Below are 72,089 nucleotides of genomic sequence, written 5' to 3' on the forward strand. Positions count from 1 at the left end.
GCAACGAAATCTGAAAATGACAGTTCGGGTAAATCGAGGTGACGAGACAAACTTTCCCAGAGACATCCTACTTCATCGTCACTTGTTTCTTCTTCGATTTCTATCGTGTTGTTTTCGGCTTCGGATGACGTGTGAACAAACTCTGCTTTCCGGAAACAATTTGCGATCGTTGTATCTTTGACCTTCAACCAAGCAGAGTGTATCATATCAATAGCGTCTTTGACTGTGATGACAGGTAAACCTTCCCCTGAATCAAGAGACATTAGCATTTTCTGGACCACTCGTTTACGATAATAAGTCTTCAAACTTCTAATCACACCTTGGTCCATCGGTTGTAGCTTTGACGTGGTATTGGGCTGCAGGAACACGAGCTTCGTTGACTTGAGATTTTTAACGGCTGGGTGGGCGGGACAGTTGTCAACGAACATGAGAATTTTCTTTCTTTGGCGGGTGAATTTCTGATCTACCTGATGAATCCACTGTGAGAATAAGTTACGTTAGAACGTTAGAATACTTGGGACGTCTGATCTAATTATCAGATAGTTGATGAAGTTTAGAACATTATTTAGATACGCCTAAGGGAGCATTCGTTTTTTACGGGGGGGGGGGGGGTCGGTCGGTGGAATTTGAGGTATGAATTAAATGTAAAAAGCACCCCCCCCCCCTAAAAATTACTTTTCTAAAATTTGACCCCACCCCCTAAATCCATCAATTGTAAAATGTGACCCCCCCTATAAAATTTTTTCACTTGATCTGTAGATACAGTTGACTACAGTGAACTGAAGAGTCAAAGTGACTCGTCAGACTAACTTAGTAACTATCTCTTTTGTGTTCTTATCTATGTTTGTTAGTCCCCGCCGGCCGGGGCCACGTGGCGGCCATTTTACGATTTTTATGGTGGAATTCACTCAGGTCAATTGTTTCTTTGATATGTTTGGTAAGTGGTCAAAAATTAATTTGAATGAGTTCTGTTGTTTTTAAAGAGTTTTAAAAGTGAGGTATGTCATTATATTGCCACAGTCTGAAAGTTTTATTTTTGTGATTCTGTTTTCTTTTTTTTTACTTGTTATCACCTGATCAGACAGAATAAAGACATGTTTGTATTCTGTTTTGTACATTTTTTTGTCAATTCTGTTGTTTTTAGCTATGATTCCATACAAATCAGTTGTAAAATTTGACCCCCCCCCCCCAAACCCATTGGATATAAAATTTGACCCCCCCCTAAAAACTGCTTTGTAAAAGTCAACCCCCCCCCCCCTCCCCGTAAAAAACGAATGCTCCCTAAGTCATGCAGTTCAGCTTCGGCATTCATGAGCATTTGCACCCGAGTGAACATGGTGAGGAAGTAGTTGAAATCGTAGATGTAATCTGTGAGAAAGGGAAACCAGACGCAGCAGTTCTGGCACTACCTAGCATGGATACCCTGGCTCGTCAAGCTAACAACGAATGCGGCCAGCAGAACCGACCGATCTGATGGATTTTGAAGTATATTGTCAAGTTCAAGTATGTAACAGTGTGGACTGTAATATTTTTGCATTCATCATATTCCTAATAGGACAAGGAAGAAACTAAGTGCTAATCACCTTTAGGCAAAGAAAGGTGGATATACAAGAAAGAACTAGTAATAGAAGTAAATAATCACACATTTTGAAGTAAAATGTTTAGGGTTTGTGGTTTAAAATTACTAGGGTCGGTCGGGTTATCGGAAATACTTGGTTTTTTTTTGTTAGGCCATACATCATCTTCATAGCGACATGCTCTTATGATTTCACCCAGGATAAAAAAAAAATTTTAAACTAGAACAAAGACAAATGGTTATTTTAGTACATAGTTATAATAAGTTCCGGTCCTATACTTAAATAAAATAATGTTGACCATTCTCGCAAACCAGAGCTGTTACTTAGGGACCGGCTCGTTAAGAACGGTAGCGTAAACGGTCGTGGTTTGCGACGATGAATGTTGACAGAAAACTGTACGCTTATTCGTCTTCAGCTATGTATGCAAACACAAATTTAAAATTCTAATTGAATGCCTCCTTTCAAAGTCGGCTTTACACTTTATCACTGTTTCTTCCTTTTGCTTAGATTTTATGTGTAAAGATGTGATACGTCGCCGTGCAGGAAAACGTCACACAGTTCTTGCAACACAAGACCAGCTGCAGTACGTGGCACAGGGACGACGTTGGTATGCAGATGATACCTTCAAATTTGTAAAGAAACCCATCACCCAGTTTTACACTGTTACCTCAAAAGGAAGGGTAAAAGAAAGCAGGTAAGAGACTGGTTTACGTTATTTTTATGTATGTTATTCACAAAAGTACGTGTTCTGCCTATACGTACGAGAACATTGTAACTTACTAGCATATAGCTAAAGGTAGTTGATATAAACAACGTGCACGTAAATATGAAGTTATGAAATGATATATAAAAATAGTATACTAACAAGGTATAAAAAGCCACAATCACTTCTAGCAGTCCTAAACGTATAAAAAATTTAGAGTTTACCTGAAAATGAGCAAAAAATATTTGCTGTCGTTGAAACAGACCGGTACGCATTTTGTGTAAATGTGTCTGTAGATGTATATAATAAATACATGAGGAAAATGCAACAAGTTTCATAATTAAATTATAATGAGTTTTGATTTTTGTATCTTTTATAGTTTCCCTTGTGCTTCGTGCTCATTTCTGGCAAAAGTAGAGCTGACTATAGGGCAGTGCTAAATGCAGTGAAGTCCTTACTACCAGAAACGCCCCAGGTGAAGGAATTTATGGTGGACTTCGCGGTTGCTATCTGGCATGCCATTAGATATGTCTACTGTAGTGTTAACATTAAGTCAATAAGTGAAAGAAGATGAGATAGAATTTGGAAAGCGAAAGGTAGACACCAAGTCTACGAAGATTCTGTAAATCATCAGATCTATAGTAGTAGATAAATAATATACTGTCACTTTTATAGTAAATCATCAGATCTATAGTAGTAGATAAATAATGTACGATATACTGTCACATTTATAGAGTAAATCATCAGATGTATAGTAGTAGATAAAAGTGTACAATATACTGTCACTTTTATAGAGTAAATCATCAGATCTATAGTAGTAGATAAATAATTAAGCAATAAACCAACCCCTGGGGATGGTATACCAAGAGGTTTTGACCAGTGAACGAAATATATGCACGAGCGATAGCGAGTGCATATATTGAGTTCACTGGTCAAAACCGAGTGGTATACCATTCTCAGGGGTGGTTTATCGCTATTATATTATACCAGTATATTGAAAATATCAGAAACAAGATAAGACACAACATTTTCTGGTTTCATTTGCGCCCCATCCCTGCACGGACTACAACGTTTGTAGACGAACAGTGAACATCAAAATTTGGACGCGTGCCAACTGTGCATTATCGCTCATTTTAGACGCGCTAGTTCGATGTCTAGACCAATCAGATCTCTCAATTTGCGCCATCAATATACCGGTATAATATAATGTACAAAATACTGTCACTTTTTTTAGAGTAAATCATCAGATCTATAGTAGTAGATAAATAATGTACAACATACTATCACTTTTATAGTCAGTCATCAGATCTATAGTAGTAGATAACTAATGTACAATACACTGTCACTTTTTTAGAGTAAATCATCAGATCTATAGTAGTAGATAAAAATGTAGAATATACTGTCACTTTTATAGAGTAAATTATCAGATGTATAGTAGTAGATAAATAATGTTATATATAATATCGCTTTTTAGACTAAATCAAACTTATACAAAAGTTGCTTTTATTATTCCTTGTTTTTGCTATTCATAATTGTTTACATTTCTTTTCATTATATATTTGCAGGTGGTGTACCAGGAAGAATGCCGACTTAAGTGTGTGCAGATGAAAATTGTTTGTTTAATGCAGCCTCTATGGCCGTGACTGGAAATGAGTCCATGACAGCTGAGATAAGAGTCCGTACATGCATTGATATGATTTTGCACAGAAGTATCAGACAGGCATTCCACTTGTATCACCGAACTACAGTGATGCCGTGCATGATTGTGCAGGAGACGAATGCTACTCTTTAGCCAGGACATCATCAGTGCTGAAAACTAAAATTGTTTACACACCACAGCTAAACATACAACATACAACCACATCATGCCTATATATGATAACACAAGATTGTTGGTGTTTTGCAGTTCGGGACTCGCTTGCTTGTGATATACCAAGACACGATCCTACTTGGTGTCATTTTAAATGTATGGGAATATGCTGTTCATAGTTTAGAGGCAAAGAGAATAAGAGTTAGCATATACCGGGCATGGTTATATTAAGTATATCCAGTCTTTACGTACAAAGGGTCTTTCAAAAACAGTGCACAAGAAAGGTTTTACCCACATATTGTTTGGTAATGCTATCTGAATTCCAGAAGGCACCGTTGCATCAACATAGTTAAATAGTTGATATAAATTAATAGGGAGCAAGGAGAACCTCAGTTCAGTTGTGCTATAAAAAAAAGAAGAAAACAATTATTCCCCTCTAAGATTAATGAACAGCAGGCTAACAGAAGATCTGCAAGAAGAGTTATGGGGTTGTTGGTGACCAAGTGGTTATTGATATTGGGGTTCGAACCCCATTAAGGGTTCGATTAAATTTACCACGCTGTAAGTAAGAAGAGCGTCATTCAGTTTGACTCTACCGAACAATGCAGGTTTTCTCCAGGTACTCCGGTTTCCTCCTGCATTAACACTGAACCCATGAGGGATGGCCCTCACTGGACTTCTTGGGCGACAAGTATTTACATACTTAAAGAACTAGCCAGTATAAATTTAAAAAAAATAAAAAATAAAGATTATCATTAGTTGCATATGTTTGACTCTGTATGATGCTATATATACAGATAGTGCCAATGTACACCATGTGAGTGGCAAACATATTGCACAGTAGTGAAGGACTGGCTGCAAGGGCTGTTGACTCTTTGAAAGTAAGGATTTGTCAACATTTATAGGAACCTGGCCCCAACATTGCAGGTTATGTCAAACACTGTACTTAGTAATGATGACATAAATAAGTCAATCCATGTGCTTTGGGATTCAACAAAAATAAGAAGACACAAATACAGGTAACCATGCAACATACAACCACATTATGCCTACACATATAACACCAGATTGATGGCGTTTGCAGTTTGCTCATGATATACCTAGACAAGATACTAGGTGGTTCATAGAGGCAAAGAGAATAAGAATTACCATATATAGTTATATTAAGTATATCCACAGTCTTTACTTACAAATGGTCTTTCAAAAAACAGTGCACTAGAAAGGTTTTACCTACAATTGGTTGGGCCTAATGCCCTGTGAATTCCAAAAGGCGCAATAACATCAACATAGTTAATTAGTTGCAGATATAAGTTAATAGGGGGGCAAGGAGAACCGGTGATACGAAAGAAGAAAAGAATGATTCCCTCAAAAATTAATCAACAAAAAGATAACAGAAAAAGATCTGTAAGAGCGAGCTGCATTTTTTCTGACACCGTATACAGAAAATGTGTATGAAAATATGAAAATGTGTATATGTACAGAAAATGTCAATGTATTAAGGTCTGCGTGCGTGGCAAAACATACTGCAAACATCAGGAAGGGCGCTTTGTGCCAGGTTTGGCTGACAACAGTCGATTCATGCCAGAGACGAGAATACACAATGCACACGGACAGAACCCAACATAATAGCCCCCTCCGGGCAATGCCCATTGCAGGTTTAAAAAAAAGAGGTACAATTTCTTCAAGACATACATGTACTCATTTCACTCAATACATTATGCAAACAACATATTGTTGTGTTGGTGTGGATAAACACACCCAGTAACTTTATTGTATGGCCCAACAAGATGGTGGGGAAGGTCAATAAAATACATTTGGTCTTCTTGTCCATGATGGGCACCCTCACACATCGTTCAGCCTCTTCCATAGATAAAGCAGTTTTATTAGTGTCATAGGCTTCAATGACTTTAATGAGCATACTTATATATTATTTGAGTTCCAGCGTCATTCAGTATGTTGCCATCACAACAAGCACCATGGCCAGATTTTGAATCAATTTTGCAAATAAATACTGGTGTTCTTCCTTTACTTCTTGTTACTATGGCAACAGCTGTTTTAAGTTTGAAGGCAATGCCTCCTGTGACGTCATGCTGTGAAAATGATGTTGCTATGGGAACAGTTATCTGTCCATCTTGATTGACATATATCTGGTGTAATAACTTGGCATCAACTTCACTTGGTGGTCTGTCATGAATTCCATCCACATCAGTCAAGAAAACCACTCTCTTGGGGTTTAGTTTGTCACAGAGTTTCTGTGTGATAAATCAAACAACAAAAACACCATTCACATCTAAACTCTCAAACATACATGTTCTAATAATATTCTGTAAAATTTGCATTTTTTTAAAGACTTACTTTCTCTCTTATTTTGCTGGAAAACAAAAACATGAAAATACCAAAGATTTATCAACTTTGAAGTTGCATCAGATTCTAAATAGGTATTTAAGTGAAATTTGAAAATGTTTGCCATATCCCATTAGCATTATAGAAAGACAAATTGTCTGTTTCAAACCTGATGAAAATCCGTCTACCACTTCCAGAGATATGGGACCAAAACTAAGCATAATTGGCAGCCATTTTGTTTTGAAATGTGCCTTAATTTTATAAGAATTGTTGAGGAAAGGTAAAATGGAAACAGATTTTCTACAAATTTAAGATCTTGAAAATATAGTTGCCAAACCTTTTTATCCGTAACATGATGAGAGACACTCAATATACTACATTGTTTTTGCCATTGAGAAAGTAGTAGTCTTGTAAATCTCTCTGGTAAGTTATCAATATCAGACACACATGCTGGGTGACAAAATAAAACTTAACCATGCAATGTTAAATCATAATAAAGTTGATTTACGGCTGCTGGTTAAATGTGCTTTCCTTTATCATGATTGGTGAAACTAACAGAACATTATTCATGGAAAGATGGGACAGACAACCTCTTCAATGCGAGGAGGAAAATTTGCAATATTATGTAAACCATACTGGCAGTATTGTATGTTGTGACACATTCCATATTCTCTGTCTCTGTCTTTCTGTTGTACAATCATAAACCATAAGGATTTGATTGGATAATTCTTTTCTTCAAGACTAACTTTTTCAAAAGTTCCACCACAAAAAGTTTTGTCATCTAAGTGCCAATCCAAATCATCACTTCACCTTTCAGACAACTAACCTCAATTATAGTATCTCCACTCAAAATAGTACTTCCCAAACTTTTATCAATCACACAGTCACCGTGCATTATGGGTATAAATCCATGTTCAAGAAGACTCTTCACTTCCTCAATACCACTGTCTATCACATGTCTGTTATCAGTTTTCCATCTTCCACATGGCTATGGCAATTACAGAAAGGAAAACAAGGTGAAATTCCCATAGAAATGTACACTATCATATCAGATGCTCTGAAAGAAGTCATGAAAATTATTCTATCTGTGCAGAGCATGTTTTTGCTCTGTTATCTCCTTTGACAAGTTGATAAGACCATCAGCCACAGACCCAATATCAAAATAATAATTTCATCCACCAGTAACTGTATAGAGTAATTTTCTTCCCATTTATTTTTGCACTTCGAACTCTGCTTGCAGAGATTAGGTGCGCTCTAAGTCTCTTTTATTATTATACATCTTGCATGACCCAAACCTTATTAATATACATCACTATATTGGAGACATTTTCCTTATCTCTGTATTTACAGCTCCACTACAAGTTCCTACTTTTGTTACTATTGTACAGTAGTATGGTTGTGTAGTTTCAATATTAAAATACGCTTCATGAAATAGGGTACAAACTTAGTCGTTGTGGGGTGGTAAGGAAATGTTTGCCCTCTAGAGTGAAACACTCTGGTAGTTGAACACAAGAACTTGTCCTGAAAACCATATATTGCAGTATTGCTCACTACCAACCCACATTGAATGGTGTGAGATTTGCAGCTATTGGCAACTCTTCCAAAAGAAAATTCTTGGATCAAGTGGTTTTGTCCTTTGGTGAAGTAAACTTTACGACACTTGCCAAAAGGTAAGTGGTGAACAAAGTTAAAACCCTTAACACTATCTCTTTAATATGGGTAGGTATATTGGAAAAATTACAACAGTTGAAATTCTAGCATTAAAAAAATACACAAAAAGCACTCACTGATAATGAAACTGCCAATATTCCTTGATTTACGAACTCTGAGGTGACAATATGGTTGAGCTGTAAAAAAACAATGTAAGACGAAGAAATAAAATAAAACGTTGTGGAGAAATAGCAACAACATAATTAACAATAACGTACATCTACAATACTTTTTTCACAGCCTATACCATACATTGTTCCTACAGCATTTTCATTAATCAAGAGATAGAACGGTACATCATATTCCAGTTTTTTTTTTTTTGGAAAGACAAAAGATTTTATAGGTTGGCCACTAGGAGTGCTATTTCAAATATAGAAACTCTATAAACAGAGAGGAAATCAATGCCTGCAGACTTTATGTACGCATGTACACAACATGGAAGTGGTATCTGTCATATCAGCTTCGTCAGTAAATAGTCTGTAGCTTGAGGCAGAGGTGATTGAGGAAGGGTGTAGCTTGAGGCAGAGGTGATTGAGGAAGGGTGTAGCTTGAGGCAGAGGTGATTGAGGAAGGGTGTAGCTTGAGGCAGAGGTGATTGAGGAAGGGTGTAGCTTGAGGCAGAGGTGATTGAGGAAGGGTGTAGCTTGAGGCAGAGTTGAGTGAGGAAGGGTGTAGCTTGAGGCAGAGGTGATTGAGGAAGGGTGTAGCTTGAGGCTGAGTTGAGTGAGGAAGGGTGTAGCTTGAGGCAGAGGCGATTGAGGAAGGGTGTAGCTTGAGGCAGAGGTGAGTGAGGAAGGGTGTAGCTTGAGGCAGAGGTGAGTGAGGAAGGGTGTAGCTTGAGGCAGAGTTGATTGAGGAAGGGTGTAGCTTGAGGCAGTGGGGAGTGAGGAAGGGTGTCGCTTGAGGCAGAGGGGAATGAGGCACAGTGGTGCTACATGTACATATTAAGGAGAGTGCATTTAGCATTCTCAATGAGTCCAAACAATTCTGCTAATTTTATTTTGAGACACAAAATACTTAGGAACTCTTTTTTTAGTAACTTATTGTTACACTTCATTAGTGTGACATGATATTTCAGCCAAAGGTTTTCCTCATCTGGAGTGCCGCGACCTTGTGGCAATTCTTTCAAAAGCTACAAAGTGGGCTACTTCAACATTGCATATTGCATTTTGTGTGGGGTCAATATATATAATATATGTATTACATGTACGTCAGAATTTGGCTTCAGGCTATCAACAGGGTTCGTACACTTAAAGCAAAACAAAATTCCAGGACTTTCCAGGGGGTTTTCGTCAGTTTTCCAGGGGTATTCATATTGATTTTGGCCATTTTCCAGGGGTGTTGACACTAAAGTATATTTTTTGAATGACATCTAATTGTCTGATGTGGACGAGAAAAATCAACAACAGTTCCCATAATATGTCACAAAACATTTTAAAGACAATTGACACTATGCAAGATATTGGTTTCGAAACCACATTTACACGCTAAGATTAACGGAGAAACCTCTGTCCTACCCCCTAAGTAGCCGTTTCGTCAAGCTGGTGCATTGATCGTGTAAGATTGAGTCGCAGCATTCGTCAGTCTAATTCAGACATATCCAGAAAAATAAATCAAAAACTAAAGTTTGTCCTCGTTATTGTATGGTTTGATGTTACATGTACTAGTTTTATAAAGCCACCTAAAATAATTTTTTTCTTCAAAATTTTGAATAAAAACGTCATTTACGTAACGAAATTTCGAGCTATGAATAACTGAATACATTCATCGTTTGCGTCTCGATGTTTATGTACAGATGCCATGAGTTGCGGAACATCGCGATTTCAACTCAACTTGACCATTGACGAATGTTACTGTACCGACAACATAAAACAGTAGTTTATTCTTTTAGAACATGTAACACAAATACCCATTTACCGACGAAATAAAAGTCACAACCGTACTTCCACAACCCGGAAATTCAACTGCACTTTCCTAGGCCCTAGCCCTAGCTTGTAGTATCAGTCGACTCGTGCGCCGAACTTGTAACAATTTCTAATCGAGGTTGATGATGCTTTGATACTCCGACGGCGCTACAGTGTTACGATAATCTTGTTAACAGACCTACTGTACATGTTACCCCGGCCGGGACTGTTACAATATCATGTCCCTGAAATGACGACTGGGAGATGTATGGAGTAGCAATATATGCAAGATCGAAAGAAACACGACGGCGCCCATTCAAGCACAGTCTAGTCTGTGGGGCAAAGTGTCTCGTGGAACGATCGCTTGATTGTCTGGGTTCAATCGGCGTGAATTTTGATTCATCACCCAGCATGGTGAAAGACTGAAAATATTTTCGTGATTTCATATTTACGAGATTCAGAATGATATGAATGGGTGGCTCGAGCACAGACATGACGATCGTCAATATTAATCGATCGATTGAACATGATCATTTTCCAGGGTTTTCCAGGGGTAGGGCACATTTTTCCAGGGTTTTCCAGGGTTTTCCAGGACCGTACGAACCCTGATCAAAAAAAAGCATACCAGAGTATAATGATATACTCTCCAGAAACAAATACTAATAATCATAACAGATTTCAATAAAGACAATAACTTTCAAATATTACATCACAATTAAGATACATGTTAAAAAGTAAACTTACTTTGGTGACAGAAATTCTTGTCTTCAAGAAGCCAGTCTTCACATGTTGTACTGTTTCTGCATCCTTGTTGCCACAGAAACCATGAGATACACCATATTCTTTGGCTTGGAAGTGACCAAATGATCTAGCCATAAAATAAACAAACACAATAGCAGTCCTAAAGTGAGTTAGAACATGCAATATGGCCATTGGGTAAGACTTGTGAACTAGCCAGAGTAAGGCTTGTGAACTGGCCCGAGTAAGACTTGTGAACTAGCCCGAGTAAGACTTGTGAACTAACCAGAGTAAGACTTGTGAACTAGCCAGGGTAAGACTTGTGAACTAACCAGAGTAAGGCTTGTGAACTAGCCAGACTAAGATTTGTGAACTAACCAGGGTAAGATTTGTGAACTAGCCAGAGTAAGACTTGTGAACTAGCCAGAGTAAGACTTGTGAACTAGCCAGAGTAAGATTTGTGAACTTGCCAGAGTAAGACTTGTCAACTAGCCAGAGTAAGGCTTGTGAACTAACCAGAGTAAGACTTGTGAACTAGCCAGAGTAAGATTTGTGAACTAACCAGAGTAAAACTTGTGAACTAACCAGAGTAAGACTTGTGAACTAGCCAGAGTAAGGCTTGTGAACTAACCAGAGTAAGATTTGTGAACTAACCAGAGTAAAACTTGTGAACTAACCAGAGAAAGACTTGTGAACTAGCCAGAGTAAAACTTGTATACTGGCCAGAGTAAGATTTGTGAACTGGCCAGATCCAGAGTAAAACTTGTGAACTAGCCAGAGTAAGACTTGTGAACTGGCCAGAGTAAGATTTGTGAACTATCCAGAGTAAGTTTTGTGAACTAGCCAAAGTAAGACTTGTGAACTAACCAGAGTAAGTTTTGTGAACTAGCCAGAGTAAGTTTTGTGAACTAACCAGAGTAAGATTTGTGAACTGGCCAGAGTAAGGCTTGTGAACTGGCCAGAGTAAGTGAATTGGTATTAGTGTTAAACTGTTGGGAATGGATGGTTCCAAAGTCAGTGAAGTATCCATAAATGATGTTAATACCAACAATAATCAATAAACTACAAGTATTAAAAATGGATTGAGCTGTAAAGTATTCTTATAAGATTCCTAAATTGGAATTGTAAAGTATTCTTATAAGATTCCTATTGGAATTGTAAAGTATTCTTATAAGATTCCTATTGGAATTGTGAAGTATTCCTACAAGATTCCTATTGGAATTGTAAAGTATTTCTTTAAGAAAGGGGCCAAAATACTATAAGATCTTATAGGAATAATTTTTATTAGGAATGCTTTAGGATTCCTAGAAGACTAGTTCTTATAGGAATCCTATAGGAACTTTCCGTAAGGGTCCCAATTGTGTCAAATCACAAGTCCATCACTTTGCCAACGAGTGTATACTGTATAGAACAATAAAAACGCAGAATGACCATCACATCATGCAGAAGGACCCACTATGAGAAAATGCCTATATCTACTGTAGAATCGTAAAAATCCAAGATGGCCGCTCGACACATTCGCAGAGTGTTATCTTGTACAGGCCATGTGATGTCCAGCAATAATTTGATGTCACTAATGTTTACATTTTTAAAGGTCACGGTGTTTCTTTTTGCATGTAAATGATCATACATGACTCTTGACAATCGACCTAACTACTTCTTGATTCATTCTGCTCATAGCGAAATCAAGTGATCGAAAGAAAATAACCAGAAAACATTTCTTTGAATCAGGCCAGCATTATCCAGCTGAATGACATATGGAAACAAGGAGTTGCAATGGTGAGTATTTTACTAAGCAATCGAGCATGTGCGCAGTGCAGTGCAAGCAAACTAACGTTGAAACAGTAATAATCCATATATCCACATTGTTGGCAAGCTTACCAATACTATAAATCTCGGGTTTGTGTTTCAGGCACTACAGATTGGCTTAGAGCATAGTTTTCTAAATTTGTGAGTGTTAAAAATCAGTGTTTTTCTTCTTTTTTCAAATGGGGTTTTCAGCTTTTTTGTTTAAAATAAAAAAGTGCTGTACATTTGGTCCAGTCTACTTGGCAGAAAATTATATGCAAAGCTTCTTAATTTCTTAACACCTTTCTTCATCCCCATAGGATTGTTTGTATAGTAATTTCCAGGTCAAACAATTTTTTGTTTTTCTGAAACATTATGTTTTTTATTTATTTATTTATTTATTTAATTATTTATTATTTACGTTTTATTCAGACGATGGTTCAACATCAGTGTACACCTTAGGAGGTGGAAGATGGTCAGAGGAAACAGGCACTTCACCATACTGATAGTACAACTTAACCTTAGAGTAGACAGACAGACATTTTACTATGCCTGTAGCATGATACTAAAGTATGAGGCAAACGCACATGCACAGAGCACAGACGCACAGACTCTTCACCTGATAGTACAACTGAACCTTAACCAGTACAAAAAGACATGTTTTACCATGCCTGTACATGTAGCACTACATACACTGGTACAGTATTACATGTACTGAACTGTGAAGCAAGCAAACACAGTGGATGGAATAGGCACATTACCATACCCAAATATAATGTGCTACAAGTGAAGTTTAAGAGTATACAGACAGACAGAGACTAGAATCAGAAGGTGGGTGGTGATGGGGATTCACTTGGTATGTTCAAAAAAAGAATCAAATTTTGACCCTTGTGTCTTCACAACATGTTTTATGCAAAGAATCTTTCCAGACAGAGTAACTGAAAGGTTTCAACTGTGATATCAAATTAATGCATGTCTTCTATCATTTTCAGCCCGACATATACACATTGATTACAACATGTATATTGACAGCTGTACCACTCTACCTAAACAAATTTGAAATTCATGTTCCAACACTAACAAATAGAAGACAGATTTTTATGATCAACAACCAAGACATAGTCCAACAAATTTAACCAATTTTCTATTTTTGATAACAATCCAATTTATATATTTCAAATTTTGATGACGTTACTCAATTTAAAACCAACGAATTAAATTGGCTGTCACCTGACTCCGTCATTGCACACAGGAATTACAAAATGCAAACTATGTGCTCAGGAGCCCTGTAAGGAGTACAGTGCCCAGAGGTTAAACAGCCAATAGCTACCTAACACTAGTAACAGAATCTTAAAATATATACATACATGTAATCCCTTTACTCTGAAGTTGAGCAACAACATTAAAATTTGAACATGCAAACTTGTTTTAGCTAAGGTGTGGGAACCCTGGTGACAGACATGGGTAAATTTGGTAAAACTAGCAATAATAATTCTCGTAACTTGTAATATAATTTTGGTGGGATATCCCCATATAAAACGACTGGGGAACTCAGGTAAGTTTACCTACTTACCACCCTTAAAAAACACTTGCATGGATAGGATTTTCTAATGCCCATGGCTTACAGACTTGTGGTACTACATGTGTATTGGCCTGGAATCCATGTGGATGAGGATTTTGAATTTTCAGTTGTTCCTTAGTTTCCTTAATGACAGTTTTTCCAATAATGAGGGGGGAAACTAAAATGTAAAATCCCCATCCACATGATTCAAGGTTAGTACTATACAGCTCACAGACCTTGGAGCTTCGCATAAATGAATAAAACTTGGGCTGTTTTGTATGTAACGATATCTACTGCATGATTGTACTCACATGTCCTTGTACTGTGCATCCTCATCGATCACACAGGGCTAACCTTTCGTTCACGGGCTTCGCCTAAAACGTCAACAAAAAGTTAGCCCTATGTGATCGATGAGGGTGCACAGTACAGGGATACTAGTATATGAGTATAATTATGCAGTAGATATCGGTACATACAAAACAACCTAAGTTTTCACTATTTATGTGAAGCTCCAAGGACTGTGAAAGAGTCTAGCTACTAGTCATGAGTCAAATCATAGTAGTTATGAGGTTGTGTGCCACGCCCAACAGCCAGCAACCACTAAGTACAGAGAATGACTTGGAATAGCATAGTCAAGATGGTGAGACTGTCAAGTTAAATCTCTCAACTTGAGTTATTTCAAACACTGTCTTCATATCGTATCCACTCATGAACATCAGAATGAGATAGTAAGACCATGACATGTGTCACTGCTCAACTACATTGTATCACAGTCAACTGTGGGGTCCATGGCATACACACAGGGGTACTACATGCATTAGATTCCAGTCCAAATTTATACAACTTTTTCCAGCAAAGTTTCCTCACATTTCCAGGCAGCAGCAGTGCAGAAATACTACATCACAATATGGCGGACACCATGGACAGATGAACACCAGTAAATATTCAGCTGTAATAGCTATCAGAAATCTGAAATAAGGTCACTAAAAGACAGACACTGAGAGAGCTGCAGTCTCTGGTCACATCACACATGGCATGGCCTGCCTCTCCCAGCTAATTTAGTAATTACCATAATTTATGCATGACTAAGTGAGCATGCATTTAGAGTCTCAGGTTAAAGGTCAGGTGCATCACTAATACAAAAGAGAAGTGTGTTTGTCTTGAACTTAGTTTATAACATTTATATAATGATAAGTTGTTTGGTGGTCTGAAGTTTCAGCTTGCTTGGATTTCATTTCAAATTTGAGGTATAAAAACAGGAAATTTCTTCCAATTTTTACCGCATGTAGCTGTTGGAAACTTAAGTTTGAAATTTTGCAAAAATGTATAACACGCGTACAATATATGAAATAAGGCTTGAGAATCTCCATTTAATAAATCAGACTTAAAGAGGTCTAAGCAGTGTTATATTTTGAAGATTTGCTCATTACATTGTGGTTTTTAGGTGATCGATTCTGAACTTTTGAATCATGGCGGGTCATCCATATTCTGCCATGGGTCAACTCAAACTTTATCACTCAGAAACAATGCCGGAAGAAGAATTTTCATACGATTCACGTCATGTATCCTTTTTACACTAGTACTAGAGTAGTTTTGTGTGAGTATTTATTGTGCATCGAAATAATGTAAAAGCATTTAGTTGCAGACCAAGTAACTTTAAACTAATACATTGTTTTCTAAGTATAATGTGTAATTATCACAGCAATAATTACTGGAATTTGAAATCATGGTGTTCAAAACAGAATGTCCTCCATGCATGGGACAATTATAAAAGTCTAACCACTTCTGGGTCTTGTTGCTAGGCATATTTGCATACATTTTTTGAATCTGTATTCACTTGAACCTACCCATCCCTGTTGTTATCTTTGAATATGCATCTTCATTTCAATGTTGCTAATGGCATGGTCATGGTTGCTTGGGCCACTTGTGTCAAACAAATTCAACAATAACTGCAGAATAACACATCCAGAAACATCCTCACCAAGTTTCAACCCCATTCACCATGTAGTTTCAAGATGCAACTTTATGACCAAAATTGACATTTTTACACCGAATTTGTATATCGCTAATGGGATTATCAAGTTGTGAATACATCTCCTTCTACATATGCCCAGATGCATCCCCACCAAAATTCATTGCACAAATACTACAAGAAGATGTGAACAAGTCGGTATGAGATAGTAAAATATACTGAAGCTTTGAATAATTCGTCAACTGATTGCCCTGTTTAAGAAGAAATTGTGTATGGTCGCATCTTGGAAGACTGTCGACCAAGAACCTGCTTCCTCAGTCTTCAGGTGATGCCACGTGGAATGGCATCTGTAAGCAATAATTAGTGCCATAGATAGGCCCATAGGGCTATTCAAATGGAGCTGGAAATGGTAGAAGGAGAATGGAAAAGAATTCTTGTTGGTATGGCAACTTACTACAGTGCCGTCATGGTTGGGAAGTGGTCTGCTCAATTGCTTTGCTCAATTGCCAGACTGTAATAGATATGTGGAAAGCACTATAAAGAAATTGTGTGATTGCTTCATGTACATTTTGTATACTCAACATAAAAAAGGCAGCAGGGATGACAATGTAAGGTGGACATTAATTTGTAGGCCTTAATTATAGGAACATCACAGAGACAGAGTACTGGATAATGCAACTGTCATGAGGGAGACAGCAGTGGGTTGGAATAAACCAGTCTATTCTTGCATAGTAGCTAAAGAGTCTTCCTGTCATATACTTACAAACAGTTGATTTTCTTTTAATCGGTTTTGATAAACTTCTTGACTCAATTGACAAGTTGAAGTTTCTATTAATCAAATACCATCAGTTTTAGCTAAAAGGTGACATTTCTCCCACTCAGAAACATTGATCTGTCTTATCAACATGTACAAATGTAAGCACATCATACATGTACATGTAAGGTATGCTACTGTATTTTTAACTAACATGCGTACAACATCCCATGTACAATGTAGGTAAAGGAGATTTGTGAAACTGAATGATTTTTATTTACTTGTCTTTCATACATGTACTCCAGGTACAACCAGAAAGAATAAATCAAAGAGCATCAGTTAATTGAACAGGGGATGAGTGCACAATGTACACCATCATCATGTGCCACAGACCCTTTACCAACTCTAAGGGAAATTCAGATCACAGCTCCTGCCATTCCAATCAGTCCAGCAAATTAATGTCTACTTCCTACCATACAATACTGTTGTCAAGGCAAATATGAGAAAGGTGCCACTTCTCCTTCAGCAACAAGGTTATCTATTTTTCCCACTTCCACTTGCTCAAAAACAAGCAGCCCTGGGTAGAAGTACTAGCATACAGTTATCATTTTTGGAGTCAAAAGTGCTACAGAAAAAGAAAACAGGAGGAGGCCACAACATATCAGCACAACAGATTATTGTTATTAAATGAACACTTGTGTGGTAGTGATGTATCCACTATTTTGAAATATATATTTCCATTTTAGATATCATTCTACCCGATGGTTGGAAACAAACTAAACCAAGAGCTGATCATCTGTGGGTATCTAAGGCCCTATTTAGAACATCAAAGAGGGGGAAAGCTGGACAGGACAGCTGTCGACAAGCTCTGGTGGGATCCTCTGCAACCGTCACTGGTTTGCAGTCAACCACCAAGATGCGACCGATACTATGCACAATGCCTTCTGTTGTGGATGCCAAGAAAGTTGTGGCAGGTACATCTTGTCTGCCCTCAACCAACTTGTCATAATATTAAGCTAACATCTGCTGGTATCTACCCTTGCGTTCGCCTGGTTCTTGACATTGATGGACATTACAGCCTGGCTGCTTAATATCTAGAGTGTCCATCCTGCAACTTGCAAGAAAAAGCTGATCAGCTGGAGTGGTGCTATCATGAAACAACTTGACCTGGGTCATCGATTACAGTTTCCTGTGCTGTTATCATATAGATATGCCTGTGACATTAGAGTCGGAAGGTTGTTGCATCAGCAAGGTTTTGGCAATAGTGCTACCCAACTCCAAAAGAAGATCTCTGAACAGCATAGCGAGGCCTGACTGAAGAAGACTGCACTACTACATAGACTGCTAAGCCTTCATCAAATCCATGTTACAAGACCTACATTTCAGGATCCACCAATTTTGGAACCCACACCCGGATTCAGGTGGTTTCAGAGCATTTACTGCAATGAGGTCTTGCAACGACTCAATGAGGTGAAGGCAGCAATAACATCAGTGTTTGGCAATGTGCTGAAGATAGTTCCAACTAAAAAGGTATACAATTTTCAACATAATCCCACTGAATTTTTTGTTATACTTGCATTACAACAGTATAGGCTCATTGCCTGCTTCAATGATGGGGTATTTACATAGTTTAAATGATAGTAAAGCATGAAGTTGTTAATTTTCATGTCATACATGTATTAAACATATTCTTGTTTAATGTATATAGTGTAATTTTTTTTATTGCTCAACACTGTGTGAGAAGATCCATTTGGCTCAACAGTCTATCGAGTTGAAATAAAGGCTAATAATAATAATAATAATTCTTCTTATGTTAAGGTTAAAAAGAAACTTAATGGAAAAGTGCTGGAACAGCTGCATGGTCAACTCATGTTGGAAACAAACATGGGCAGGTACTGATGAGTGTACTCACAGCAACTAAAGGAAGTAAGCTTGCTCCAATGGTAGATGGCATTGTACAGCTACAAATATGAACCACCTGCAGAGCTACTTTACGTTGATCTTGAGTATTGTGGCGTTATGTCGCAACTGAAAACAATGTTCTCAGAATACCTTCAGTGGAGATCAAGGTTTGGATACCTTAGGTGTTCCACTACTTGACAAACAAAGGATCTAGAAGATTTGGGCGTCATAAAAGAAACATATCGAATGTATCCAGGATCTGGAACAGTACCGGCTGTATATCAAGACAGGAGAAACCAGAAAAGGTGGAATGCTCCTACCACTATATAGGTGTGCCAAGGGATCAACATCACTAAAGTCATTCCACAATCAAAATCAGAGAAATAATCAAAATCAAGAAGAAAGGAAAAATAGAAACCAAGGAGATTGTATCATCCCATAGAATTCAGAGCTTTGGTTAGGCAATTGATAAGGTCTTAACTTTCGTATTAACAGGAATGTGTTCATATACGACTTAAAATAAGTTTTCAGTACAAATCATAATTTTGTGGTGGTGTTGGTTTTTTTGCAGTGTCTTCACCTGATGCACCCTTGACAAGTCAACTACATTGTATCAGTGCCTGTTACCACCTCTACATTTACTTCAACATCTACCAAGACCGACACTGACCTCTTCTAGTGGAACAAGCCCAACATCAGTCTCTGGTAAGTATAATTTCACTTCATAATGACAATCTTTTCAATGAATTATGTAATTTTACATGGACACTTGCAGATCAATTATACATGTATGTTCAGTTTCAAATGTACAAGTATTTCAGCTTGTTTAATGGCCCCCAGTTATCAGTATGGATTTGGAATTTCTCATAACCACAATTTATTTTCACAACAAATCCTACCAGATGGATGGAAGCAGACACTGCCAAAGGCTGACTACATGTACTTGTGGGTTTCTGAGGCCCTCCCCAAAACATCACAGAAAGGGAAGGCAGAACTCGATTGGGGAAGAGTGAACAAAATATGGTGGAACCCCAACAACCATTTTTTGTATCTAGACAACCACCAAGATCTGATCACTATTTCGCATGGTGACCGCTACTCTGGATACCAAGAAAGTTGTGGCAAGTTCATCTTACGTGTCCTCAGCCTACATGTATGTATACGTCAGAGCGAGCTAACATCTGCATGCATATATATCCCCATGAATGACAGGTGCTAGATATTGATGGTTACTAATACTAGTCTTACAGCTGAGTACTTGGAGTGTTGATCATGTATGAAGAAAGTCGTCTCCGAGAGTAGTCATCATCAAGCAGCTTGACACAGGACATCAACTTCGATTTCCAGCAATCCTGTCATACAAGAATGCCAATGGCATTCACGTCATGAGGCTGTTGCGACAATGCAGACTTGGCAATATCAGAAATCTTTCTGTCTAAATTCCAAACTATCATCATGAGTATTGATAAAGCACTGTCTTAAATTGTGATACAGTGATTACACTAGTTCTATTGTGTTAATGTTTTGCTCTAATCCAGTTTCTATTTATATGTATTCATATGTTTCAGATCATGTTGAGGATAAATTTGGAGTGACAAAGAAGGCAGTAAGAAGTATTGTTGTATGAAAGGTTTCCAGTGCCCCTCTGGAAACCGTACTATAGCAATAATGGAACAACCCATTAGGACGCCATCAGCGACGGAGGACTCTGACTGGTATATAAACGTATCACCCTGGAAAATCCCGTAGGACGATTTATAGACAGCGTTGATGTATGCAAGATGAATTAACCTATTCAAGACTACATCGACGCAGCCACACAAAGAGGAAGTTGTTTCGCCTGACATTAGTCAGTTCAGGTAAGACAACGTCACCTCGGCTTTGATTACAACAGTATCATACAAGGAAAATTAAACAATGAAGAGAAGCTATACAAATTAAAGTCTTCAAGAGAACTTAAATAAATGATTTTTAATTTTTAGCTCCACTGTGTAGGATTTTTTGTTAAAATGCTTTAAGAAAAAAAAAATTTTATCATTTGGTTTTCAATGTGGATCTGACGTATCCACATTCAGTCGTCAATTAACTGGGGATTATCCCACGGGTTCTCACTGGTTTTCTCTAAAACTCAATGGGAACGGAACAGTTGGTGTAGCATATGACAACAAATCGTTATCATTACAACAAAATGGTTTTCCTGACCATCTACATGTAACATCAGGAAATCTAGAAATCATAAATCGATTCCTTCTTAAAGTCCAAGTGTGCTGTGGTATTCCTAAGCGCCATGAAGTCATCAAAGTCACCAAAAACATCAATATCGAAACCAGCATTGAAGCGAATGGAAAACGACAACAGTATATCAGGGATGTTCACTGTCGCATACTATTACCACTGTCAAGTTATGGTGATAGCTGCACACAATGTCAAATTACGTATAGTTATGTGAGTTTTTACTCCAAGCGAATGGTTGAACAGGACAGTAATGGGCAATACCAATAGAGGCCTCACTAAATTACCCCTATGCCCAAGTAAGATGAGGGCTGCTAGAGAGACCGTGTTTGCATACTATCCACTAGTATGTACACCTCAGGATAAGAGAGAAGGGGAATGGAAGTTGTATAGTCAAGATCAACAAAGCTTTGAGAAAGTACTAGTGTTAAGTTTTGTTTGATTAATTTGGTCAAATTATATAGTGTATATAAATTTGCTGGATCGGAGGACTTTTTTTTATTTCTTATATATTTTTAGGTGACTTTTTCCTTGTTCGTTTTTAAAGTTTGATATTTTCTTTTGGAATTCTAATAAATATTTCTTGTTATTGTAAACAATACAGTGGTGTGAATGATTGTTTGTTGATGGTACACAAAATTCCCACAATTTTACCTCCTAGACAGCATTACAAGGTGGAATGCCTCACATGCCACTGCTGCTGCCATTGATTTTCCTGCCAATCCCCATTGCAATGTCGCAACTAAAAAACAATGTATATCAAGACAGGAGAAACCAGAAAAGGTGGAATGCTCCTACCAGTATATAGGTGTGCCAAGGGATCAACATCACTAAAGTCACTCCACAATCACTTAAACAGATTGCTGAATCTTTTGAGAGAAATAATCACAATCAAGAAGAAATCTTTCTGTCTAAATTCCAAACTATCATGAGTATTGATAAAGCACTGTCTTAAATTGTGATACAGTTATTACACTAGTTTGTGTTTTATGTTTTGCTCTACTCCAGTTTCTATTTATATGTATTCATATGTTTCAGATCATGTGGAGGATAAATTTGGAGTGACAAAGAAGGCAGTAAGAAGTATCATACAAGGAAAATTAAACAATGAAGAGAAGCTATACAACTGTACAAATTAAAGTCTTCAAGAGAACTTCAGTAAATGATTTGTAATTTTTAGCTCCACTGTGTAGGATTTTTTGTTAAAATGCTTTAAAAAACTTCTTTTCCGAAATATTTATATTATATTTCAGATAATTTAATACCTGAATTATTTTCATTTTGTATCAGCCATCTTCCAATTATGTTACAATTTTTTTTTATTTTTACAAAATTAAAGAGTGATTCTTAAAGACAATTTCGTGTGTGCTGCAGTGTTTTGGAGTATGTGTGCCTTGGTACATGGTGTATGCCGCCCCCCCCCCCCCCCCTAAAGTATTCTTATAAGATTCCTATAGGAATAGTAAAAAGCATTCTTATAAGATTCCTATCGGAAATGTAAAGTGTTCCTTTAACCCTTTGCGGCCGGCAGGTGCCTGAGGGCGTACTTCGTCCTAGACTCTGTTGCAGCCGAGAGGCGCCTAAAGGCATATATGTATGCATGCAACCTTTGACTCGAATGTATGATGTCAATGTTCGTTATAGGGGGTATTAGTAATTCAATTGCCATAACACGACAAACAAGTCAGCGGTCAGAATTCGAAGTTCACAGAAAATTTATGAATAAAAATTCAAATATGGTGACCGGAGAAAACAACGATTGTGCGATCGAGAACTATTGGTGGGCGACATAATAGCTGATATTTTTTATTCTTCGTCGTATTGCAAGAGGCGGGGGTGGGGGTGGGGGGTTGTCATGCAAATGTCCAACACATGCAGTAAAAGTGGAAGACTATTTACCATGTGAATTTTGCTTGGAATATTTTATCAGAGGTGATCTGTGGAAACACCAAAAGTCTTGTGATTTAAAACCTACAATATATGGATCATCAAAAAGCAGAGCACAGGCAAGGTCAGTACATTTGTTACCAATTTGTCAAGCAGCAAATCAAGGTTTGATAGACAATGTGCTATCAAAGATGATACAGGATGAAATTGCCAGAGTTGTACGAAGTGATCAACTGATATTGCAGCAAGGCGCAAGCTTATACAAGAAACAAGGAGCGGAATGTTACTACTATATCATATTATCAGTCAAAAGCTACGAGAATTGGGTAGATTTGTCATCTCAATGAGAAAGATCAGTAAAGGAGAAGTGACATCTTTGACTGATTGTATTGATCCACACAAGTTTGATTTGCTTGTTGCGTCCAATGGATTCCTCTTTTACGATTCCTACTCTGGCCACAAAACTAGGAAACAGTCTTCAAAAATGTGCAGCAATTTTACAAGGCAATGTCATTAAAACAGGAGATGATGGTCTTTTAACCAGAGCCAGACAGTTTCTGCAACTTTGCACCTTGAAGTGGTCAGAAGACATAAGTTGCAATGCACAGAAAACAATCTATGAACAGAAAAGGAATAAGCCAATGTTGTTACCACTTGTAGATGATGTCAAAGCACTCCACAGCCATATGGAGATAGTTGCTAAAAATACTACAGAGGAATTAAAGTTAAATCCAAATAACAAGAGTTGGTTGCAACTTTGCAGAGTTACCCAATCACAGCTAATAATGTTTAAGTGGGAAAATGGAGAGAATGACCAAACGTGACTATGACAACGTACATGGAGGGAATCCAAGTGGTGTTGTTGATTCATGCGTGTCAGAATTTGAGAAAGACTGAAGGCTTGTTACAGTTTACTGTGAATATATTGTGGTTGTCTGACTGCAAAATGATAATCCAGTTACAACTAGTAGAATGCACATGATGACAGACAAAACCCAGTTTTCTCTCAAGATTTAAACTGAACACTACACTACCTACAGATATTATTGACCACTGATTACCAAACACAATATCTTTTTCATGACATAATTAACTGACATATTTTTAGTGCATATATCTCTGGTTATTTGAAGAAAAAGAAAATCCTAGATGTAGCTGGTACAGGCTTATGTTATATATCAAATTGACTCAGATTATGTACAATAGGTTATTTTTACCACGCCCTTAGTTTCAAATATAGGAAAAATATCATTGGTATGGGGTTTTTCACTTCTCTGATCAGCAGATGTGTTACCCCTTCTCAGTTTGCAAGTCATGTGAGTAACAACGGACTCTTGACAATGCTATAAATTTAGGAGCTACAATCACACTTCATGAAATGTTTCTGGAACCTAAATTATATTTTCAACACGTATTTAGAAAGATTTGGCTGTAAAACATCAACAAGAACTTTTTGTTGTTATTTAATTTCAGGCAGACAAAAAAAGAAAGAAGTGGCCAGATAATGAGAAGGCTGCTGCTTTACAACATTTCGCAGTCAACATCAGGCTCCAAAGAGTTCCAGGAAAACGAGAATGTCAAGAATGTAAACAAAAGTACCCTTTTCAAGTCATAGGAAATGGACAGATATCAAGTGTTTTTTGTTTATAACAAAATACAGAAGTAGAAAAATGATGATAAGAAGATTTGAAAAACTCATGGGGTAGTGTTTAGTTAGGGATCATTGTGACAGGTTCATAGTATTTTTTCTCGTTCTACAAGATGGGTTGTGTTTTAGTCACCGTAGTGTCACTAGTATTTTAAAAAATACCGCCAATGGCATTGTAGCACAACTGTTAATGGTGTGTGTGGTGTGAATCGATACGTGAATGACCTGTTATGCTGACCGTGCCCATGGTTATTGTATTGTTTACATATACAATAGCGCCAAGTTTAAGCCGTATACATAAGTTGTCGTCTGCCGGTATAGCTAAGCTACTCATACCAAAATGTCCGAGGACAAATCTCTGGAGTTCCACAAGAATATTTTGAAGACAAGATGTCGCATGTGTAGTTCGAAATTTAGCGAGAAACCATTTTCCTGTAATGATTTTAGCGAATTGTTACGAGAATGTTTTGAAGTAGATGTTTCAAGGGACAAGTCAGATGTCCATCCTACTCATTTCTGCCATGTGTGTAAACGGGTGACAATATCATTCGCAAGGGCCAAAAAAAATAGGTAAACCGTACAATCATGGAACTCAGTTGGCTGTGAGGAGCAAGCATGCGAGAGTTGGCAAGTGTAACGTGTGTGAGACCCGGTGTAAAAGTGGTCGAAAAAGGAAAGGAGGAAAAAACAGGGGACGACCACCACTGACACCAACCAAAGTAGTAGAGGACTAGCAGCTTCCTCAGTCAATTGCAGAAGCCCTTATCCTTGCTGTACAGCAGAATGCTGGCAAGAAGTTAAGGTCAACGTTAAACTTGTCCAGGTCACGTTTCTCCTCTGCAAGTCAAGAAATGGAATGCCCTATTTGTAGAGATATTGTTGATGAACCAGTTCAACTGGTATGCAGTGGCCCCCATGTTTTTTGTTGTGTTTGTGTATGTAAATGGTTTGAAGAATCAACTACATGTCCTGTCTGTCGGCTACGTATTGTACCAGACAATGTTGTCAGTGTCCCATTAGTGTTGTCCAATATGTTGTCATCCCTGGATATTGTTTGTGACTTTGCAAATGATAAGCATGTGGTTACCAAACTTTGTTAATTTGTTATATATTTTTTTCTAGAATGTTTGCCAAATAAAGTTAACTAGCATTGATTTTTTTTATACCAGGATTCCAAGTCATTATTTTGGCTGTGTTAACTAATTCATGTTACATATAAATAACCGAGTCTACAATTTCGCTAACTTTTATTTTGTGACAGTTCATTAACATTTGAATTTGTTTTTCATAATTTTGTAAGTTATTTTACACTTTAGGTTGGAAGTTGTAAGATTTTTTCTGTTAGGTGAGTTACTTGAATTTATTAAAAAAATTATAAATCATTCACACATACAATCAGTTAAACTTTTAATTTGCATAACATATCCATTATTCTTTGATTTTACTATGAACTATTTAGTCTGTATTGTAGACCGTTTATTCAACAGTCTTATCATACAGACTAATACATGTAGTTCACAGTAAAATAAAATACCATAAATTTGCTGTGAATTAAATCTCTTTTTTTCAGCCCCAAAATGTGAATCTATTGTGCAACAGTGTAGTAAAAGTAACGGAAAAGGAATGTCCAGAATTACTTCCTAAAGCTAGGGCAATTGTGTGAAGACATCAACCTGTTTTAACCGAATTCGCGAAATGCCACAACATATATTCACTTAGCAGAAAACTGACAAATGATGATGTCGATCACAGACACATACACACACATACATACACAAATACATACATACATACTTGTACTCCGACTAGGCGTTAAATTTTGACTGACAGTTACAAATGAGGCTATTGACCAATCAGGGAAAAGCGTGAAGACCGGTGTATCAGCAGAGTAGCAAATTTATCAAATGTCAGTGGCGGGAGTGTATTTTCTGTGTATGAGATCCAATTAATGGCATCCATGGAGGAGTGATTAGACGCAGACAATCATAACAAAAACATGACCCCTGACTGTGACTGAACAGATAAGACTTCAGTTCACACGTTGAACACTATTTTCGTAATAATAAACATTACCTCAGAGTGTATTTAGAAGGTGAATAAAATACACATACTACAAGGTAGACGGTATAATGGCAGGAAGAAAGCGACGGTTCGCTGTTATGACAGCTGAGGACATAGATCAGAAACTGAAGGCAAGTGTACTGAAAAACACACAGAAATACACAGAAAAAAATACTAGCTCATCATGCAAGTTTGGAATAGTTGGACCGAAGATAGGGATGGAGACGGAATGGACAAAAACTCACAATAAATGTGGACGGTATTGCATTGTAGTAAAAATATACATACATACACACATACACAGGGGGCAGATACGGCAATTAGACAGACACAAATAATGACAGGCTCAAAAAATGCTATTCTCCATACTACATGTTTTGATGTGATTGTCAATTAGTGCACAGCAATATTACAACATTTCTCAGCTATTGAATTACTATGCATAAAACAATTATGCCCGGTATTAAGTAAATAACCAATTCCTCTATTACAATTTATTTCAGATACTGCTATATCCAATTTGATGAATGTCTACAGGAAAAACTTTCCTGAGGAAAGTGTCTTTCCAAAATTACACATCCCAGAATGCCATGTGATGGAAAGGATTAGGTTACATCAGAGAGGACTTGGCTTCTTTGGGGAGCAGGGAGTTGAAAAAATTCATCATCAATTTAATCATTGTGTTTCATAACTATTTGTGCATGCCAGGTGATCAATTAAAGAAACTTGAACATCTTGTAAATGATCACCACATAAGGACAAATCTAGTACATGAAAAACCCCAGATTAAATCTCGCGGCCCATACAAAAAGTAAATTTGAGGGAGCTGGGTGAGATTTAGTCAGGAATCCAGAAGTCAATAAATTCCAATCGACACTAATGTTATCTCCATACTTTTTATGTACGTAAAAAGTATGGAGATAATGCGAGTGTCAATTTCACTCCAGACTATGCAGAAATTAGACCAGATATATTGTCGACACTACGTCAATCTCACAAAGAGTACCTGACTAAAGAACTATCGATCGAGTTTGATTGAAACTGTCGCATATCAGTCTCCATGTAAATGCTGTGTACCTTCAACGAAGAAATGTGGAAAATATAGATTTCAGATGTTCCTTTTAGCCTAAAATGCGTATTTTCGGTCCTCGCAATCAGTAGCTTTTTGGTTACTCCGCTATTTATACTGTTTAGTTGAAACAGTGTTGTGTAAACGTGGGATATATTCATGTACAAAGTAAATGGTGTTCTTCCTACTATATATATATATATATATATATATATATATATATATATATATATATATATATAATTAGGAAGAGAAACTATTACGCTCTGCCATTGTGGTATAGAGCACTGTCTTAGCAGATTGATACTCACCGACTTATATATATATTGAACACATATTGCCTGGCCATGAGGGCTATAGCACCCGTTTATTACACCCGAGGGACTGTGAGTTACCAGAATCACATGCTATTTCCCGAGGCCAAAGTTGGTGCTAGTGGTGTTGCTCGTAAACAGCTCAACTTTGGTGATAACATCCAGCATACACATCACGGAATAGATACCAGCACAAAGCAGCACAAACAAGATGAATATGTAGGGGAACCTTGTAGCAGTTGCTTTGAGTATGAAGAACAGGTGAAACATTTACAACAGCAGAATGACTTGATGTCAGCAGACATAGATGAACTCCTTGATGCACTGTCAGAGTCAAGAGGAGAGAGCACTGGTTTACGAAAGCTCAATAATCAACTAGAATTAGAAAAGAATACACGGTATGACACACAGGAAAAACGCACAGCTGCAGTACGAGAAATCGGTAACATTGAAAATAAGAACATTTACGAAGATACATTACAGGCTATATTAGCAACAAATCAAGTCGACATGTTGAAAAACTGTGCAATATTTCTTTGAGTACAGAAATAGAAAAAAAGAACAAAGTTGTAAGGGAATTTGTAGATGCCGTAACAGCTAAAGGGACTGAAAAGGGTGTAGGTGTAAGTACATCAACAGAAAGAATAACGTCCAAAACAGATTTCCAACACTTTCAAGCTATTGAAAATATTTATGGTGCCAGAAATTTGAATTATGTATCTGATTTAACCTTTGCTGTTCAAGCTGTCAATCATTCAGTAACCAAGAGTGAACTGTCAGCCAACATATTCGGTCATTGTACGACTGCAGCCAGTGCTAATCTATTAAATAATTGGTTAAAATCTATGGAAAATAATTGCCCAAATGGGTTGATTGAATACGCATTTGATAATGAACAGAGACTTATGCGAACATGGCTGTCAAGAAGGGGTAATAAACAAACACTGGATATTTTGACAAACATAATTGTATGCCAGTTACATCCTACATCCATTCTGCAAGAAGATGCAAGTCTCAAACCCACAAATTGGGGAATACCATCCACTGAAGTAATTAATCAGCTAAATGATGTCAGTGCAGAAATGAAACATTATCTTGACAGGGAAATGAGGACATCATATCAATCCCACATTGATGGTATATTGGCAGAGAAGGACAAAACTGATGATGAAGTAGCAAAGAAAGTAACGAAACAGATTATTCATGACGAATTTAAAGTTTGCCCAAACTGTAACAAACAGTAGAGTAAAAAAACAAAAAAGTGCACTTCATGTGATATATGGATAACTAAGGAAACAAAGGCTATGGAAAATAATAATGACCCCACAAGTACAAGAATAAGTCCACCAAGTAGGAAACCTACCTCAAATAAGCGTGTTACTTTTCATACATATGAAGGGCCCTCCAAAACCAACAACAGCTCTAGAACAAGCAAAAATTCTAGGGATTCGTGTACTGTAAGTAAAGCCAATATCCAGTTAGTTGAGCCGGTTTTTGTAAATCCAGCAAGCCTAGCTTCTGTGAAAAAGGTTTTGCAGGCTATAGGGAAACATGCTGGCATCAAACAGTATACCTCTGATGGAAAGCGTGAATGGGTCCTTATTCGATGTGATGGCCTACCATGGGGATTGGTTAGAAAAGTAATACATTGTGGTGAGGGAGAGTTTGATTGGGTATTATTGAGAACTGGACCGGGCCATGAAGAAATGAACATTCTTAAAGCTTTTGCTGAAATGTATTGGCCAGTGATTTATAGAGATTTTGGTGAGTCTCAGGGTTTTAAGACAGAGAAAGCTTTGTTGTTTTTTAAAAGCTGTAATGATCACCATGTAGCATTTGACAACTTTATGAAATTTCATGATAGTATGTGGGACGAGTTGATCTATCCTTTTGTAAGGAATACTAGTGTAATTGACTACAGTACTCATATGAAAAGTTCATGTATTGGGTAGATCAACAGAAACAAAGTGATGACACATACAAATTTGTAACTGAGGTAATGCTTCAGCACATAATGGCCATTGTTATGTTTAGAAAGGGAGTCAGAAACAATGACTCAGTTCTGATGAGGTCTGGTCGTCAAATTGCATCATCACTTTTCAATGGACGTAGACATCCAAAGTATGCTGTAATTGAAGCATGGGATGAATTTGATAGGCTCTGTTACCCACCAGATTTAGCATCAGTTTTGCCAAATTATGAATCTGTTTCAAGGTCAGGAAGGGCAGACCAACACCAAGGGCTGGATTTTGCTTTGGAAGAGTACAATAAAAACATAAAGAAATGGATTGTTGGCCATACTGCAAATTCTGACCTATGGGTACGTGTCATTACAAATTATGAAAGTCTCTGTCAACTTCGAAAGGTGATATTTGATTTACTGTCTCTCAATGAGAAAGATTCACGGCACATAGATCTTTTTTAGCACAGCTGATCTAGTCAGTGAATATGTTATTTGAGGTTGTGGTACCTGTCCATCCGTCTATACAATGTACATGTAAGTATGGAAGCTTTTTTTCGGATGAAATTTTATGTATTTATTTTTTTGGAGGAATTTTTTTTTTCACATGTCCTGCACCAGGTCATGCAGAGGAGGGAGGGAGGTCTTAGTGCGTTGTGACAGCAGCATCACAGTGTGGGTGGAGATTATATAGTCCTGGCAGCAGGAATTTAAAGATACATGCACTTAAACCTGTTGTTTTTCAAATCAATGTAAGTTGAATATCCATTGACTTGCTATCGCAATTCCTTTAATATCGAAAATAATCGAAATGATGCAGAGAGAGAAGTTCATCGATCTCACAGACAATTACAGTGGCTATGTAAACAACGTTGAAGAGGCATTAAAATTGACTTGTGTATTTCAATTGAGATCGAAATACACTCTAAATTTTGTGTTTATCATTGTACAAAGACGTTGATAGAGGAGATAGAAGAGATTGCACACATAGAACTTATCCAAAAACTAGCTTTTATAGCAGAATATTGGAGACCAATTTTATTTTAAGGAGCAACCTACTTAACGAAATGGATCACTATACCAGTACTCTGCTGAATTTGTACAAGAGATTGAAATCAACAGTTCTTGGAGTACAGAGGCATATAAAGTGTCCAGAGCACACGGGGGGGGGGGGGGGGGGGGGGGGGGGAGGGGGGGGATATCGAGAGTCAAGTTGCAAAGTACCTGAAAGAAGTACACAATGGGACTTGATCAAGTAATGCTGGAAAAGTTTCTATGCTTCTGGACAGGAGCAGACATCATGCCCGAAGACGAAATAAATATCACGATGGTTGACCTTGATGGCTTCACCAGCCATCCAGTTGGAGTTGCCAAGAAACTACAATGACTATTTCGCACAAATTTAATGCTTTACTCATGAGTAATGTATGGTTATGGATATAGCATAAATTAATAAGTGTAAAACAAAGGATTGGAATTCTGAGAATTGACAGTGAAATTGACAGATTTGAATGGCAGTAATAGGTATGTAGTTTGATTGACTTTGATAATATCATACATTTGTATTGGCATCGACATGAGTCTAAGTTTTTGAATGTTATGGTTATGTGAAGAAGAAAGAGTCTTAAGTAATACTTATCAATTTGTAATGTGTGTACATCTATCATTGACAGGTAAAATGCTAAAGACTGGACTTACAAATGCAAGTTACATGACTATGCTCATGGTAACTTTACTTTTGGCGGTGGAATGAAGCCTGGATAAGGGTCTCCATGGAAGAGCTGAACAAAGTGGAGAAACGTCCCAAACAGAAAACCAGTTCAACAGACACATCCATTTGGTCGTGTCATTCAGAGCACCTGTTGGTATCAAAGAAGTGGGTAATCCTCCAGAATCAAGGAAACCCCAACAGGAACAATTTCTTCAGACTCGGGTATGTTAATGGAATTTGTCCAATTTGAAGTTGAAGTTTTCTTACACCTACAAAACCTGAATTCATACATGATCACCAGAATTCTATTTCAGAATTTGAAATATTTTACACACAGACATTTCAAGAATGCAGACTTTTGAGTGCACTTTTAGTTAGTGCATGCTATTACTATTTTAGATTTTGTTTTAGACAACAGAATGTGATGTTACAGTCTTGTCTACATAAAAAAGAACAATAAATGTACATGTACATGTAGATGTTAAGAAATTACTGGAATAGCTTTACAACTTTATTGAACATTCACAAGTTGTAAGTTGTGCCACATGTCACTAGAGTTGCATAAACATTACCAGGGCATTACTGCGTTATCAGTTTGTCATCATCATCATGGTTGTTGTAATCACCAAAAGCTAGACAGTATCCTGTTGACTGGCCCACAAAATTCTCTTTGTGTATGTGATACATGTGTACTTTGTGAAGTTGCTGTAAACTTAAAAGCATTGAAGGTACAAATGAAAACCAGTAATCTCTCAACATTTACATGAACATTTATCATTTGTTTTTTTTGTTGAAAAGACAATTTTCAAGATTTTTCTACGGTAAATAGATTTTAATGTTTTATGTACCTTCTTTTGTTTGTATAAATACAACAGATTTTCAAACGTATGGTGATGAGAGTTTGGAAATTCTTTAACATAGATCATTTGGGAAAAGAAAAATAGCGCCAATGGCATTGTAGCACAACTGTACTGTGAATAACAAGTTCTTACTCAAAAATGCGTAACTTTTATTTTCTTATATTTTTGTGTACACACAACCGTTATGCAACATCCAGACTGTGCACACACACCTTTGCACTGTACCACGATTGCGTGTGGACTAGTGTTTCATTCCAGAATATTACCGTTCAAGAATTGAGTATTGGCTTACACGCGACTGTACACTGTATACACAGTCAGCAAATCTACTCACCCACTTATACATGTACACCTGATGATCCTTTTGGTGAAACGGACCATAGTGTAAATAATACATGTAATGTAACATACTCGGCTTCTTTCATTTTTATGTATATATTATATATATATATATATATACAGTGCCGAGCAAATGTAACTTGTGCGACTGGTGTGGCAGTAGTTCGTCACATGGTGGGACAATGGCACAGGCCATTTCTCTGTAGGGTTGGTCACTACATGTACCTTTTGAAAATAATCAAGTGCATTGATAAGGCTTTGAGAGACATATCAGAAGATACCTAGAAGAAATTAAATCACAACTCTGATGCAGGGCATGCAGATCCCAGAAGAACAACCAGCAACAGCAGCAGAATTTCCTTCAGCACAACTTCGTCCAACCTCACCAGGACCAATGCCAATAGAACCCCACACATACATTATACGGATGCATAAATATTATAATAATATTATGTCATATCATGATGCCATATCAAAGCCCATGCCTTACCTATGTGATAAATATCATACATTGTATTGTAAAGTGTGTGCCATTTTGTTCTCTTTCCAGATAATCAATTAAAGCTAGTAACAGAATACGGAATAATATAATACAGAATAATTTTTTAGAGGTAATCTATCTTATTGCCTACATTCATTGACATGGCAGTGTACTAGTGAGCAATTGGAAGTGCTTCACATATTTCCATTGTTTTGGCCTATATTGAAAAAAAAATAAGAAAGGCTGTGCTGTAAATGCCAAAAACACACTTTGTTGTGACCGTAGTATGAAGTTGTATTAGTTTGTGTTGACTGTCTCACATTGTAATAGCTTAATATAAGTTTATAAGGTGAGTTTAATTTTTCTTTTGTGCTTATTAATATTAGGAGGTTCACAGTTTTTTTCATGTACATGTATATTGTACATTGTATGTATGTATGTATGTATGCATAGATTATTCTCGTCATTCCCAATTTAATCAGGGTATTTTTTAAATTTCAGGCGTATTCTATTGGGTTCTATTTGGTGCGTGCGAATATTAGAACTTTTCCCACGTATAACCGTTTTTATATCATGCGCGGTTTTGTTCCATTATATTCAGAAGTGTTCAGGTTTTAACCTAACATTTCTATATCTCGCAGATTTTTCCTTTGAAAAAGAATATTTATTCGAAACGTCGGATTTAACAGCGATTTATACGGACTGATTTATAAGTTCCATATGCATTTCTATGCATGTATGTATTTATATATGTATTTGTATGTACATATGTATTTGTATGTATGCATGTATGTGTGTGTATGGATGTATGTGTGTGTATGTATGTATGTATGTATTTTTGTGTGTATGTACATGTAGATAGTATGTGTTTACATTGTTTGTTGTTTTGATGTGGCTTTACTACATTATTATTTCTAAACTTGGTCCAATAACAAGGGAAATAAGTTTAATTAAGGGCTGTAGGTATGCTGATTGCTACATAAAGCTCGTGGAATTTTGTCATTGTTGTAACAAAAATTGCAATGGATGTTTTTTACTAGGTATGGAAGAGAAGCCCAAGATTCCGAGGTTGTCAACTGGTTCCCTGAGACTCGATTACTCAGCGGAAGCCAAACGGGTCATCCAAGCTGTGGATAACAACAACACCCCTGTAAGAGCACTTCCTCAATTAAGACTTGGTTCGACGGAAAGCAGAAGATGAGGTCCGTAAATTTGGTGGTGACGTGACAAATGAACTCTTGGTACTTGGACAACATTGCTTGCAGTTCGGCAAATTCAAAGGCCAAACATTCAAGTGGTTGCTGGAAAATGGTTTGGGTTGTTATACTGGGTGGATTGTCAGCAACATGGAAAACGAACGTCAAGTACCGACTCCTCTCAGTGCAAACAAGTTTCTGTTCAAGAAATATATTGAGTCTTTTGCCGAGGGGAGAGAGCTGGTCCAGTTGAAGAAAGCCGAAAAGGAAAGGAGACAACAAGCCCAGTCCCAACCATTGGCTACAGTGAAAACCCTTGGATTGCCGAAGCCAAGAGTTCAAAAGTTCCTGTCATCCCTTATGGTTGAATCTCAGTTACCACTACATCGTCTGCAGAGTCGACTGAAGCAAGTGACAAGACAAGTCAGACCCAATATCACTGCAACAGGTAAGATGCAAATTCAAAGGCCAAACATTCAAGTGGTTGCTGGAAAATGGTTTGGGTTATACTGGGTGGATTGTCAGCAACATGGAAAAGGAACGTCAACACTTCCACCAGCTGACCACGCGTGGGTGTCAAAGGCCCTGTTCAAGTCGTCATCGAAGGGGAAGGCTGAACTTGATTGGGGAAAATTTAATAAACTCTGGTGGAGTCCCCCACAATCGTCTCTTATGTGCAGCCAGCTACCAAAATCATCAGTAACAACGGAACTAGAAAAGTCATTATTTGAAACAAAACTGACAACACTTCAGGAACTATGCAAAGAAAAAACTCATACGATAAACAAACTAGAAACAATTATTGCTGAAAGACAATCTCGAATACAAAATATGGAGAGAAAAGTTTCTGATTTGAGAGATGAAGTTGAGAAACACATGAAAAGCATAGATGATTATAAGAAAAAGTACGTCGAGGACTTGGAAATAGTTCCCATCAAATTCAAAGTAAGATCACCGAGCAGCACTGTGAAGCATGGTTGCAGAAGAACGCTCACTATCTGACTGACTGCAAGGGCTTTGTGGATTCAAACATCAGAGGACTGGTGACTTCATCACCCTCATTTTAGGAGCCTCCTGCCTTATCACCCATACCACCTTACCAGTGGTTTCAGCACATCTACTGCACAGAGGTACTACAGCGATTGGACAAGGTGAAAGCAGCCATTACATCAGTGTTTGGTACTGTCCTAAAGATGGACTCAACCAAGAAGGTAAGTTTTACATCAGTTGATAAATTGTGTCAACTGTGATGGCTATACATTTACATGTACTTGCGCAACTGATGTGCGGTTGGTTTGTTAGTGCAAGATGTGTATTTGTACACATGCTATTAATTGTTACATACATGTATTGTCCATTTCTGTATAGTACTTCATGCATCACAATGGGGATTATTTTAATTCCATTCTTTTTTTGACAGGTTACAAAGAAATTGTCTGGTCATGGTGCTGGTACAGCATCATGGATAACCAATGTTGGAAATGAACATGACCAGGTTTTGATGAGTGTTTTAACAGCTACATACAGAGGGGAGTGGTTTGGGTCCAATGGTGGATGGTATCATTGTTGTATGAACGGTTTCCAGTGCCCCTCTGGAAACCGTACTATAGCAATAATGGAACAACCCATTAGGACGCCATCAACGACGGAGGACTCTGACTGGTATATAAACGTATCACCCTGGAAAATCACGTAGGACGATTTATAGACAGCGTTGATGTATGCAAGATGAATTAACCTATTCAAGACTACATCGACGCAGCCACACAAAGACGAAGTTGTTTCGCCTGACATTAGTCAGTTCAGGTAAGACAACGTCACCTCGGCTTTGATTACAACAATTGGCGTAGTCGCTCCCGTATCTGAGCGGTTATTCAGAATTTTGCAAACTTTTAGTTGTGGTAAACTTCCTTGTACTGGGGTGGGAATGTCATCTTGAATTTGATACTTGACGGAGGGGCCAACCAAAAAGTCAAACCCCGGGTCAACGTTACAAGGCTGCTGAAGTTCCACCGCCTTAGATTTTGTATGTGGACAGAGACTGCTGTGGTGTGGTATCCAGCCTACGAACCATGTTTGGTGAGTGGCCTGACCTTACCATCAGGTTAGATATCTGGCACTTAATGCGACGTTTTGCAGTTGGCTGTACCAACGATTCTCATCAATTGTATGGTGTATTTATGAAGTGACTGTCGGCGTGTATCTTTGAATGGAGCCATGTGGACCTTGATCTTCTGAAGACTGCCAAACGAGCTGAAATGGTGTCACAAGGTATCTGTAATCCAAGTAACCTGGATGTTATCAAGCGTATATCCAAGAAGGAGATGATCCACTGTCGTCGTAGGACCAGAGGAGAGGAGGACACCACTTGGCTAATATACCAACTGTTGGAGGCTTTTGATGGAGATCAGGGGAAGGATACGTTGGGTGTTCCATTGCTTGACAGCAAGCGCATATGGAACATCTGGAAGGCTCAGAAGAGACATATCGAGTGCATTCAAGATCTGCCAGGTTTTCAGTTGTACACTATCAGGGGTGAACAAATCCACTGGTCCGAGGTCCGGGACCAGTGATTTTTTTGGGCGGACCACACAAATTTGACCTTGTCTGGTCCGTCGGACCAGTACCTTAAACTGTAAATAATCATGCTAAAAAGTAGGAACAGCAACAACTGAATGTGAACAAACAAGAAATACGATCACGATGGAGCCAAAACTACAAGCCTTGCATGACCTTTCGATGGGTCATGAAGTATTATCAGGTGACTTCCGACTTCAAACCAGCAATATGCTATATAGAGGGGGCGTGAACTTTGACAGTTGAATGACTGGTGGGTGCGTCCATACGTCATAGTAGCGGCCGTACATCGTAGTTTATTTCACTGAATCAACAACAATGTGAAATGATAGACAGGAGATAACACTCAACGCACATGTGGCTCATATCATTACTAGTAGGGACATACCGGTTTAGGGACACGAGAATTAGGAAGACAAGAGTAATAATTTCATTGTATAATAATTCAAATGTATCAAACGAAACATTTTATTTGATATCATTCTGTCAGCATTGACTGTATTATTGTTTTTATTCATAAAGGAGCTTCAAATGATTTGTAGTACAGGGCTCGAAATTCGCGGTAGTCCCGCGTCCACAGACTACCAATGTCTGTCTCTGGGCTACCAAATTATGTGAGTGGTAGCCCAATTGGGCTACTAAGTTTTGAATGAAACTGTGACACCCTGACTCCGACACCTTCCCGGGCCGGGGGCCTCCTAGGTCGCAGTCCTGTGGGACGTGTTCTCGCCAAAATTAGCGTCAAAATCTGTGCGTCTTTTCCAAATTTGCATCCACACTACATGTATATCAAATGTACACGAAATACATGTACACTGTACACGTCATTCTTCCGTTCATCGTATACACAGCTTGTACTTCCAAAATGTCACAACAAAACATTTATATGCAACAATATTCTGTTTAATGTTATCTTTCTGTACTTTCAATTTCCCATGGTTATCACTCTCTGGAAATCTGCTCTCCGGCCCGGGCCCTTTTGGTTCTTCTCGGAGTCGGAGTACAGTACACTCTCGGTACAGCACTGCTGCAGTAACTAAATTCCATAACATGAATGACAGCTTTAACTTTCAACTTGACAGAGACACAGTTGTAATGGTGTTTGATAACATTTTATGCTGATGAGAACTGTTAACTTGGTATACACCTACATATTCGTTTATTCTTGAACGATGCCTAAAACATTCCGTGTGTAAACCACGCTCACGCAACCCCTGAGAGCATGCAGTGGTGAATGGTAAATTCACGTAATGCATTCGATCTAGTAGTAGTAGCAAAACTCAAAAGAAAGTTGAAGTTTTAGTGAGAATGAAATGGTGACATGATGATTTGAATTTATCTTAGTGAAGTTTTCAGCATGGACCGTCTGCTGATGTGGTCTTAGACTCTGTTTGATTATCTCTTCGCCCATGAATGGAAGGGGCTTTGCCGTAATGGCCGTCATGTATTAATACAAATCCTGTCTAACCCGTCTGTTAATAAGTAACCAATCACGTGGATAGATAATAATAACAGCACATAGTTTCTAAACTGCCCAAGACGTAGTCTCCACACCAGGAAATGGCCATGGGGCTTATGAAACTGTTTATACGTTTTCCATACGTTGAATCATATTCAAATTTTACAGGTCTCACTGCACCAAGAGATTTAAATAATAGTTACAAGTACGAACTGCGACTACATGTTTTTTCTTCATTGCAATGATAACCGTACGTTGTAACAGTAAGCCTCTTACGGTCCCTCTTTATGACACGTCCCCAGAGAGACACATACATGCAAAAAATTGCGTCCCCAATGTCAAATATGGCATGAAATACACACAAATAACGTGTTAACGTGACTCTTAAGTTATTCAATCAATCATCGAATTCAATACATCATATAGTTACATATATACACAGACACCATTAATTTAGGAATGCATGCATATGGGCTACCAGTCATTGCTCTCAGGCTACCAAATTTAAAAGATGGTAGCCCACCTGGGCTACCAAGAAAAAAAACGAATTTCGAGCCCTGTAGTAGAACCCCTTTTATGAAATGAAGTCATCCAAATGACGCACAAACTTCATGTTATCCCACAAAAGTCCGGGACAAAAGTTACCAAGTTTGTCCACTGGGCAAGTGAATAACAAAGGTTTCATCATTTTTGCCAACCTCAGTTACTTCCATGATAGCAATCACTGACTGTCATCTTGGTTTTTCCAATGACTTACAAGGGTTGACGATACCATACCAGTCCTCCTGCATTGCTTTCTGCAATATGCTGGTCTCGAACCTCAGATGCAGAGCTCAGATGTGTGCACACATGTTGCTCATTCCATTTCGGGTGTGTGGGTTGCTCGTTAGACACATAACACAAATGCACTCCAAATCTGAGCATTTATGCTGCTTATTATCGTTTACTTTGTAATAGATAAAACATTACACGATCAAAAATATACACCACCTGTTTCATTTTCTCCTTGCATGTAATTTAGGTCTAAGTAAAAATAATGTGCTAAGACCAACCCTAGACAGAAATGGTATGCGCCAAGGAATTTCCCACGATATCTTATCTGTTACTATCTGTAAACATAGGACGTCAGTGTCCACACTACGTATAGTACCTCTCAAATAAACGACCATTTCCCAAATAGATTTGCTGTGTAATGTGTGGCTATCCATCTCGTAAATAATTTAGACCCATCTGAAACGCGAAGGGCTGTAAAGTTTTAAATGGACAACACGGACAATGGTCAATCTTTTGAGCTATGGAAAACAACTGACCAGCATGACACCAAATGATTCTAGGGTTACACTTACAGATAGTCAACGAAGTATCTATTTTAGCACTGTGATATGATATTTGCCAAAGCCTCGATAACTGGCGAATTTGATTTTATCTCCACACCGTCACACGGACTCCCTCTAGTCAGGCAATCGCTGTGTTCCTAGGTCTTTTTCCAAAGCCTCGACAATTGGTAAATTTGATTTTATCTTGACACAGTCACACCATGGACACAAGGACTCCTAGTCAGGCAATGTATGTGTTCGTAGTTTTTTTTTCGTGAGATTTTATAGGATCAACTTTGAAGGGGTTAGTTTCTTTGTACAATTGTGATGATTTGCTTGCAATATCTGGGTTTTCCAGACAAGTTTGACAAAACGTAGTACAACTTTTGTCGTCATACTGCAATCATGACCAAGTAAAACTGTTTTTCAATGTTCTTGTCGCATATTTCTGTCAAATTTCTAATCCTTCGTGAAATCCAAGTGAAGTCGCCGTTCAGTATTTTTCGTTTCGTCGATGCGTCAAAAATAACCGTTACAAATATAATAGAATTGTCAATTGACTGAAACCAAGCATGTCAACTTTATATTTATCATTATAAATTGGGTATTGTTCAACTATAAGTGGTGTACGTCTAAATATATATATTCATAGGCAAGATTTAATGTTTCACGTTAGCGGGACCAAGGACCACGGACCACTAATTCTTTCAGCAGGACCACTGGATTTTTTAAGGCACTGGTCCGGGGACCACCAGTTCACAAAATGATTTGTTCACCCCTGACTATGATTGGTGAGAAAAAGAAAGGTGGTATCAAGCTTCCTGTATATCGCTGTGCCAGAGGGTCCACATCACTAGAGTCTTTCCACAATCATCTGAACAGATTTATCCCAGGTATGTCATTAAACATATTAAGTAAGGTTCACACTTAGTTATTTACATTATGGTAAACGTGATTGTGTTAATGTGTTCATTTAGACAAGTGGCTATTGAAATGACGTTAATGTTCCATTTTTTATTTAACAGGATTTCATATTGCCCATGGAGTTCAAAGAGTGTACTGGTCAGTTTATAGTTTGTAATTATGGGTGACCATACATGTATTTTGCCTGGTGTAACGGTTAATGTGATATTATGTAGCACTAAAGTACTGTCTGGTAATACATGTACCTTTTTGCAACACAATGTCTCACTGCTATTATAAGCTGCTGTGCTAATATTAACTGCTAATAGTGCTTGTACACACACATGCTTCTACAATGTACTGTCTTGGCTGTTTGGCTTACCAAGGATGTACAGTATTGATGAAATACACATACATTCTCCTCTTTGTTGTTGTGCTGTATTAATTTAATTTTGTCCTTGCCATTTCTGTAATGTGATTTGTGCTTTCTATGCACATATAATGCTTCTATTAAGTGTGTGGTGATGGTGACTTGTAATAAACCGGTTATCTTGTATATATTGTGAAAACTGCTGAAATAGATTTACAACTTACAACTTCACTGTTTCATTACATTTTTAATTGAAATGGCATCATCTGCACAAATCCATTGGTCAATCGCTTCATCATAAGTGATATTTGTTGCATGTGACACAAGAAATTTTAATTATTTTTTATTTTCTATTCACAGGAACCAGTGCCAGTGATGTGCACTTCCAAACGTACCTTCTGGAGGGATTGGCTCGTTGGAATGAGGACAGAGCAGTTGCTGCTGTGACTGAATGAGGGAGTGAGCCACATTCCTACAGTGGTATTGTGCGGAATGCCGTCAATGAACTCGACAAGAGTGTTCTTGGGAAGGAGTTCTGTCCATCCTATGTTCAACCTTTGAAATATACCAGTAAGTTACTGTTCCTGTCATTTATGCCCGCATAATATACATATATCATTGTATATGCTGTGATTGTTTTCAGGGAAAACTAATATGCAGACTACTTAACCCATCTATTTATAGTTGTGTGCTTATTGTTTATTACTGGTGAGCTGATAGGTGTTGAGTATCTGTATCGTCAGATGGGAGCAGTCCTTCAGGATTACAACTTAGATCCGGACAGCGAGGTTTCTGCCAAGCTGGAGCCAACTGAAGGACAAGATGAAGATGAAGATCCAGGGTTCCAGGATGGTGACATTGGTGATGTCAATGACCCAACTATATCACTGGAACAACTCCCATCTGAAGCAGTTCCACCAAGTCAGCCCACTGGTGAAACAAACCCTGACATGCAGAAACCGGCACAGGACGGTTAGTTATCCTTATAACATTCTATTTGACTTCTCAAGTAAGCTATGTATACAGATGTTACCTTTGTTTTCATTTCCTACCAACTAATGCATTGTCCCTATTTGTCTTTATTACAGTTTCTAGTAAACAAGAGTCTCCTTCAGTGCCAGTTTCCATACCAACTATGACCAGAGACTCTCTTTTTTCTCTTTCTTTTTTAGGTGTTTTGTAGTAATGCATTCAGGACCGGCACAATGGCCGGACTGCAACAGATATATGGAGAGCCTCATTAAGAAGCTCTGTAACTGTTATCCATCACCAAAGAAGATTCAGGGAAGAACAATAAATAGATGGACCTTGGTATGCCGGGCCTACAAGAACATTAAGGACAAAGTAATGGATAATGCTACTGTGATGAGAGACATAGGCATCCACCTTGTGGAGATAAACCAGACTACATGTACTCTTACACAGTGGTATGTAAAGACTAGTCTGTATATTTCATAATCATTGTGAAGTGTTTCATTCTTATAGTAGGTCACACATACATTTGTACATTTGTATTACACAAGTTACTAGCAACTGCTTGAGCAGCTTCTTTTACCTATAACATTCAGCCCAAATGTATGTGCTATTGGGTAATTTAACTATGTTAAACACACTTCTGTAGCAGTGTTTATATTACGTAACTTTTCCTGCCATTTTCTGTGGGTAACAGTTTGTATGTCTGTACGTTCAGTTTACTACTTTGCAATTGTTCATTCTTTTGTGTTGCAGGTATAACAAGAGAGAGAAAAACAAAGAGCGTCAGGTATTGGAGCAGGGGATAGCTGTGACCACACTTCCATCGTGTGCTAGGGAACCCCACTACCCAGTGCAAAAGAAAGACCATCGGTTTTACCCATACCACAGATTCAGCAGTTTGTGTTCACTCTAACACCAAACACAGCTGGCCAGGCCAATATCAGGAAGGTGCCAGTGCTCCTTCAAAAACCAGCCTGTGTGATGCTTCCTGCAACAGGTGGTCCAAGCCAACAAACTTCAGGTGAGGAACCACCAACTGAGAAAGTTCCCAAGAGTACGAAGGCTTACAGGAAGCGGAAGCAGGAGAAAGAGGCTGCTGGGGTAACGTTCCGCAAGTACACAAAGAAGACCGAAGTCACCATGTGTAGGAAGTGTGGGAAGGAGAAAGACAGTCGTCATCGCTCGTACTATGGCAACACCTACTGCCCCGATACCATAGAGATTGACTAATGTGTGTCTAAACTTTTCTCATATTTTTCATGATTTTTTTTCTTCAAATTTACAATTATGTAATAATAATGAAGACAGAAAAGAAGAGAAGATGAAAAAATCTGTCCCTGTCATTCTATGAGGCAAGTATGAAATAATGTTGGTTTATTACTTACATGCTGCAAATACTACTACAATTAGTATTATACTTTTATTTTTGTATTTTATTTTCTATCGTTATTTTGTTTTCATTTATTTCCATCCATTCATTCATTCATTCATTCATTCATTCATGTGGAGTTTGGCTCTACCTACATCCCTATGGTGTAATGGCTAACATGCTTGTCACTTTTGTGACAGGATATCTGGGTTCGAATCCTGGTGGGGAGAGAGTCTAAGCAACCAACTCTAATCATTTCATTCATTTTCATTTTTTTGCACTGTTCATAAGTTACTTTTTGTATGGTTACCTCTGACATTCCACCTACATGTGTTAGTGTATGTATGTATGTATGTATGTATGTGTATTGCATTAGGTATGAAGTATACATTTTTTATGTTAAACATTGAGGTTAATTGTACGTGACAATTTCGCTCTTTTATTTTTTTATTTGCAGTGCTATTAATCGTCAGACACTCAATCAAGCGAAAGTAAACTACAGTGCTATACTCGTACTACTTCTGCTACATCGAATATTACATTCTCACTTGGTAGCTGTTTATCTGTTCAATTTTGTCACACCTAACAGAAGGTAATGTTAATTGTTCATTAATTCTTGTTTTTAACTTAGTAGATTCCACTCACACAGTGAGAAGTCTAGGTTTTTACATGTATTTTGAGTTCAAGTAGGGTCAACTGTACATATGATCAATAAAGTGGACACACATAGCCAACATCATCAATATAGCTATCAAACCAAATGGCCTGTTCAGTTTTTGATAACTCTATATTGTCCTGTCCAGTTCAAAACTTATGATTTACAGAATCAGAATACATGTTGTAAAATATGCGAGGTAAATATATTTGAGGTAAATGTTTATTTATACTACTATTGCCATCTTCATGATACAAGCAAACTAAATATGACTCTTATGTTTGTTCCTTTTTGCATTGCATTAGGTATGAATCCCAAACCCAATTTTCCTCGATTCAGAGATGGGATATTGAAACTTGGATATTCAGATGAGGCATCGCGCATACAAAAGGCCAACTCAAACAACAGGCCACTCTGTAGTCCCATGCCTGATGAGATGAGGAGACGGGCAATAGAGGAAGTCAGACGACGTAGGGGTGATGTAACCAATGACCTTGTTGTTATGGGGCAGTACAAACTACACTTTGGGCTGTTAAGAGGACAGACATTCAGATGGATATTGGAAAATGGTCTTGGGTATGCAGGATGGCTTGTAGATGGAATGAGAGGTGAAAAACAACAACAGACTGCTTTGAGCTTGAACAAGTTCGCATTCAAGCGATGTTTTGTCTTTTGAGGAAGGGAGAGAAGCAGTGGAAATGAAAAAGAAAAACCGTCTTGCAAAGCAACCCCCGTCATCACCCAAACCATCTGAGAGGCCCATTCCATTGCCCACATCCACGTCTAACAAACCTGCTACTGGAACACCACTGCGGGGAAAGACCTTTTCATCGCTCCTGGTTGGCCGACATTTGCCACATCTTTTAAAGCGTCGTGTAATGCAGAAGTTGCAGCAAGAAAGACCTGTATCTCATCAAGGTATGAATCTAGACTCCTTTAATAGGGAATATACATACTGCATGTAAGTCACAATGAGTGAAAGGAAATATCCATAAAAACTAAAGGGGAAAAAATTAAGTTGTTGAAGACTTTGCTTCGGCAAAGTTCAAAAATAATGATAGGTGATAGCAAGTATGTGTTGTTTAGTTGGTAATTTCTCAACTTGATTCTGTATTACAGTGAGCCAGGGCCCACTTGAACCAGATGACTCGGAGATGTTGGAAGCCATGGAACAATATGAATCCAGTCAGTCACAAGGTAAGGTTACTTTACTTAAGTATTTTAATTTTATCGTAGCGATGTGCTTTACTGTCAAACGTTATACAGAACCAGAGTCACTAATTACAGAATTGCAATGTAATAGGTGGCATGATGTTTTTTGCACAGCTGTAACTGTATGTTGTTTATGAATTACATGAAATAAAGTGCAGACACTGGTAGCATAGGCATACATGTATGCTAAATGATACATGGTAACTCACTGTTAATGCAAAAGAATATCACTGTTGAATGAAACTAGGAAGATGCAAACACAGACTGTTAATTTGTCCTCACAGTGAATTAAAGTGGATGTTTGTCAATATTGCTATAGTCAGTATTCTTGTTATGGTAATTTATATCAAAAAACATTGTGGCATTTTCAGAATCCATACCTGATGTACCTGTGACAGTTCAAGGTGCAACTACATGCACAACAGCAGGAGCATTCATCCCAGCTACATGTACAAGCTCAAGGAGTGCAACATTGACTACTGGTACACATGCTACAAGTACAACTGACACAGCAACTGTCTCGAGACCAGCAACAAGTACAGCACCATTGCCCAGTGTTAGTACTGAAATCATTGCAACAGCTGGCTCAGGTATTTACAAGGAATTTAAATTTCTTCAATAAAGAATGTCCTTATGTACACATTACAGTGGGTTACCCCAATCTAGAATGTTTCACTATGTACTAGTACATGTGTATGTGGAATGTTGTACACAACTTAGTTTACATTTTTAGTTATAACCATTCACTGAATTGGCTACACTGCTGTAAAAACTTGTACACTGAAATGCAAGAAATATCCATAGCAACATGTAAGCACAACAGATTATTGATATCAAATGTAGTAATGTATTACATATTTCCATTTCAGATATCATTCTACCCGATGGTTGGAAACAAAGTTTACCAACAGCTGACCATCTGTGGGTATCTAAGGCCCTATTCAGAACATCAAAGAGGAGGAAAGCTGAACTGGACTGGACAGCTGTTGACAAGATCTGATGGTATCCACCACAACCGTCACTGGTTTGCAGTCAACCACCAAGATGAGACCGATACTATGCACGACGCCTTCTATTGTGGATGCCAAGAAAGTTGTGGCAGGTACGTCTTGTCTGCCCATAACCAACTTGTCATAATGTTGAGCTAACATCTGCTGGTATCTACCCTCGTGTTCGCCAGGTTCTTGATGTCGATGGATATTACAGCCTGGCTGCTGAATATCTAGAGTGTCCGTCATGCAAGAAAAAGCTGATCAGCTGGAGTGGTGCTATCACCAAACAACTTGACCTGGGTCATCGATTACAGTTTCCTGTGCTGTTATCATATAGATATGCCTGTGACATCAGAGTCGTAAGGTTGTTGTGTCAGCGAGGACTTGGTAATAGTGCCACCCAACTCCAAAAGAAGATATCTGAGCAGCATAGCGAGGCCTGGCTGCAGAAGACTGTGCACTACTTGACAAACTGCCAAGCCTTCATGGAATCCACCAAAAGGAAACTTGTTACAAGACCTACATTTCAGGATCCACCAATTTTAGAACCCACACCAGGATTCCAGTGGTTTCAGAGTATTTACTGCAATGAGGTCTTGCAACTTGATGAGGTGAAGGCAGCAATAATTTGGCAATGTGCTGAAGATGGACTCCACCAAAAAGGTATATCATACTCTCACTGCATTTTTTGTTACACTTACATTACAACAGTATGGGCTCACTGCCTGCTTCAATGACAGGGTATTTACATAGTTAAATTGTAGAAAAAGCAAAAAGTTGTTATTCTTCATGTTAGACTTATGTATTTTTGTTTAGGTTACAAAGAAACTTGTCAGAGAAAGTGCTGGAACAGCTGCATGGGCCACCAATGTTGCCAACGAACATGGGCAGGTACTGATGAGTGTTCTCACAGCAACTGAAGTAAGTGGGCTTGGTCCAATGGTAGATGGCATTGTCCAGCGCTACAAAGCTGCAAATGAACCACCTGCAGAGCTACTATATGTTGATCATGACTGTTGTGGTGTTATGTCACAACTACAAACAATGTTCTCTGAATGGCCACGTCTTAAGATCAGACTAGACATCTGGCATTTCTTGAGAAGGTTTGTGGTTGGCTGCACCACATCAGCTGTATAGCACTTTCATGAAGCGGTTGTCGTCGTGTGTTTTTGAATGGAGTGCCAAGGATCTTAACTGCCTGAAGGCAGCAAAACGTGCAGAGATGGTGGCTCTGAAGTTTACCAACCTCAGCGATGATGATGTCATGCTGCGCATTACCAAGGCAGAGTTACAAAGTCATTGTCGGCGTAAAACTCGTGGGGTTGAGGAGATGACGGGACTTATCTACCAGCATCTTGAAGCCTTCAGTGGACATCAAGGTTTGGATACCTTAGGTGTTCCTCTACTTGACAAGAAACGCATCTGGAAGATTTGGGCATCACAAAAGAAGCATATTGAATGCATCCAGTTTTTGGTATCAGAAGATAACAAGAAGAAATGAAATAACAACTCTGATGCAGGGCATGCAGATCCCAGAAGAACAACCCGCAACAGCAGCAGAACTTCCTTCAGCACAACTTCGTCCAACCAATAGAACACCACATATATACAGATGCAGAGGACACTACAGGCCTGGCAAAAGTGGTTCTACTTGTGGTGCCTTGGACTCAGTTTCAACTGTCAGTGCACCTACATCATGTACATCTAGAACCTCTGAATGGAGACAAAGGAAGGTACTGGCTGAGGGTAAGGGGGGGGGGGGGTATAAGTACAAGGAAGAAAAACTTGTGTTCCTGAATAAGTGAATTGAAAGAAATCAAAGAGCTCTACAAACTGTACTTGTGTAAGGAGAAATATTTTAACATAATGACCTCAAGTACAATCTAATCACCAGGGAATAAAGAGTAAGATTTGCACAGAAACTTGTGATGTATCTTAATTTTAAACAGTTTATTGTTATTTATTTCGGTAAAAAAATGTACATCTGCAGCTATTTTGAGTTGCATAGATTTTCAAATTTTGGAGAAATGTAGACAATTTCACATTTTTTCAAGAAATAAAAAATAGCGCAAATATTGCGTTGCCGCACAACTTCATGTTCAGGGCAATGATAGATATATACTTTTTTGAAGATTTAAAGTTGTAACCAAAACAAAATTTTCATACCTAATTTCCATCATCATAATCCAGCCATCCTATGTTGGAAGTGTACAAGACAAGTATAGCAACATCCTAATCAAACTTTAAAGGGATGTGTCTACAAGGTTTTGTACTTCTTTATTTTTTTAAATCAATTTGGAACCAAGTCATACCAATGTAACAGGTTTATCTTTCTTGGTTGTCTTATTGTAATACAGGGCTCGAAATTAACGGTAGCCCCGTGTCATTTGGCTACCAAATGTTGACACGGGGCTACTACTTTTTGTATTTGGTAGCCCACTTGGGCTACTGACGTAAACAGTAAGCTGACATGTCAGGCCTTCGTCGTGTCGCTAATATAACCAACACAATACGTTCCCGCTGAACATCGAACGTCAACGCGTCTTACCAATGTGTATGCAGGACGCGATGTGTTTGACGTCTACATCGCTACATATCATTTTATTCTCTCATGAATATTTATATTTAACAACGATGTTATGACGTCACACCCTGGACGCACCATGTGCTGCGATGTCAGCTAATTCAGATACTTCCGGGGTACATTTCGTGATAACAATTCTGCAAACAGTGATGAAAAAACATGCGTTTTAATCCGTGAAGCACTTCCTTACGTTGTTAGTACTTGACACGAAGTTGTTGGTTACTGACAGCAGGACCCGTTCACCCATTTTCGGTACGATGTCAATTTTGTCATTTTCGTAATGCTCGGCTCGAGTGGTGATGGAATCATAGCCGAAGTCGATGCGTTCATTCACATTTCGGATTTTAATGTAAAACATTTTAGGAAATGCATGGTTTCAAATGAACGAATATACAGACTGGGAATTACGAAACTCAAATTTCATGCGACGACAATCAGTACGTAATAGATGAGGCTGATGGTATATGACATCGAAACACGGTCTTTTGATGGACTGGTGTAAAATGGTCAAGCAGTCAAGTAGATGAATGGTCATGGTGTGTTCATAGTTTATGCCATATGAGTAATCATAGATACTTGAGACGTTTGTCCTATCATTACAACAGAAATTCGTAACTTTATTATCAACCATTTTTACATTGTTAAACAGACATTATAGTCCACATTCAGTGTTGGTAAACCACTGTTGTATGATAACTATGTACACAAATATATGGGGCTACCAGTGAAGGTCATGGGGCTACTGACCTTTATGAATGGTAGCCCACAGGGGCTACCAGGGAGAAAAGTTAATTTCGAGCCCTGTAATATTGTAAAAGCCAGCTACATTCAGTTTATATGGGTAGGCGATGAAACAGCTGTCTTACAATATATTACATAATCCAGTCATAAACCAAACTGGCCATGCTACAGGCTTTACCACCAGAGGAAATAGTAAAGTAAACATTATAGTTAATTAATAATGTACTGTTCTCACTGTGTCAGCTATTAATGACAACAAATCTACACATTCTCAACAAAGTTAAGCTCAATCTACTGGGTAATTTCAGAGTTGAAGATTTTTGAGGAAAAGCAATGACAAAGAATAACACTTCTAGAAACATCTCACCAAGTTTCAAACTCATTCACTTAGTATTTTTTGAGATATAAGTTTTTGACCAAAATTCACATTTTTACACCTTAATGCCATATCACTCATGGAATCATGGTATGCTTAACATATCTTCGTCCATACATCCCTAAATGCATTTCCATTAAATTTCAGCCCAATCTGCTCAGTGGTTTTGGAATTATAGATTTTTAACCAAAAAGACACATTTTCAGCCCTAATTTGCATATCACTGATGGAATCATCCCGTCATGAACAAATCTTACTTTACACCCCCTTAAGAATGTTCCCACCAAATTTCGCACCAATCTGCCCAGTAGTTTCTGAGTTTAAGTTTTTTGACCAAAAATCACATTTTTTTACCCAAAACCCACATCCCTGATGCAATCACTTTCATTTGAACAATTTCCCAACTAGACACCAGAAGTAACACGACCACCAAATATCAAAGCAATCAGTCCAGCAGTTTTTTACTTTAAGTTGTTTACACACACACACACACACACACAGACAGACACTTTGCCATGCCTATAGCACTACTGAACCTTATCATTTCAGTTGTGCTAAAAAGGTTCTCTGTATATAGTAATTAGTATGTCTATTTTAGTCTGTTCTGGTAAAATACTTAGTAATAATTAATTTACACTGAAAATTGAAAAGTGATACCTCCACTGGTGCAAAGGTTACAGGGATTTGAATTCCCCTTTCCAGCCATTTTCGGCCAATTTCGGCACTTTTGGACAAATGATAAAATTTATGATTTTTTTCAGAGCTTTTTTTCCTAGATGTTTTCAGTACAGCAGTGCCCTTACAAAAAATTAGGCCAATAAAACAGTCCCAATAAAGGAAATAGTGAGACTTTGGGGTCACTCTGTCAAGTATTTTGAAAATTACCATGTCGGAAAAGTCCACTTTGGTCAATTTCTACAAAAATGTTACAAGTGGAAATATTATAGTTTTTGTAAAAATAGAATAAATATTATTAAATCTTCCTCACCTTGGTATTGCTGACATTTTCTTAGGTTTAAAGAGGAGAAAATTGTTAATATTATAAAACAAATTCAGTGCCCTTTACTACTTTTAATTTTTACTATTATAAATCAGAAGCTAAAAATGTACTTAAGCCATAATTAGCATAATTTCGCCTGTCAATCACTTGCAAAAAAATATAAAAATTATATCATGGTCAATGTTTTATCCAATTTTAAAAATTCAAAAAGAACTTCATTTTTCAACACAATTTATTATTTGGTATAAGTTTTACTTAGTTCTTGTATTGCTAGTTTTTACCCTTATTAGATATCACACAGATATTTTTATGATGAAAATTTTACTAAACTTACTATATAATTACTAGTACTTGCTACTCCACTGCAGCATGGAAGTTGAACGTATTACAAGCAGGCATCTTCCAGGCTAATGAGTATTTATACACAAGTGGAACATATAGTGAATATTCCAACTTTTATCTGCTAGTCTGAAAGATAGGAATCTTCCATGCTAATGAGTTGAAATACTACCAATGGATATTCCAACTTTTGTTATCAACATTTGATGCATTACACTAAAGTTAGTACTTGTAATAAATGTACATTACATACATGCCCTTACACCATTTAGCAAGTGCTATATTCATATATCCTACACACCAATCTAGTATTCCCCTATCCATTTCTATGCACACACTCTAAAGGAAAGTCACTTTTTTATAGCTTTCACCCACAAGTTCTACCACATCACTTGTCTTCATTTGAGGAGATTACTCACAGAATTTAAAAGCTAAATGTGATTATAGTGACACATGGAAAAGGTGTTTTGAAGTGGCTGTGAACAACTACACTGGAAGTTCATGCATGAAAGTTTGACTTGAAATCTGAGACACACTGACTGGCTAAGTCAATATGAGAAGCTCATAAAGTAATTCAGATGAAAGGATGTTGACAGAAGTGATTACTCCACAAGATGTCTCACATAGTTCTGATTTCCTATCTTTTTTAGCACAACTGATCTAGTCAGTATGTTATTTGAGGTTATGGTATATGTCCGTCTGTATGTGTGTCTGAACTTTTCTCGTATTTTTCATGATTTTTTTTTTTTTTTTCAAATTTTCACAAATTTTGATGACTTCTGCTCTTATTTCACAAATTTATGACATTTTAAAGTTAAGTAGAACTGAATTCATACAGGACTCCCTTCATTCAATGTCCAATTTTCAATGTCCAATTTTGTTAGCCGTTCTTTAAAGATTTTAATGAACACACTTTATTCTTGCATATATTCTTAACTTTAAATGAATGCACACAATACTTCTGGGTGAAACAGCTCTGTGCTGCTCACTAAAATCATAGGTAATGTGACAGATATGACTTTTAAAGAATATCTATCTGCATATTTTATGAATAAATATTACATAAAAAGGAAAAAATATGGAACGCTTCACGAATTTGCGTGTCATCCTTGCGCAGGGGCCATGCTAATCTTCTCTGTATCGTTCCAATTTTAGTATATGTGCTGCCGAAGCGAGCACAACTCATGCGAGACACGTGAGACTATAAGTACGGCACAAAGTAAGCAAAAACTTTATGTACGGTGAGATTGATGCTGAAAACCGTTAAATGTATGTCTCTATTCTTGCTTTGAACCTTAGAGATGTAATATTTAGATTACCTTTGAGAATAATTTGTAACTTACAACAAAAAAACAACCATTTGGTAAATAAAATAATTTTTTAGCATTTTTTTTAGCATTTTATTCCTATCTTTCTTTCCTGCAAGGTTATGTTTTGCATATCAAAGGTATGCAAATTTTAAATACCACGTTTCCGTGTTGTTGTATTTTGTCTATGAAAAAACAGAAGTATTTTCCTTGTATTGGATCATCATCACTTACCCCGCACCATGGACCACAATGCACCGCCCTCGAACTTCTTCTACTATCTTGGCGGCATGCTTGATTGCCTCCGCATCGATGGTTTCAAACGAGTCCTTCTTCGTTATTGCACTTCCACCAAGTTTGATGATACATTGAACGGCAGACGACGACATGACAAAAACATCTACTATCAATGACGAATACCATTCTGTGACATTTTGAAGTTTTTTTCGATAATCTTTCACAGAGAGTTGTCCGCACCTTGAACTACGCTGTCCATGTTGTGATTTTACGATGGGCAAAGGTTGCAGCTATCCCAATGGTATCCCTAACTGTTCGTGGCAGGTGCTGGAAAAATCCGCGAAGCTCGGAAGTGCACACATAACACATGATGTAACAGACAATAACAATTTCTAGAACCTTGCCACGAGTCTTTTTACAATGCCTTGTCCACTCTAAATTGTCAATAAAACCCTTCATATTCAGTCAAATATTGACAGTTATCATGATTAACTTGCCCTTTTTCTCTCCCTTTTCGGGGGGGGGGGAGGGGGGGGGGGGCAGCAACGTCAAGGTTGAACTTTTTGTGATGAGTTAGAGTGCCCTCGTAGTATGGCCGTCTCTCAGAGAACTGTCGTTCACTTGATATGTAAAACGTTACTTTAGGTGATTTTTAAATGACAATTTTGGTTAGAATAAAGGCTCTACGCTATGGTTCGCTGTATCACCACCATGATCATTTAATTGAGCGTGTAATTACATATGCACGGTGTGTAACTTGTGTAACGCCTGGAGTGCGGGAAATTCGAAAAACAAAAATGGCGACTATCGACGAGATGAGTGCGGAAGCGGTTGAAGAATATAATGGTCAGTAAATGATATTGCATGTAATTTTCAAGTTATAGATATCAAAATAAGGTATGTAAACTACCATTCAATGTATTCATGTCACGAAAATCTAGGCCAGACGACGGGAACGTTAAGTTTGCGGAGGAAGTGTTGCCAAATATCCACATGCTGATAGTGTGCGTGTTTTGTTTACCTGTTTACAGACGATATTGACAATTTGTCCCTCCCTTGTATCACGTCCCGTCTACCTTTTGCAAGCAGAACTAGTATGACGTACTATGCTACGATTATATTAGATTAGATATAACTTCATTAGTTGACATTACAACCGCATAGAAAATTGGCAATTCTGTAGGGGTCAGAATAAAAGTGGGACACAGACATGAAAATTTCAACTGAATGACATCAACAAATGAGTTGTCTCTGAATAACCTACAAGGATGGGTCTATCATTCTCAATATATGACAAGATAACTTGAAGTCATCTTCATTTCTAAATGTGATTTAATGTGTCACTGTTACAGACGTTACTTCACAAATTCTTACAATCAACGTGGTCAAACATCAAAGTTTCTCCTTGATAATATCATTTGTAAGTTGTATTATTGATATGTGGTAAATTTTGTCATATAATCACTGTAAAGTAATAAAAATCGACAATTTCTAGTTGTTTTTAAAAACTAGCTTTGACATTATTCGTTTTACTTCACGAATTTGGCAGTTACAAATGAAAGAAAGTGTCACAGGTATAGTTGTTTGTCCACTCATAAGAATCAAAACATGAAAATGAATCAGTGTAAGAATACAATAGAAAGTGTCTGACAAATATTTCAACTGTGTGCGTTACAGACGTTATAGGGGACAGACACACAATCTCTAGTACTCACAAATGCCATTAAAGTTTGTTGACAGAGATATATCGTCAATATGAAATAATTGACATATAAGCCATTAATTCAAAATAAGAGGTAAACAGCCACAGCTAAACAGTTTCAGTTAGCTGAATTCTTGTCTGCTATTCAATGAGAGAGTTTATTAAAGTCATTTCAATTTGGAATTTATTTGTGTCAAATGTCAAACACAGGTTAGCTACATGTACTGCTCATTTTCCATGACAGTTTCATTATTTTGGTAAATGTCAACAGATAAGCTACAGTCCATTTCAATATTTTTTAACTGAATATCAGAAGGTACGCTACAGTCCATTAAAACAACAGTTTCATTTTTGCTGAAATCATGAGGAAAGTCTTATTCATTTATAGAACAATGTCATTTTTTCATATCAAAAATAATTTTTTTAAAAGTATGAACAGGTATGTTATAATTCTTATGATTTTTTTTTTGTTCTTTACATCAAATTCCAAAAATTGAAATTGTACATACATATACTTAGTCTATGAAAGCCACAATTCTTAACAGTGATTTAAGTATGATTCAAATGATTCAATAATGTGAACAAGTGAACTTTCCAAATTCATTAAAGGAGTCATCACCAACTTTAAATGGATACCCAATGGGCCAACTTTGTTTGTGCATAAACCCTCCGTTGTCTATGATTATACTAAACCGTCAGTCGAGGATCGTTGAGTTAATCTTGTTCCCGATGATAGGATTAAAAAGGTGATAATATAGTCCAGACAACCCTGCTTGAAAGGAAAATACCGGCTTTCCTGTCCTTCTCCCCTACATTGTCTATGGTTTGCGGCCATCAAGTTGGAAACTATGTACTACAAGCACTTGCTTGGTGCCAACTTAGCAAAGTTTATATTGGTTGGTTTGAGCCAATTTCAACAGGTCCATAAAATCTAATGATGAAATGGCAAACTAAAATAAAGAGGTATATGGGTGAAAGTTAAAATGCTTCAGCTGTGACACAGTTAACAATTCTGTGGCATCATGAATAGTGATTGTTGTGGTATAATGACATCAAGTCAGGAGAGTTTTGGAGTCAACTTCACTAATGCTGATATGTCATCATATTCCACCAGACACTCTGAAATGTTGAGTACTTCCAAATTTTTGCACAAGGGAATGAATTTTACAATGTCTGTAGACGGTATGTTCAGGCACTTCGTGATGTCAAGTTTCCTTAGTGATGGTAAACACTCAAGAAATGACAATGTCGCGATTGTAATATTTTTGTTCAAGCTCAAAATTTCAACTTTGGTGCACTTGTTAAAGTAAGTATTCTCAATTACGTCTGGCCTTACATTGTATATCATTTCACAAGTATACATGTATATTGGCTGTATCCCAAATATAAAATTCTAATCTCATCTGAGTGTTTAAAAACTTTGTCAACTGTCTCCTTTGTTAATTCTTGACTGTCTTAAGTATATAGCATACCAGACATCAAGCTGGTCAATAATGTTGTTCAAATAATCACATGTGGAGGAGAAAGCCAGAATATCATGTGTGTCAGACTCCAGGAAACTTATCACCCTCGATATTATAAGTGGTGTGGTAATAAATCGAGTATTTCCCAAATCTGAAAGAGAAACCAAAAATGGCACAATAATGAACAATTTTGAAGACAAACGGATTTACATTAAAGTGTAATATTAAAGAACACACTACAACTGTGTTGGTTAAATATTTTTACATGAGTTTAGAAACATATAGAGAGCAATTATAATCTATTTTTGTTTTGATTGCATTATAAATTTAAATAGCTCTTTCTTTTCTATCCTATTGAAATCTGAATTGATATTATAAATTACACTAATTAATGTATTGCCAAATGCTTTGTAATTAGAGTTTGCAATGACAATGTGTCAAATGATGTTCTTCACCTTCAATATATTGTGTTACAATTTTTACATAGTCTATTCTCAATTGTAGTTTTGGGTTGTGTGTGGCGCCCATTCTCAATTGCAAGACTATGGCAGCTTATCCTGAATTGTGCCATTGTTTTGATGTGTTGTCTATTCTTAATAACTGTTATGTAGTCTTCTGTTTCCAGTGAATGTTCTTTAGGTACTGTACATGTATGAACACAACTTGGCATTTTTTCGTCTATTGTCTGTATTCCATCTACTAAAGTATTACAGTAGTATTCTTCTATTGAAGTGCAGAGTTCTTGTTCTGTCATTTATTAATGATCCTGTCTAAAGATTGTCTATTTTTATATTTTTATAAAGCCACGATCCTGTGTATCAATTGATCTCCATGTCATTCATTGCATAAAATGCTAAATTATCTTTGTACATGTAGATTGACTTCAGCAATTTATTGCAGAACAATAGATTGTACTTATTACAAGTGTAATGGCTCTCTTCCTTGTTCCATTCTACTCCCAGATTTTGCTAGCTCTGTTACTAATGTTCAATATTCCCAAACAAAAATGCAAATGGGGATTTTTCTGTTGCTGTTTGGTCCCATGTTGCATATACCAATACATTAAAAATTATGACATAGTCCTGCTAGGCTGCTTACAAACAGATTTGTTGACTCAATTCTGACAATGTCCCTTTTAGGGACAGATGTAGTAATATCTAGATCCAGGGACATATAAACATTATATACGTCCCTGCTAGATCTAAATGGGTTTGGATGTCGCTGTGGGACATCAAATGTTTGAAGATAACCGTAACAGCAAAAGACCAGGTGTTGTGGGATAATATACATGTAGAGAGCAAACCAAAAATCCCTGTACACCATTGTATTCTGGGCCATAGGTGAAGGCTCATAGAAAACCCCACTTACTTTCATTTTGACCCACAATTATTATTAGCATTAAAGTGCACTGCGTACCGGGAAGAACCCTGATGAATCTCAGGCATAGTATCCAATATGTGAAGCAGAAATTACACAAATGAAGGTGCAAAAAAAAAAATCACTCTTCAGAACATAAGTTACAGCCACAGACTGTTTCAATGTTTATGAAGTACACAAAGAATACAAGTTGATAGAAATATGCATGTATTAATACATCCATGACATGATATCATACATGTATAAATGACGGAACATCAATCTTGTGAGAAAGAACAACATTTCTACAAACTAACTGATAAAAAGTAGATTCTTATATGTATCACCCGAACCCAAGAGAGGCATAGGGACTAGACAAAATAATTGATACTGGTTATGGTAAAATATATGGCATTGACAAGACATGCATCTCTCCAGAGACCTCATTGGTGGAGAGAGTCTATGATCTCTACATTTGTATGATAGTCCTCTTCTGTAAACAAAAGTAATCGTCATATGGATATTGAGGGCGCTAGACCACAATCTTGATTTAAATCAATGCTGTGCCTTGCAGTACTTTACACATGCCATGCTAGAGGTACTCTAAAAAAGTATGAGGGTTTTTCTAAACCTGCCATCCTCATCAGAGCTTCTGGCCTATTGACTCCCCCCCCCCCCCCCCCCCCCTCCTTTAGTTATTTATTTATATATTTATTTATTAATTTTGCTTCAACCAAAAGACAAGAAACTTCTTGGTCACATTATTTCTGTGATACAAAAAAATATAGTTTGATGAAGTGTAAATGAAGACAATTGCATTTATACTGGAATAACATGACTGCTGCTTATAACCTGTATGAATGTCACCTTGGTTACCTACAATAGCAGAATCCTGTAGGAAGGCCAGGAGGACTTTTTTCCCAATAACCCCCAGATTAGTTGTTATGGTAACAATAACTAATCCCACAACCCTTTGCATCTGAGCATGTGAAGTTTGCTTAAGGAATCAAGCCATCTGTCATTTGGTGATCATTGATATCCAATCAATTGATTAATGTCAGTGTCAATACTACAAAGTTTTAATTTAATTACAACCCACTTAACTACTGCATAGCTACTACAAATTAAAATGAGATCTTTAGTTTACATGTAAATTACTTTGCCTTTGTACATGGTAGAGATTTAGATTAACTGTAATAATGTTACTGATATCATGCTATTGACCAAGAACCAAAATTAAAATAGTCTGGACTCTGGGAGTGTACTCCTTGTCAAGATACAATAGTGCTTTCTAGTGTGCCGTCTAAGCCACACCACTGATGCACACAGTTTCTAGTGACACAACAAAATTTGGTGTTCCCCTATCTCTTACTATGTGGTAATGTGACTCACAAGAAATGCCAGTTTTTCTCATTTTGACTTGCCAACAAAATTTGGCAGTCATTAGAGGACACACTGGTACATTCTATGATATCCAAGTACTTGCCCCAGAGACTTGGAGACTTCGCTATCTGGCATGAAAATGTTGTCCGACAGTACATACTAATAATGATGTATGTCAAGTCAGGTAGCCAGGTTTCTAGACAGAATGATACATGTCTGCCATTTCAAGACATAATTTGTCCTTTCTGTTTTGAACTAATACAAGTACTTGAAGTAGGCGAATAGCCACCAACTCCAAACTAAAATTTTTAAAAGGTGTGTGACCCACTAACAACCCCATCAGACCACCATCTTTGTACCATGAAATCTATTAACATAATTTTGTACATGTATTTTAATCCAATTTTGACTCCCTTTTCTCAAAGTTCACCAAAACGTTTAAGCTGAGAGTGAAAAATAATAGGTAACATTAGACACATGTACATGTACATGTAAACATGTATATATAGTTTAATAAAATATATTTACCGGTACATGTACATTGTAACCACTGAGGACAACACCATGTATTTTTTGTTTACTTTGTTTATATTTACACACATATTGTGACATATACATGTATTGTGTACCTGTTATAACTTAACAGTAATGTGCATTTTTGTACTGCGGGAGGAAGGGGTCTGGAAAAACTACATAATTATACATTACATGTATATATAGTTTATCAACCAGTAGAGTAGGGGAACATTCACAATTTGTATGTACATGTACAGACTATATAATGATCTCAGTCAGTCATGGTCTCTCTACATGGGATTCAAACTTGGAAGCCATGGATAGACACAAGTTTACATTAATTTACAAGTATATGTACATGTATGTAGAGCCATAGACATGACATGTAAAACAAATTTAATAACTTGCCACCCTTGACACCATACAGTCACTACATTAAATATGTACAATTTCCTTAGAGCTTAATACAACTTACTAGTGTCCTCTTCTTGGTTGCCAGGGTACATATATATTAAAACAGGTACACGTACTTGTGTATGTATGTATGTATACATGTATGTCACAGTTGTAGTTGATGGTTGAAGTGTCCCCCCAAAACTGTACATATAATAAACTTTAACTTAACATGCATATATACATGTACTTAAGTAGTTTCATCTTCTCTCTGTTACCAGAGTGGTCATGTACTAAAACATCAAATGCAAGTATATATTCAATTTGACATTTGTAGTTGCAGTGTCCCCTAACAATGTTAGAGTACTCTATACAGGTTTTATAAACTTTGACAATTCAATAACACAACAGTTCTATTGTGTATGACCTCAAACACACACACATACACCATTCATTGTTCTGATAGCTATTGGCAACATATCTGAGTGAGATAAGAGTCTAGTCAATAATAATTGGCGTTGCTAGGATACCATTTAAGTAGTTAAGATTCTGTGCCAACACCTGACTTGTTCCTTTCTAGCACATTAAAACTGTTGAACCATTTAATTTAATGGTTTTTATTTGATTCACTTGACAAGGTTTATGAGGGTGTAAATTACTCTAACTTTTTAATATTGTCAACAAGTTCATATCAAATGTACTCAATTTACCTCAGTCAAACACTAAGGTTTCACCGTTGAGACGTGATGTTTTTGTCGCTTTGTCTTCATATAAGTTCCTGATGTGAGATTTGACGTGCCAGACTGATCAGTAGTTGCTAACTACCTGAGGCTTAGTTTGGTATGTCTATCAGCTGACAGATAAAGGTGTTGATGACTAATTCAGTAGTATTAACACTCAACATTTAATACTTGAGTTGACATTTAATACCACAGCATAGCCTAAGGTACATGTACAGGCACTGATTTAGTGATTACTAAATAGTCAAACTTTTTATTCATGTTTTATACATCTCGTTGGGTGTACTGACCTGCACTGTACAGTTGGACCACACTCTATTTCAAGGTTTTAGAGTTCTTTCTCTGTCGCTGGAGACTATTTGAGAACTTGACTGGAGACTATTTGAGAGCTTGACTGGATTTAGAACAACGAAGTGTTGAGCAGACCAGAGTTTTTAAGAAATACATGTAGAAGTAAATGGAATCTCTCGGCACGGATTTTGAAGAGTGCATGTTTTTTTCAATTCGGCAAATATTCTCACCTAGACTCTATAGGCCTCAACCTTGAATCAAATGGATTTTTGGAGTCCTCTGTCTGGCAAGAATTCTGACATAAATTCTACGTATAGACAGCGATTTGAATAACACAACACATTTTTTATTTCGTCTGTTAGTGTTAAACAAAAACTCTTGTGCGAAATCTGTGGAAGTGATTTGAATATGCCACCATCCAATTTTCAAATGTTCTTAGAGACAATACCAAATGTACAAGTTGGTATACAACGTGTCAAGTCATACTCGTATCCCAAGGAAGAAATCGCAAAACGGAAAGCTGTCAGAACTGCCTTGCTGAACTTTGCATGGAGATGGGAAGATTTTCCAGAAGGTTGGAATCAACTGGATTGTTACCTCATCCGGAAAATCGGTGCCAATTGGAGAAGTTATGCTGGTCAGGAATGGCAGGAGTACATCCGACAGCATAATCTATTTGATGTTTTCCTGAAAAGAATCATTCTCCTAGATCAATCGCATCCCGCTGATGTTGTTCCTAGTGTTATCCGGGAATTTGCCAAGAAATGGGAAAGTTTTCCATGTGGATGGAAGCACCTCCAACAGGAAATGAAGATGAAATTTGGAGAGAATTGGTCACATCATGGTAGACGATGGAGATTGTATGTTGAGGAGCAAGACAATTTTCATAAATTTCTAACTAGTATTTCTCTGAAACATTCACTTCTTATTCTACCAAGAGATGATTCATTCATTGATTTTCCCAGAGCACCAACGGCTAAAATTACCAAAACTAGAGTTGTTTCACGAACTCTTCATACATTCCGTGATTTGTGGAATGTCGTACCACGTGGCTGGATTCACCTTGACTATAGACTTTGCTGCGTCATCGGGAGAGATTGGAGAGGATATGCCAAGAGAAAATGGCATGGATACATCATTCTAAAAGACGCAGCTTCACAGGCCGTGTAGAGAGTGACTGGTAAAACCAATGACACTTTAATGAACAACAACACAACACTAAAACTTGTTAAAACGCTGACTGTATAAATATGGTTATGTTAGGGGGTCTAACCCTATCTGTTCCAAAGCTACATGTAGACGAGACTCCTTAGCTTGATTACAAATGTTGTATACATATATACGTGTAGATGGTCCACCAATACATGTACATGTACCTAAACCAGTTGAAATCATTTCATCAAAATGATATTTTCACCAAAATGTTACCATATTTTAAAAAGGAAGCCATGACCAAATTATGTTACAATTAATGTACTTGTAATTCTGCCGAGCACTGGTTAAACCTGCAAGAAATGGACACTTCAGATTCTCACAAAAATGTTTGTATTAAGGAAGAGAAAGCTAGTTTTCTTCATCCAATCTTGGCAAAAATTTCATTCTCAACAAGTTTTTCTAAAAATAAAATTCTATGAGATATTGTGTTTGTACATAATTAGACTGTCAAAGATATCTTGTTGTTTAGCTCCTGTAGAATCTAATTACTAAAAGCCAGATTGTAATTTAGCACAAGCTACATGTCACATGAATACTGTAAACCTGGAAATTTTCACAAAAACATGAAGAAAAAAAATTGCTGCACAATGGATGTACAAATGTACAGCAATAGTAATAAAGTTATGTGATATACCATGTGACAGCAGCTTCTATCAAGGAACACCATATCATTATCATATTCATTTTCACAGCCTTGTTACAAGTTCTACATGGATTTAAACTCTAATAACACCTGTGGACATTATTGTACACCAAACAAAAACATAAAAATAAGTAGTAACTAAAATGTCTTCTTATAGAAGAACACAATGTACTAGTCTGTTAGTTAGTAAAAATTAGTCTTTGTTGAGAACTACATGTACAGTAGCTGAAGACTGTCAAATCACAAAATATTCTAGTAGTGAAAATATCTAGGTTTGCAGTATTTTGAATATTTTGTATGTGATATACCTTTGTACACCACTGTTCATGAAACATCTTTTAAAAGCAATAAATTGATTCTTAATGTTCATGGTCTCACCACTGTATTTTTATTTATATCACAGTACTGTAACATGTTACTATTAGCAGTGTGCCTATAAGCCAATTTAATATGCTGTTGACAGCACTTGCGTGTGACCAACAAAATCACATTTGTATCTCATAGTCATACTGTAGTTTTTATCATTTTAAAGTGGCCATATGGATGAGGATTGGGTATTTATTTTGGATTTTGGATTTATAAAACAATTCTATCATGGCTTCCAACTTGAAAAATCAATGTGAAAGAACATATGCCAAGTCCTTCAAGTTCTTGTTTGTAACTCAATACATTGCAAAATATGAATAAATGTGTGTAAATAATTTAATGTTGTACGTACAATAACAAACTTTTTACACATTTGTTAGCTGTTTATAGTACATTGAGTTACAAACACAGACTTTGTCAATGTTGTTTCACATTCATTTTTCAAGTAGGAAGCCATGATAAAATTGTTTTATAAATTAAAAAATCCAAAATTAATACCCAATCCTCATCCATATGGCCACTTTAACCAAGAACAAAAAATACTGTCTTCCATTTGGTGGGATACTGACTATTACGTATACCAGTGTACAAGGCAAGTTGAATCATTCAAAAGAGGAAGGTCAAAGAATAAAAAAATATCATTTGTTTTTATCATGCCATTCTATAGCTGTACAATGTACCAGTAGACATCATTAGTTGTTATGGGACTCAGAATGTACGATAAAATGTTTACATACATGTAATGAAACATTGTTTGAATTTTTGCCAACTTCACTGGCAGGCATATTTATTTCACATTGTGTACACTCATGGTTATAATTCCCCAAAAGTTTTGCCTACTAAGAAAAAATACAATGATAAAAAGTTTATATTGTGTTGAAAGGGCCCCTTAACTTACTGTTCATTGTAAGAGTGTAATTTAAGTCTCAGAGCTAAGCCTATTTAGAATGCAACAATCATAATGTATTTACAAATCATGCAAATTTAAGTACGTCTTCAAATTTTTTCAACTTTATAAAATCAGTGATTTTAATGTTATAGTGATTCTGCCGATGCGCCAGACACTAAAGTTATACCCTGTACATTTTTGTCACCTGAAGTTATAAACAATAATCTATACTGCCTCAGACTCCAGAACCATTTCTCTTCAGTGGCGCCAATAAGGGTACGGTCAATCCATATACCAAATGTTGTTGATCTTTGTATCTGTCATTTATTCTTGATAGTGTTAAAGCTGAACTAGCTACAAGTTATAGTCTACTTCTAAAGGCCAATCACCAGAAACATTAAGTTCAGTGCAATGATGTAGAAAGGTCCAATCTATTCTGAATGTAGTCTGTAAGGTACAGCATGACAGGGCGCCCTCACACATCGTTCAACCCTGGTGAGGGTGGAATGACGTACCCTATCTTACAAGTTACAGTCTACTTCTAAAGGCTAATCACCAGAAATATTGTTCAGTGCAATGATGTACATTGTAGAAAGGTCCAATCTATTCTGAATGTAGTCTGTCAAGTATGCTGTGACAGGGCGCCCTCACACATTGGTCAACCCAGATGAAGGGCAGTGAGGGTGGAACGACACGACATATCTTACAGTCTATTCTGAATTTATGTACTTATAATGAGGATAACGATATTCTCCCTCACCTGTACATGTGTATTTGGTGTTGATGATAAGGACATGTGTAAGGGTGAGGTTTTTTTTTTTTTTGTTTCTCATCTCCAATGGAATAGTCAGGCGGGTCGGGCGGGCGAAATAAAAAAAAAAGGGGGGCAAGAAAAAAAATGTATTTTTTCAGTTCTATTCTCTGTCCTTTCTGTCCTGTTAGTCTCTATACAACTTCATTTCTCTTCTCTTTATTGAATTCCTTGTTACAAGTCTCTTTCCTTCATTTTAGCAAGGTTGACAAGTCTGTAGAACAACTTTGTAAGAAGATGATTAAATACTTATCATCCTGATGGGTGTATATCTGTAGCCATGAACTATTGTGTGATTTTATCAGGAGTACTAATACATTCGTCCTATTAATCAAAGTGGCATTGCCATCTCTAACAATGTTTTCAAGTTATCCAATTTGAACTTTAGTATGTAACTTTTTGAAACACGTACGTGATTTTCATCAGTGTGCTAGATGAATTTTCATTTATATAAACCATTACTTCTATGAAACATTTTTCTTCAGTGTGAACTTGTCAAAATAATCCACCAGATAACATGTCAAACATTTCTAGAACTCAGAACCCCTTTGGGATTTACTGTTTAAAAGTAATTAAAAGTAATAATGTAAACATCGGAATGTCTTCAAAGGTCATGCATGTCATGGGTCATGAAACGCTATGGAGTCGGTCATTTCCCTGATAATACAACTGATTTAAAGCTAAAAACTGGTCAAGAAATTAGGAATGCAGTATGACTTTTACCAATTTTAAGCATAATTTTGAAAATGATGGAAATATTCTGAGCTATTATTGCATTGCAGCAAAATGTACCGCGTGACAGTATTAATTTTGAGCCCTGTCCCTCATCAAACCTCAACGGCTTCTGCCATGATGAAAGACACATGCTGCTCTGACGTAACAAAGGGGTTGGGTGGGTGGGTGGGTGAGAGTGGGGGGGGGGGGGGTTAAACGGCGGTGTTCTGCCAAGGTTTCCAACAAGTGGGGACACAGGCCCCTTGGTTCCAAAAAGTGGTGTCATTTGACAGGGAGTGGGGTCAATTATTATTGTTTATGAAATATTCATATAAATTATCTCAGACCACTATAGAGATACTGTGGTCTGAGATATTCCATTACGTGTTGACCATTACCTAACAACATAAAAAAATTCCATTCATAATAACAGTTCCCAGTAAGCATGGTAAGCTAAATTGAAAACTGTGTACTACACACTACACCTTAGAAAAAGAAGGCAATTAAGATATATATATATATATATATATATATATATATATATATATATATATATATATATATATATATATATATATATATATATATATATATATATATATGAATGATATATTGTTTAGAAAGATTGGACAGCCAGGTAGTCACAATTTTTAATCTGAATATCAATGAATAGCAGTGCTAAAATTTATAATTCCCTTTTTTCAGACAAGGACAATGACCAACTTTAAAATAAGTCACAGTGAACATATGATTGAATAAAAACTTTGAGAAATCCTAAACTTGTAACCACTTGTTTCATTTTTAAAATTGTTAGTACACTGCTGTGTTTATCATTCCCTCTTCAAATTCATGACATTTTGAAGAAAAAAAATCCCTGACTTTAAAAAGTACCAAATGTGAACGAAAAACTTACAAATAATAGTCAAACAAACTTTAAAATAATTTATTTTTTATTAATTAACCGTTACTGGCTGTGTATCATGATTTGGTCCTGCTATATCAAATGACAGCATAGTTACGTACCGTAAACTTGCAATGATACGGAAAGCTGACATTAGGTGTCCTTGAAACTCAGAACTTGAATCTTTAACTAAAACTATCAACAAAGTCAAAGTTGGGATGCTCTGTAAATATTACATTATTTTTTTTCTGATTTGCACAACAAGTTCGTTCTTCATGTCTGACCGGGCGCACATGCATCGGCCGTCTATAGTGGCCATGCCAGTGATTACGCATTGATTCAGTGCCCAACATTCACATGTGTCACTAGCACTGTCAACATCATGCAACACGATCCCCTAACACAGCTTTTTCGGAATCAAAATACACATGTACTCATTTAATTTAACCCATCAACAAATGAAAATCACAACCTGTCCCATAAATTTGGTTCACGAAGGCTTCTGAGCTGTGGCATGGCAGATAGATGTTCCGGTAGCAAGTTCAGTGTTTCGCACACGTCAGTGAGTAGGTCAGAGGTCACGACAGTGACAGTAGACAAAACATGTGACGAGAGACGTCCATTTCGACGTCTCATCTAATCCCTCTAATGTTTTAATTTGTAGATTAAGTTTATCAAAGTTGATCTTTTTGTGGCATTTTTTATGTTAACAATAGAACTGCGCGTTGTCACTGTATCTTATATGATGTCAACAAAACTTTCCCTTACGCAGTCAGTATACTTCTTGTGGGATTCACGTCGAGTCAGAGCCTGGCCTGGTCCGGCCGTGGACTTAGATAATTTTGATGTCTGCCGTAATGCGCCAAAGCGACGCAAAGTGGGGAAATTATTGCTTCATTTGTAATTTTAGGGGGCCAATGTCGCAAGGTCGTGGCCTCGGCAGAACTGGCCTAAGACGCCATGGGGAACCTTACAATTTTGCTGTGCTCAGGGGTCGGTCGGAAATAAAAAAACTTTTTTTTTTCTGATGTCGGAGCTGCAAATTAGGGTCGGTCGGGAGATGAGAAACAGAAAAATAAAAAGGGCCGCCCTAATATTATATATCATGGAAGTGAAATAATGATAGATACCAAAATAAATGATACTGAAAACATGATGAGTTCATAGAACTCAAGAAACATCTCTTCTCTCTCAAGGATCATACATGTAAATGCAATGTTATGGAACAACATATATAATTATGTAATTACATGTATGATTCTGTCACTGCTGTACCATAGTATGGACCTATATAGCGCCCTCTAGTGGCGGTAATCTATTTGAGATCTCCTCCTGTTTTTCAATACACATTTAATTATTATCTGTTTCTGATAATATAAGGACAGTCAGAAGGAAAAAATATACCAGAATTTACTACATTGTAATTTTTCTACCAGAATTTTCCACCAAAATTATATTACTAGGTGTGAAAATCTTTGCAAATATTACCAATTATCCCTCCTCTGTCAGCAGGATTGCCAAACCTTAGTCCTGCTTGCAGATGAAGTTAGCTGGGACTCTGATATTGCATCTGGCTAGATACGACCGTTGAAGTCCTGGAAAATGTGATTGACCCCTGGAAACTCCAGGAAAATTGATCAACTGATTGATAGACATTAATGTTGTAAAGTGTTGATTAGATACATGTACATGTACAGTATGTATAGGGGAGAAGTGTTAAAAGCAGGTGTGTTGACAAATCAAATGTACAACTGCTGACATCAGACCATGGACAAACAGAACCTGTTACAAACATGGAACGTAAACTAATGAATTGGATTGGTAACACTTGACACAGCATATTGTATGTACAGTATTGCATTCTATTATTTGGTGGCCACTTTGTATATAATAGATCACTTTCACAAAGAAATTTCCAGTTCCCCTGGTATTTCAAGTACACATAAATAGGCCATCAAACTGTTCTTATCAAACCATGGTGTGTAATAGCTAATACAAGCCTCTGCTGTTCCAACATGCTAAGCCAAGTGTTATTACTCCAATTCATTTGTTTACTTTCCCAGTTTGTAACTGGTTCCATTCGTACACAGTCTGATGTCAGCAGTTGTGTTTCCCTGGTGAACAGTCCTGGAAAATGACCAATGCTAATCTTGGAAAAACTGATAACAAAACTTCTCGAAAGTCCTGTGAACAAGTATGAAACCTTTCACTTTAAATGTACATGTGTATATACATGTACATGTACATGTATGTGAGAACCAACAACTCACGAATCAAGTAACTTCTTTTATTTTCTTTGTCTAGAAACCTACCTATAGGTGAGAACCAACAACTCAAGTAACATGTTTCATTTTCTTTTGTCTAGAAATCTTCAAATCCTACCTACAAGAACAGCATGTGAATGACATAGTAAATATATTACTAGAAGAAGACGACACTGCGCATTATGCTGTTAATATAGAGTATGTACATTTGTACAAATACAATGTTTTCCATATAATGTTCTCACAATTTTTGGAGACCACATCACACCATCTTTAGTTGTCAGTTGAAAACAAGAAAAATAGCATCATAATCAACTCTTTTTTATATTTTTATATCATTTTATGATTTATACAAATATCATATATGTCTGTATACTATTACTAGTACTCATTTTGTCGCCTGGCTTTTCTTTGCCTCACAGAGTCACATGTACATGTACATTTTTAATTTTATAAAATAATTTTATCATGGCCTCCTGCTTGAAAAAATAAATGTGAAACAACATTGAGAGAGTTTGTGTTTAAAACTCAATACAGTGCAAAAAGCTAAAAAAAAAAATATATCTGTAAAAGGTTTGTTATTGTATGTACAATAACAAACACTTTACACATTTATTAAAAATGCAATTTATTGAGTTACAAACAAGGATTTGGCATAATTGTTTCACATTGATTTTTCAAATAGGAAGCTATGATAAAATTGTTTTATGAATTAAAAATCCAAAATAAATACCGAACCTCATTCATATGCCCACTTTAAAAGAATGACAAATATACATTGTACACTATTTTTTCTTATATTTTCAGTGTCATGACTCTATTTGAAAGTAATATGGAAACCAGTGATCTTTTGCTGTCACAGCCACTAAATTTGTTACCAATATTTGATTCAGCAATAAGATCAGTTACCATGGCAACCTACAAAGACCATCCACAGAAGATAGAAATGGTATGGCATACAATTTTACGAACATTTACTCTCACATACAATTTTATGGGATTTTTATTGAATGGAATACACCAGAGCCATGGGTATGAGGGCTCCTAGGTACTGAATATTTGCCCAGAGACTAGACTGAGGTTACAACTATTTCACCAAAGTTTGTAGCCATGTAGGGAATCATTAGTATCTAGAGTCCTTCTGAAGGTCACATCTAACACCAAAGTTGGTTATCGTACATGTATACATGGACATGGGTCAGATCAAGTCAGTGATTTATTTAAGGACAGTAAGTAGGTAAAACTTACCTGAGTTCCCCAGTCATTTTACCGGGGTTCCCCACCAAAATTATATTACAATGTTTGGGAACTTTGCCAGTTTTGCCAAATTTACCCCTGTCTGTTATCAGGGTTCCCAAAATTGAGCAAATATGCTGCAAGTAAATGTACCATGTATATCATATCATCTGCATGCAACCTCTGCACTAGAATTATATTACATCAATGACACAGTTTTAGGACAGTACTGTCCTTTCCTAACAAGACTTTGTCAGGGTAACATGGATGTTCTTTGTGAAGTAACATAGCTGTCAATAACAAAGTAATTACAATCTATCCTACTGAACTTGCTGTTGTTTTGAATGGCAACAGTTTCACATCCTATCCTGGATGCTTCTTCAGGCCGGATGGTTGGTTGATTGGATGATTCAGAAAGTTCATAGGCATAGCTGTTAATATTTCAGTTAGAACCTGTAACAATTTATTTTCTCAAATAACTAGGGATACCAAACTTAGTTTGTGCATAGGAGTCTACTGATATCTCGTCATTTTGAAATAATGAGATTGTTATTGTGATTTATTGTGTTACATGTAAACAGAGACTGAAGACAAATCTACATGCCAGACTGACTAATCTACCTGTGTGTCCAGAACTTATCAGAAATACACTCCCCAAGACATCAGATATTAGTAAATTCCTGTCAATCACTGGTGAGTACATGTACACCCCCTAGACATTAGATATTAACAAATTCCTGCCAATCATTGGTGAGTACACTCCCTAAGACATTAGAAATTATCATTGGTGAGTACACTCCCTAAGACATTAGATATTATCATTGGTGAGTACACTCCCTAAGACATTAGATATTATCATTGGTGAGTACACTCCCTAAGACTTTGATATTATCATTGGTGAGTACACTCCCTAAGACATTAGAAATTAAAAAATTCATGTCAATCACTGGTAAGTACACTCCCTAAGACATTAGATATTAACAAATTCCTGCCAATCATTGGTAAGTACACTCCCTAAGACATATATTAGAAAATTCCTATTAATCTGAGTACACCCTAAGACATTGCATTATAGCAAATTCCTGTCAATCACTGATTACACCCCCTAGGACATCAGATATTAGCAAATTGCTCTTATAAAGAGTTTGACACTCCCTAAGACATCACACATTCACATATTTATAAATTTCTATCCACATTGATTTATCATTGGTCTTTATTTATATTTACAGGTACTGTTATCAGAACCACCTCTGTCAAACTTTTGGAGTTTGAAAAGGAATTTATTTGTGGTAAATGTAAGCATGTCTTCACAGTACAGGTGAGTCTTGTAATACTGTTCATTGCACGCCATCATCATTTTGACTGTCTACTAGAACTCACCTTTATCTACATGCGACGGAATTCTGAGAAACATTCCTGGCTAGAGATCAGGAACTTGCTATAAAACTGTAGATATTATCTTCTAGAAGTTAGGTATATTTGGCCTTGCTGGCATTACCTTGTGATAAAATTCTTGAATCAGAATACATTACAATGTATATGTTTTACAGGCTGACTTAAGGCAGAAGTAGAACGGCACAGGGTGTATATTTTGTAGTCAACTGACTTTGAGCAGTACAAGTGCTATAATCAACTACGGACTATATTTTATTTATTTTTTATTTATTTTTTTAGGCTGATTTTGAGCAATACTACAAGGAATGTAGACCAGTACAATGTCCAAATCCAGAACAATGTAATTCTTTCAAATTCACCTGCCTTTCGGACTCAGGCTCAGCACCAACTTGTTGCCGTGACTACCAGGAGATCAAGTTACAAGAACAAGTACAGAAACTGGCAGTCGGAACAGTATCCTTTCATGAACTCAATTTTAAAATTTTGAATATATAATGACCAGTGTATGCATTATGGATAAGAAATGTGTAAAACAAATTATAGGAATTTTAACTGATATTAAACTTCATGCGTGTGTTTCTAGTTGAACAGAATGTGAAACAACATAGCCCAAGTCCATGTTTGTAACTCAATAATTGCAAAATTGTGAAGAAAAAAAATGTGTGAAAAGTAAATTTAGCTAAGGCCTTGTTGGACACTAGCCTCTTACATGTATGTGACTTACATTGTATGGGGTGCTCGGTTAATTTATTTTGAATATGTTTTTCCCTTCATACACACTACTATCAGATTCCTAGATCCATGTGGGTTGTTCTAGAAGATGATTTAGTTGACTGTTGTAAAGCTGGTGATGATGTCACTCTAAGGTAAAACACA

At 37.0% G+C, this 72,089-nt stretch overlaps 2 protein-coding genes and 1 non-coding gene across 3 annotated transcripts in view; 1 reads left to right on the plus strand and 2 right to left on the minus strand.

Moving 5' to 3' along the window:
- Window positions 1-5,890: 5,890 nt before the first annotated feature.
- On the minus strand, window positions 5,891-53,230 carry LOC144448579 (uncharacterized). Its single transcript, XM_078138855.1, has 5 exons — window positions 52,930-53,230; window positions 10,792-10,915; window positions 8,221-8,280; window positions 7,260-7,421; window positions 5,891-6,342 (listed from the first exon to the last, which is right to left on the minus strand). Exons 1-5 carry the CDS (start codon window positions 53,082-53,084, stop codon window positions 5,998-6,000), a joined length of 846 nt encoding a protein of 281 aa, XP_077994981.1. The 5' UTR covers window positions 53,085-53,230; the 3' UTR covers window positions 5,891-5,997.
- Window positions 52,461-52,567, minus strand: LOC144448733 (U6 spliceosomal RNA). The gene has a single exon (XR_013482124.1). It is a non-coding gene; the product is annotated as a U6 spliceosomal RNA (small nuclear RNA).
- A 14,878-nt stretch (window positions 53,231-68,108) lies between the features above and the next one.
- LOC144448073 (uncharacterized) overlaps window positions 68,109-72,089 on the plus strand; it is a 12,593-nt gene continuing 8,612 nt past the window's right edge. Inside the window, exons 1-7 of the mRNA XM_078138223.1 lie at window positions 68,109-68,136; window positions 68,681-68,777; window positions 69,387-69,528; window positions 70,397-70,508; window positions 71,048-71,136; window positions 71,493-71,666; window positions 72,003-72,079. Coding sequence (XP_077994349.1) covers window positions 68,109-68,136; window positions 68,681-68,777; window positions 69,387-69,528; window positions 70,397-70,508; window positions 71,048-71,136; window positions 71,493-71,666; window positions 72,003-72,079 — 719 coding nt within the window. The remainder of the gene's footprint in view (window positions 68,137-68,680; window positions 68,778-69,386; window positions 69,529-70,396; window positions 70,509-71,047; window positions 71,137-71,492; window positions 71,667-72,002; window positions 72,080-72,089) is intronic.

Source organism: Glandiceps talaboti, chromosome 17 (genome assembly GCF_964340395.1).
Source record: "Glandiceps talaboti chromosome 17, keGlaTala1.1, whole genome shotgun sequence".
Classification (NCBI taxonomy): Eukaryota; Metazoa; Hemichordata; class Enteropneusta; family Spengelidae; genus Glandiceps; species Glandiceps talaboti.

Bases quoted from the DNA above. Each gene is read 5' to 3' on its own strand.
- LOC144448579 (XM_078138855.1), bottom strand. From the start codon at position 53,084: ATGTCGTCGTCTGCCGTTCAATGTATCATCAAACTTGGTGGAAGTGCA. The intron at 8,281-10,791 runs GTAAGTTTACTT...GTTTTTTTACAG, and splicing joins CAAGAATTTCTGTCACCAAA to CTCAACCATATTGTCACCTC. The intron at 7,422-8,220 runs GTGAGTGCTTTT...TAATTGCCATAG, and splicing joins TATTGGCAGTTTCATTATCA to CCATGTGGAAGATGGAAAAC.